The sequence below is a fragment of the Phyllobates terribilis genome, unplaced genomic scaffold, assembly GCF_046119375.1.
Source record: "Phyllobates terribilis strain yellow unplaced genomic scaffold, ASM4611937v1 Scaffold_211__1_contigs__length_3443825, whole genome shotgun sequence".
Lineage (NCBI taxonomy): Eukaryota > Metazoa > Chordata > Amphibia > Anura > Dendrobatidae > Phyllobates > Phyllobates terribilis.
The window spans coordinates 2243711-2310000 of NW_027362971.1; the positions used below are offsets into that span (position 1 = coordinate 2243711).

The 66290-nt window shown below is 47.4% G+C and overlaps 1 protein-coding gene, 1 long non-coding RNA gene and 1 pseudogene across 6 annotated transcripts; all 3 read left to right on the plus strand.

Moving 5' to 3' along the window:
• The first annotated feature begins 18669 nt into the window (after positions 1-18669).
• LOC141213741 (RNA-binding protein 14-like) lies at positions 18670-30580 on the plus strand. 5 transcript variants are annotated; one of them, XM_073665347.1, is made up of 4 exons: positions 18680-19184; positions 25871-26822; positions 28038-28101; positions 29592-29728. In XM_073665347.1, the coding sequence occupies exons 1-3, from the start codon at positions 18842-18844 to the stop codon at positions 28099-28101; spliced, it is 1359 nt and encodes a 452-aa protein (XP_073521448.1). In that variant the 5' UTR covers positions 18680-18841; the 3' UTR covers positions 29592-29728. The 5 variants fall into 5 exon arrangements, with proteins under 5 accessions (XP_073521451.1, XP_073521450.1, XP_073521448.1 ...); XM_073665348.1 differs by having other exon boundaries at positions 29558-29676; XM_073665350.1 differs by lacking the exon at positions 25871-26822 and having other exon boundaries at positions 18670-19184; positions 29558-29686.
• On the plus strand, positions 19191-25833 carry LOC141213742 (uncharacterized). Its single transcript, XR_012283089.1, has 2 exons — positions 19191-22719; positions 22998-25833. It is a non-coding gene; the product is annotated as an uncharacterized lncRNA (long non-coding RNA).
• A 17261-nt stretch (positions 30581-47841) lies between the features above and the next one.
• The window catches only part of LOC141213729 (uncharacterized), a 60188-nt pseudogene continuing 41739 nt past the window's right edge, over positions 47842-66290 (plus strand).

The window sequence follows — 66290 nt, forward strand, 5'->3', positions numbered from 1 at the left end:
AAAGCCGGCCGGCAATTCAGCATCTGTACCCGACAATTTTGAATAGAAAGAATAGAGAATCATACATAGATTAGATAGATAGAAACATGTCAGTCACATATATATGAAGTACAGTGACAGTGTTGATTACTGTACTTGTCATTTAGTGTTAAAATAAAGGATTTATTAAAAAAAAAATTGGCGTGAGGTTCCCCGTAATTTTAGTCTCTAGCGGAGGTTAAGCAGACAGCTGGGGCAGATGTTTGAAGTCTGAGAAGGGGGTAATAGCCACGGAACTCCCCAGGCTACTAATATCAGCCCCCAGCTGAATACCTAGCCTTTACTAGCTATTAATATGGGGGACCCCTCAAAAAAAATGACGTGCTGTCCCCCCTATTTTAATAGCTAGCAAAGGCTAGGCAGACAGCTGGGGGCTGATATTAATAGCCCAGGAAGGGTGCCATGAATATTGGCCCCCTCCCAGGCTAGAAACACCATCCATGGGATGCGCCAATTCTGGCACTTAGCCTCGCTCTTCCCACTGCCCTGTAGCGGTGGCAGTGGGGTAATAGGGCTGGGGTTGATGTCAGCTTATAATGCCAGCTGACATCAAGCCCAGGTTAGTAATGGAGAGGTGTCTATAAGACACCCCCATTACTAACCCCATAGTGAAAGTTAAAAAAAAAACACAAACACCCAGAATAAAGTCCTTTAATTGAAATAAAGACACAATTCTTTATTGTTCTAAATTAAACCCTACTTACCGTATCGCCCATTCCAGCTGAAGCCAACGATCTCCTGCAATAAAAGTAAAATAATAAAGCAACATCATCCTTACCTTTCCATGGTTCCCAGGACGGCTCCAGCTCTGCTACATCGAGATGACAGGCTGGAGCGCAGCAGAACGCTGCCATCCAGCCTGTCATCCCGCAGACACTGAGAAGCAAAGGCTTGCTTGCGCTCCTCAGTGTCTCGCTGTGACGGCATCCAGATGAGCCGATGTCATGTCCAATGAACTCGGCTCACCTCATGTACGTTGTAGCGTCGGCGTCCCTGCCTCCTGCTAGGCAGGGACGCTGTTCCCCTCACCTCTCTGCTCCGTGCCCGGCGGCTTCCTCCCGCTCTGCTTGCAGCGCCCGCTCTCCCCCGGTCACTGTGCTTATGGCGCGCGCGCGCTCCCCCTCTCTTAAAGGGGCCGCGCGCGTCGCCCTAAGGAGTCCCCGGCCAATGTCCGGAGGATCCCTCCATATATAAGGCACCTCCTCCAAGATGGAGGTGCCCGAGCAATGTTGTTGCACTGTTCACTACTCTGCTTCAGCCCTCAGGTCCCGTTTCCAGTTACCTGTCAGTTACCTGCCAGATTGCTGTCTGATTCCTGCCTGCTATCCGCTTACCTGCTTGCTAGCCTGAGGTCCAACGGTCTGCCTTCCTACTCCTGTCAGTCTGTCTATGGACCAGCTAACCCGCTCACCTGGGAGCGCTCATCTGCTACCTGCCTGTTAGCCTACCTGGAGGCTCCGCCGTCACGTGCTGTGACCACCTGCCAGTCCAGAGACTCTTCCCCGCTCACCTGGGAGCGCTCATCTGCTACCTGCCTGTTAGCCTACCTGGAGGCTCCGCCGTCACGTGCTGTGACCACCTGCCAGTCCAGAGACTCTTGCCCGCTCACCTGGGAGCGCTCATCTGCTACCTGCCTGTTAGCCTAACTGGAGGCTCCGCCGTCACGTGCCGTGACCACCTGCCAGTCCAGAGACTCTTGCCCGCTCACCTGGGAGCGCTCATCTGCTACCTGCCTGTTAGCCTACCTGGAGGCTCCGCCGTCACATGCTGTGACCACCTGCTTATCCAGAGACTCTCGCCTGCTCACCTGGGAGCACTCATCTGCCATCTGCCTGCTAGCCTACCTGGAGGCTCACCCGTCACAGGTCGTACCTGCCCGTTTACCCAGAGACTGTCCCGGTCACTTGCTGTGACCTCCTGCCCGTTTACCCAGAGACTGTCCCGGTCACTTGCTGTGACCTCCTGCCCGTTTACCCAGAGACTGTCCCGGTCACTTGCTGTGACCTCCTGCCCGTTTACCCAGAGACTGTCCCGGTCACTTGCCGTGACCTCCTGCCCGTTTACCCAGAGACTGTCCCGGTCACCTGCTGTGACTGCCTGCCTGTCTTCCCTGGTCGCCACCCGCTTCCTTACAAGGACCGCCCCCTTGTATAAGTTGCTCAGAGGTTCCGCCTCCCAGACCCGTTACAGTTTGCTCGGGCCATGGAACCCGGTGGCACCCAAGCTCCCTCGCTCTCGGACCTTTGTCATGAACTGTCCCGACAGAGGTCCCAACAGGAGTCCATCCTGGGTCACCTGTGGAATGTCAATACTCGCCTGGACACTTTGACTGCTCCACCAGCAACCACCGCTAGTGTCATGACTCGCAGCCCGGCTGCTCCGCTGCCCACCAATACCATAGTATCCTGCTCTGGAATCCGGCTTTCTGCACCTCCTCGCTTCAGAGGCGACTCCGCTCAAGCTCGGGGCTTCATTAACCAGTGCACCCTGCACTTTGAACACCAGTCCCACCAGTTTAATTCCGACCGGGCCAAAGTAGCCTTCATCATGTCCCATCTCACGGGAGAGGCACTGGCTTGGCTAAATCCTCTATGGGAGAGAGGAGACCCTCTGGTGTCCGACCTGCCAGCCTTTCTCACGGCTTTCCGGAAGGTCTTCGACGAACCCGGACGGAAGGCCTCATCCGCCTCATCTCTGCTACGCCTCCGTCAAGGGAGTCTCACCGTGGGCCAATATGCCATACGGTTCCGTACCCTTGCTTCGGAGCTGGCCTGGGATAACGACGCCCTGGTGTCCGTCTTCTGGGAGGGTCTGTCCGGCCGTATTAAAGATGAACTCGCCGGTCAGGACATTCCTACCACTCTCGACGACTTGATTACACTTGCCACCCGGATTGACATCCGGTTCCAGGAGCGCGCTAGGGAGGTCACCCGTGAGAGGAGGATTCCACGTCTAGTCCCTACCTTCCAGAGACCCGTCACTCCCTCTGTTACTCCCCAGGCACACTCACCTGAGCCTATGCAGGTCGACCAGACCAAGATGGTCAAGACCCGTCAAGACTTACGTCGTGCCGAGGGGAGCTGTTTCTACTGTGGCAGTAAGGAGCACCGGATCCGTTCCTGCCCTGAGAGGTCGGGAAACGCCTGTGTCTAGGATCGCTCAGAGAGGTCGCCCTAGACAAAAGTAAACCCTCTCCATCCCTGATGCTGTCTGTTTCTATCTTCTGCGGAGAGAACCGCTATTTTGAACTGGCTCAACTTGACTCTGGAGCTGCTGGAAATCTCATCTCTCAATCCCTGGTAGAAAAATACCACATTCCCACCAAACCTCTGGCCGTACCTTTATCTGTCGCCGCCGTGGATGGGGGTCTCTTACCACATCCCATCCAACTCATCACCGAATCTCTGACTCTACAGGTGGGAATGCTGCATTCTGAGAGCATCTCCTTTCATGTTCTGCCTAGACTCTCTCACGCACTATTGCTTGGCCTGCCTTGGCTCCAGAGACATGCACCCGTGCTTGACTGGCAGACCGGAGAGGTCCTTCGCTGGGGACAGGACTGCCATAAGACTTGTCTAGTTCCCGTTCGTCCTGCCCGTCCTTCTCCTACCCCAGCCAATCTGCCCGGTCTTCCGGTTCCCTATTGGTCTTATGCGGATGTCTTCAATAAAAAGAGGCAGAGACTTTACCTCCTCATAGACCATACGACTGCCCAATCGACCTGATGCCCGGCTCTACTCCTCCCCGTGGGCGAATCTACCCTTTGTCCGCTGCTGAAACCCGGTCCATGTCTGAATATATTGAGGAGAACCTGGCCCGGGGATTTATCCGGAAATCTACCTCCCCGGCGGGAGCAGGCTTCTTCTTTGTCAAAAAGAAGGACGGCTCACTCCGTCCATGTATAGACTATAGAGGCCTAAACCAGATTACTGTGAAGAATAAATACCCCCTTCCGCTTATTCCTGAATTATTTGACCGTCTGAGGGGGGCTAGAATCTTCACCAAACTGGATCTCCGTGGGGCGTATAACCTGGTCCGTATCCGTCAGGGGGATGAGTGGAAGACGGCATTCAATACCCGGGACGGCCACTATGAGTACCTTGTGATGCCCTTCGGTCTCTGTAACGCTCCTGCCGTCTTTCAAGAGTTGGTCAATGACATCTTCCGTGATCTTCTCTACTCCTGCGTGGTGGTGTACCTGGACGATATCTTGGTCTTCTCTCCGGATCTTCCTACTCACAGGAGGGACGTTCGTCAGGTCCTGCTCAGGCTCAGGCAGAACCACCTCTACGCTAAATATGAGAAGTGCATCTTTGAGCAGACCTCTCTTCCATTTCTGGGCTACATAATCTCTCAGACAGATCTACAAATGGATCCTGAGAAACTGTCTGCCATCCAGAAGTGGCCCCGACCAGAGGGGTTGAAGGCTATTCAGCGGTTCCTGGGCTTCGCCAACTATTACCGCCTGTTCATACAGCACTTCTCTTCCCGGACCGCCCCTATCTCTGCTCTCACCCGTAAAGGTACGAACCCCAGAGAATGGCCGCCCGAAGCAGAGGAGGCATTTCTTTCCTTAAAACAGGCCTTCCTCTCCGCCTCGGTGCTGCATCGTCCGGACGGCAACAAACAATTCTTCCTAGAAGTTGACGCCTCCTCCTCCGGAGCTGGGGCGGTACTTACCCAAAAATCTTCTTCCGGAAGAAAGGTAACCTGCGGCTTTTTCTCCAAACTTTTCTCCTCTTCTGAGCGCAATTATTCTATAGGAGACCGAGAATTGTTGGCCATTAAGATGGCACTGGAGGAGTGGTGTTACCTGCTCGAGGGAGCTCTCCACCCGGTAATAATTTACACTGACCACAAGAACTTGGCATATCTCCAGAGAGCCCAGAGACTTAACCCGCGCCAAGCCCGGTGGTCTTTGTTTTTTGCCCGCTTTGATTTCATTCTTCATTTTCGTCCGGCTGACAAAAACATCAAAGCTGACGCCTTGTCCCGATCCTTTCTGGTGTCTGATCTTGAGGAGGAGCCTAAACACATCATCGATCCCGCCAGGGTAATGCAGGTGGCCCCCGTGGGTCTAAATCGTCTCCCTCCCGGTAAGACGTTCGTAACGGAGTCCGATCGGGAGAAGATTCTACACTGGGGTCACTCGTCTAAGCTAGCTGGGCACGCCGGTCAGAAAAAGACCCTCCAGCTTATTACCTGGCACTACTGGTGGCCTACCCTGCACAAGGATGTAATTGACTTTGTTTCTGCCTGTGTGTCCTGCGCCCGCAACAAAGTTCCGAGACACCTGCCTGCCGGCCGCCTTCTTCCTCTGCCTGTGCCTGCTGCCCCGTGGCAACATATAGCTATGGACTTCATAACAGATCTCCCCGTCTCTGCCGGTTGTACGGTCATTTGGGTAGTCGCTGACCGCTTTTCCAAAATGGCTCATTTTATTCCCCTGCCAGGCCTCCCGTCTGCTCCTGAGCTAGCTAAAGACTTTATCCGCCACATCTTCCGTCTCCATGGTCTGCCTCTCCACATCGTGTCGGATCGTGGGGTTCAGTTCACCTCACGCTTCTGGAGAGCCACATGTAAACTGCTCGACGTCACCCTGGACTTCTCCTCCGCTTACCACCCACAGTCCAATGGTCAAGTGGAGCGGATCAATCAGAATTTGACCAGTTACCTCTGGCACTTCGTTAATGCCCACCATTCAGACTGGGTGGATCTCCTACCATGGGCCGAGTTCTCTTACAACAATCACGAGAGCGAATCTTCTTCTAAATCCCCATTTTTTGTAGTCTTCGGTCAGCATCCTCGGATCCCTTTTCCTGTCTCCACCTCTGTGGACAACCCGGCCGCGGAATCTCTCATTAGCAAATTTTCCTCCATTTGGGAGAGTACCCGATCCGCACTCCTTCAGTCGTCCGAGCGGATGAAGAGACACGCCGACAAAAAACGCCTGGATTCCCCACAATTTCGTCCCGGAGATAAAGTCTGGCTCTCATCCAAATATGTCCGGCTCAAGATTCCTTCCTATAAGTTAGGGCCTCGGTTCATCGGCCCACTGGAGGTTATCAAACAGATCAACCCGGTGGCCTATAAATTGAAACTCCCGGCCAACTTACGGATCCCTAACTCCTTCCATGTATCTCTTCTCAAACCCGTGGTACTTAACTCCTTTTCCAAGTCTACAGGTACGCCTCCTGCTCCGGTTCTGCTGAAGACGAGTTTGAGGTAGAGAACATTCTGGCCACCAAAAGGGTAAGAGGAAAGACCTTTTTTCTAGTGAATTGGAAGGGGTTTGGTCCTGAGGAGAGAACATGGGAGCCCCGGGAGAACATCCATGCCCCTCTCATCCTTGCTAAATTTCTGTCTGGCCTAAAAAAGGGGGGGCCTAAAGGGGGGGGTACTGTAGCGTCGGCGTCCCTGCCTCCTGCTAGGCAGGGACGCTGTTCCCCTCACCTCTCTGCTCCGTGCCCGGCGGCTTCCTCCCGCTCTGCTTGCAGCGCCCGCTCTCCCCCGGTCACTGTGCTTAGGGCGCGCGAGCTCCCCCTCTCTTAAAGGGGCCGCGCGCGTCGCCCTAAGGAGTCCCCGGCCAATGTCCGGAGGATCCCTCCATATATAAGGCACCTCCTCCAAGATGGAGGTGCCCGAGCAATGTTGTTGCACTGTTCACTACTCTGCTTCAGCCCTCAGGTCCCGTTTCCAGTTACCTGTCAGTTACCTGCCAGTTTCCTGCCAGATTGCTGTCTGATTCCTGCCTGCTATCCGCTTACCTGCTTGCTAGCCTGAGGTCCGACGGTCTGCCTTCCTACTCCTGTCAGTCTGTCTATGGACCAGCTAGCCCGCTCACCTGGGAGCGCTCATCTGCTACCTGCCTGTTAGCCTACCTGGAGGCTCCGCCGTCACGTGCTGTGACCACCTGCCAGTCCAGAGACTCTTGCCCGCTCACCTGGGAGCGCTCATCTGCTACCTGCCTGTTAGCCTACCTGGAGGCTCCGCCGTCACGTGCCGTGACCACCTGCCAGTCCAGAGACTCTTGCCCGCTCACCTGGGAGCGCTCATCTGCTACCTGCCTGTTAGCCTACCTGGAGGCTCCGCCGTCACATGCTGTGACCACCTGCTTATCCAGAGACTCTCGCCTGCTCACCTGGGAGCACTCATCTGCCATCTGCCTGCTAGCCTACCTGGAGGCTCAGCCGTCACAGGTCGTACCTGCCCGTTTACCCAGAGACTGTCCCGGTCACTTGCTGTGACCTCCTGCCCGTTTACCCAGAGACTGTCCCGGTCACTTGCTGTGACCTCCTGCCCGTTTACCCAGAGACTGTCCCGGTCACTTGCTGTGACCTCCTGCCCGTTTACCCAGAGACTGTCCCGGTCACTTGCTGTGACCTCCTGCCCGTTTACCCAGAGACTGTCCCGGTCACTTGCCTGCCTGTCTTCCCTGGACGCCACCCGCTTCCTTACAAGGACCGCCCCCTTGTATAAGTTGCTCAGAGGTTCCGCCTCCCAGACCTGTTACATACGTCACTGACAGCGTGGGAAAATTCTCCTGCACTCAGCGCTTCAGTGTGAGAATTCTCCCACGCTGTCAGTGACGTGCATGAGGTGAGCTCATGTCCAATGAACTCAGCTCACTTCATGCACGTCACTGACAGCGTGGGAAAATTCTCCTGCACTCAGCGCTTCAGCGTGAGAATTTTCCCACGCTGTCAGTGACGTGCATGAGGTGAGTTCATGTCCAATGATCTCAGCTCACCTCATGCACGTCACTGACAGCGTGGGAGAATTCTCATTCTGAAGCGCTGAGTGCAGGAGAATTCTCCCACGCTGTCAGTGACGTGCATGAGGTGAGCCGAGTTCATTGGACATGACCTCGGCTCATCTGGATGCCGTCACAGCCTGACACTGAGGAGCGCAAGCATGCCTGCGCTTCTCAGTGTCTGCGGGATGACAGGCTGGATGGCAGCTTTAACCCCTAACCCCTTTATTACCCAGTGAGCCACCGCACCAGGGCCCTGGATGAGTTGGGTACAGCGCCAGAAGATGGCGCTTCTATGAACGCACCATTTTCCGGGGTGGCTGCGGACTCCAATTTGCAGCGGGGGGGGGGCCCAGAAAGCTTGGGTCCTCCCTGCGCTGCGGATTCCAGCCCCCAGCTGCCTAGTTGTACCTGGCTGGACACAAAAATAGGGCGAAGCCCCACGTATTTTTTTTAAATTATTTCATGAAATATAGTGCGAAGCCCCACGTTTTTTAAATTATTTCAGGAAATTCATGAAATAATTAAAAAAAAATTGACGTGGGGCTTCGCACTATATTTGTGTCCAGCCAGGTACAGCAGGCAGGAACGGGCTGCCCCCAACCACCAGCTGCCTATTTGTACCTGTCCGGACACAACAATATAGGGAAGGCCTTTTTTTCTTTATTATTTCATGAATTTCATGAAATAATTAAAAAAAAAAAATAAGTGGGGCTTCGCCCTATTTTTGTGTCCAGCCAGGTACAACTAGGCAGCTGGGGGCTGGAATCCGCAGCGCAGGGAGGCCCAAGCTTTCTGGGCCCCACCCCCCCACTGCAAATTGCAGTCCGCAGCCACCCCAGAAAATGGCGCGTTCATAGAAGCGCCATCTTCTGGCGCTGTACCCAACTCATCCAGGGCCCTGGTGCGGTGGCTCACTGGGTAATAAAGGGGTTAGGGCCAGCTTAGCATTATCAGCTGGCCCTAAGCCCGAAATTCATGGGGTCACGCCAATATTAGACATGACCACCATTAATTTCTAGTAAAGTATTTAAAAAAAACACAACACCCAGAAAAAAGTCCTTTAATTGAAATAAACACACAATTCTTTATTGTTCTAAATTAAACCATACTCACCATCACGCCCATTCCAGTTGAAGCCAACGATCTCCTGCAACAAAACAAAAGTAATAAAGCAACATCATCCTTACCTTTCCATGGTTCCCACGACAGCTTCAGCTCTGCTACATCGAGATGACAGGCTGGACCTGCAGAAAGCTGCCATCCAGCCTGTCATCCCGCAGACACTGAGAAGCGCATGCTTGCTTGGGCTCCTCAGTGTCTAGCTGTGACGGCATGCAGATGAGCCGAGGTCATGTCCAATGAACTCAGCTCACCTCATGCACGTCACTGACAGCGTGGGAAAATTCTCCTGCACTCAGCGCTTCAGCGTGAGAATTCTCCCACGCTGTCAGTGACGTGCATGAGGTGAGCTGAGATCATTGGACATGAACTCACCTCATGCACGTCACTGACAGCGTGGGAAAATTCTCACGCTGAAGCGCTGAGTGCAGGAGAATTTTCCCACGCTGTCAGTGACGTGCATGAAGTGAGCTGAGTTCATTGGACATGAGCTCACCTCATGCACGTCACTGACAGCGTGGGAGAATTCTCACACAAGCGCTGAGTGCAGGAGAATTTTTCCACGCTGTCAGTGACGTACATGAGGTGAGCCGAGTTCATTGGACATGACATCGGCTCATCTGGATGCCGTCACAGAGAGACGCTGAGGAGCGCAAGCAAGCCTGCGCTTCTCAGTGTCTGCGGGATGACAGGCTGGATGGCAGCGTTCTGCTGCGCTCCAGCCTGTCATCTCGATGTAGCAGAGCTGGAGCCGTCCTGGGAACCATGGAAAGGTAAGGATGATGTTGCTTTATTATTTTACTTTTATTGCAGGAGATCGTTGGCTTCAGCTGGAATGGGCGATATGGTAAGTATGGTTTAATTTAGAACAATAAAGAATTGTGTGTTTATTTCAATTAAAGGACTTTATTCTGCGTGTTTGTGTTTTTTTTAACTTTGACTATGGGGTTAGTAATGGGGGTGTCTTATAGACGCCTCTCCATTACTAACCTGGGCTTGATGTCAGCTGGCATTATAAGCTGACATCAACCCCAACCATATTACCCCACTGCCACCGCTACAGGGCAGTGGGAAGAGCGAGGCTAAGTGCCAGAATTGGCGCATCCCATGGATGCGCCATTTCTGGGGCGGCTGACAGCTGGTGCTTCTAGCCTGGGAGGGGGCCAATATTCATGGCACACTTCCTGGGCTATTAATATCAGCCCCCAGCTGTCTGCCTAGCCTTTGCTAGCTATTAAAATAGGGGGGACCCACGTCATTTTTTTGGGGGGGGTCCCCCATTTTAATACCTAGTAAAGGCTAGGTATTCAGCTGGGGGCTGATATTAGTAGCCTGGGAAGCTCCGTGGGTATTACCCCCTTCCCAGGCTTCAAACATCTGCCCCAGCCGTCTGCTTAACCTCCGCTAGAGACTAAAATTACAGGGAATCTCACGCCAATTTTTTTTCTAATAAATCCTTTATTTTAACACTAAATGACAAGTACAGTAATCAACACTGTCACTGTACTTCTTATATATGTGACTGACATGTTTCTATCTATCTAATCTATGTGTGATGCTCTATTCCTTCTATTCTAAATTGTCGGGTACCGCTGCTGAAATGCCGGCCGGCTTTTTTAAAGAGACGGTGCATGAAAACACTATTATGTTTTTTAATAAATCCATTACACTAAATGACAAGTACAGTAAGCAACACTGTCACTGTACTTCATATATATGTGACTGACATGTTTCTATCTATCTAATCTAGGTGTGATTCTCTATTCTTTCTGTTCTAATTTGTCGGGTACCGGTGTATGCCGCTGCTGAATTGCCGGCTTTTCATGTTTCACTGTGAGCACTGTTCCCATCGATTTGGGCAATCACTGTAATGCCACAACCACCATGGCTGTGGCATTACAGTGAGTGGCAGACAATCCCTGCATGATTGGTGCTCTAAATAGCGCCAGACATGCAGGACACGCTTTTGGTGCACGAACAGTTATCGAACATAACCTCGAACAGCCGAATTTTTTGCAAATTGTTCGGGTTCGTCGAACAACTCGAACACCGCCCAAAACAGCTCGAATTTGAGATTGGTGAACAGTTCTAGTCGAACACCGCTCATCTCTAGTCACCACTGCTTCTTCCGCTGTTGTGCGTGCAATAGAACACCCTGTTGTGTGTGCAAGGCAATCCCCTGTCCATACTGCATGCAAAGATGCCCCCTCCTCTCAGTCTTCACTTGTTATGGCAGTTTCTCAAGAAACAGCATCAACGTCCACGTCCTACCGCAGCGTTCAATTGTCCATATCCCAGACCTTTGAACGAAAGCGGAAATTCGCAGCCAACGCCCCACAGGCCACAGTCCTAAATTCGCACATTTCACGACTGCTTGCGTTGGAAATGCTGCCTTTTAGGCTGGTGGAGACGGAATCCTTCCGCAACCTTATGGCGGTGGCCGTCCCTCGGGGTACTCGGTCCCCAGCCGACACTATTTTGCCCGGTGTTCCATCCTCGCACTACACAAGCACGTGTCCCAAAACATCTGCCGTGCCCTCAACAACGCAGTTACTGGGAGAGTCCACCTGACAACGGACACGTGCTTGTGGCCAGGGACGGTACATCTCCCTGACGGCACACTAGGTAAACATAGTGGAAGCCGGGACCCAGTCGGACCTTGGGACGGAACACATCCTCCCCACACTGAGGATTGCGGACCCTATGTCAGTCAGAGTTGCCCCCACAGTGTACTGGTCCTGCGCATCCTCCTCCTCCTCCTCCTCATGTTCAGCCTCCATCTCAGATATCACCACATCAGTTACAAGCTGGAAGCACTGCAGTACTGCCTCCGCCAAGCGGCAACAGGCTGTGCTGAAACTCATAAGCTTAGGTGAGAAACCTCACACAGCTTGTGAGTTGTGGACAGCTGTGAAAGAGCAGGCAGATCTGTGGCTGAGACCGCTGAACCTACATCCAGGCATGGTCGTGTGTGACAATGGCCGTAACCTGGTGGCGGCTCTGAGGTGAGGCGAGATCACACACGTACCATGCCTGGCTCATGTGCTTAACCTCGTGGTTCAGCGGTTTCTTAAATCGTACCCCGAGTTGCCAGATCTGCTCGTCAAAGTACGCTGCTTGTCAGCTCATTTTCGCAAGTCGGCTACAGCTTCCACCGCCCTTGCTGTGTTGCAGCAGCGTTTGCAGCTTCCGTCACACCGACTGGTGTGTGATGTCCCCACACGTTGGAACTCTACCCTCCACATGTTGCAAAGGATTTGTGAGCAGAAGAGAGCAGTTGTGGAGTACCAGCTGCAACAAGGCCGTCGATATTCAGGTCAGACTCCACACATAAGACCTCAGGAGTGGACCTGGATGTCTGACATATGTACCATCTTGACAAACTTTGAGGAGTCCACCAAGATGGTGAGTGGCGATGACGCCATCATTAGCGTCAGCATTCCACTTGTCTGTCTTATGCAACGCTCTCTGCAGAGAATTAAAGAGGAGGCATGGCAGCCAGAGTATGATGAGATGGATCAAGAAGCCGTAGCGGGCGATTACACACAGCCCAGCCTCATCTCATCCCAACGTGCATTGGAGGGACAATGAGGGAGAGGAGGAGGAGGTGGAAGAACAGGAGCTTGTATCATGCGCTGTAGACGGTAGTACCTGTACAACTGTCATACCGTCGGTTCAGCGTGGGTGGCCTGAGGACAGGGGGGAGGAGGACGAGGAGGAGAGCATGGTCAGTCGTCATCTTGGTGAGGACACGGAAGTCTTGCCCGTTACCAGTCTGGCACGCATGGCTGACTTTGTTACGCTGCCTTAACCGTGCCCCTCGCATTATCAAAATGTTGGGTGACAGTCATTACTGTTGGTGACACTTTTAGACCCCCGCTACAAGGAGAACTTTCACTCTCTTATTCCTGAGGTGGAGAGGTCTACAAAAATGGGGCAGTACCAGAAGGCCCTTGCTGCAGAACTGTTAAAAAAAATCCCATCTGAACACGCTAGCGGCAGAGGTCACAGTTCATTGCCCAACCAAGGCGTACATGCGAGAGAGACGCAACTCCAATCCAGCATAGGCAGGGGAACACTGTCAACGTTCTGGGAAAGTTTTCTCAGACCCTCCCTTCGGACAGACCCTGAGGCGTGGGGTACTCTCACAAGGAGTGGAAAGTTTCAAAAGATGGTGAGGGAGTACCTTGCCGACTGTACCAGCGTCCTCCGTGATTCCTCTGTGCCTTTTAATTATTGGGTATCCAAGCTGGACACTTGGAATGAACTCGCTCTGTACGCCTTGGAGGTCCTGGCCTGCCCTGCCTCTAGCGTGTTATCGGAGCGTGTTTTTAGTGCCGCTGGGGGAATTATAACTGATAAGCGCACTCACCTGTCAACTGACAATGCTGACAAGCTGACCCTTATCAAAATGAACAAGGGCTGGATTGGGCCAGACGTCTCATCACCACCAAATGACAGCAGAGTAACATAAAGTCAAATCCACTGTGTTATTTTGGGAGGTGTATTCACATGCACCGCTTCACACCCACACATGGGTATACGCTTCCTCATTTCGGCTGTTTTATGTTCTTCTACTTATCCTCAGCCTCCACCACCACTATACCACCAGGGTGACCGTGGTCTGTGTTGCCATTATTGAAAGTTCCTCCGTCCTTATTTTTGTCAGCTTTTGCTTGGAAGGCATAAGCAAAGACTGTAGGAGACCCACTCCCCAATAATGGGAATAATATTTTTAAGATGCTGTACTGTATGGCTCTTGTAAGGGGCATTAAAATCGTCTTGTTAAGCTACTGCGACCTCCACCACTTTTCCAAGGGGCATTAAAACCGTCTTGTTAAGCTACTGCGACCTCCACGTCTCTTCCGAGGGGCATTAAAAGCATCTTGTTAAGCTACTGGGACCTCCACGTCTCTTCCAAGGGGCATTAAAACCGTCTTGTCAAGCTACTGTGACCTCCACCACTTTTCCAAGGGGCATTAAAACCGTCTTAAGCTACTGCGACCTCCACGACTCTTCCAACGGGCATTGCATTTCCTCCTAATTTTAGTCAGCTTTTGCTTTTCAATGCATAGGCGAACACTAAGGGAGACCCACTCCCCAATAATGGGTAGAAGGTTTTTAGTACGCTGTAATCCATGTCTGTTTCAAGGGGCATTGCAGTTCCTCATAATTTTTGGAAAGCCTTCCATTCACTGCTTAGGCCAACAGTGCACAGGAGACCCAGTTGTTATAAATGGAAAAAATGGTTTAGTTAAGGCCCTCTGACCTCCATGTCACTTCCAAGGGGCATTGGAGTGCCTCTAAATTTTTGGTAGGCATTGCACTCACTGTATGCCCTATAACTGTGTAGCCGAACCGCTCCTTTTGGTACAGAAACATATCCTACAAGAAATGTGTGGTTGACTGGCCTGATATTGATGTGAATGGTCCCTGTTCCTCCTGCTCTTTCTCCTTTGCCACCACCTCATAAATCATTCATCACCTGAAGCTTTGTTTTAACTGGAGTTATAGAACTGGGATAGTTGCAGGAAAACATCCAGCAATCCTCGGAGGAGGTAGGATATGCGCCAAAACGCTGACTACCTCAGGCCTAGCCGCTACTACATACATGCGCTTGCATTCCAAGAAAACAAAGCAGATGCTAACTTCTATCATCATCATCATGCTCCTCACCTTGGCACTCTCAACTCCCCTGATGGAGAAGCCAGGGCCCACCGGAGGAGTCTGGTTCTCTGGTGGGCTCGTCCAATGCTGCCCTAAAGCAGGCCCGGCTAAGAAAAGTGTGTGGGAAGGTGACAGGAGAAATAGGGGCGGCTGGGGACCGTGTGTGGACACCCCGCCGCCCCCTGGCGGTTGGGGATCGAGTGTGGACACCCGACCGCCGGGCAGCTTGGGACTGAGTATGGATACCTCGCTGCCGAAGCAGCCATGAGGTAGTGGCCAGCTTCGGCCTCCAAACTAAAAGGCCCCATTTCAAGTGAAAGCTAGCAGTATGGTATTGCAGCCTGCGGGTGGGTGGGTGGTTGGCTGCATATTTGCGCTTGCATTGCAAGGAATGGGGGAGGTACAATTGAACACTGCCCTGGGACAAGGACTTGCACGGGGATAGTTGCAAGTCTGCATCTTCTGATGCGTCAAGGATCACTTCTGATGGGCACACTTTTAGGCAGTGACCTGGGAGTCAGAGATGCTTCCAGGGGTCTTCCCCATGCTGTTCCCATGTCTTTTCAGCACTGTATGCATGTGTCACACAGCACATGGCCAGATAAGGTTGTAAAATGTTAAAATGACATTTCCCGGTGAATGGATTTGTCACGGTTGAAAGCAATACAAAAGTGCAAAAACGCATGAAAAATCCTACTTGTGAACATAGCCCAAGGTGTGGAGGAGTATTTTTGTTTTTGATTATTTATTTTACCTTATACACAAGTCTTTACCCTGGAAAGGAAATTCATTAACATATTTCACAGGAAAACCGTTTCAGTTTAGTTTTTGAACGTTTCATTGTGAGCCCGTAAAAGTGGCTTAATACCTCTGACCACGTTGCTGACAGCAGTGACCTGGGGGTCAGAAATGCTTCCAGGGGCGATCCCCATGCTGCCCCCATGTCTTTTGAGCACTGTCACTATCGTTTTGGGCACTTTTTAGGCTTTCTACAGACTGCCGGGTGTGCCGCCGCAAAAATGCTCGGGTCTCTCATAGACTAACATTGGGCTCGTTGCTCGGGTCGAGCACCCGAGTATCACGGTGAGCTCGGCCCGAGCTTCGAGCATTTTAGTACTCTCTCAACACTAGTGTTAGATGAGTATACAGTGTTTTTTATTTCTAAATAAATTATTAAAACCGTGTGGACTTTTATTTCAATAAAGGATTTTTTTTCAGGCCGTGTGTTTATTTCAAAACCTTTACTACGGGGTTAGTAATACCCCCTCCATTACTAACGTGGGCTTCATGTCAGCTGCCAATACAATGCTGACCTGAACCCCAACCCTATTACCCCACTTGCCACTGCACCAGGGCAAGTGGGAAGAGCGAGGCCAAGTGCCACAATTGGCACATCTTATGAATACGCCATTTCTGGGGCGGCTGAGGGCTGATATTATTAGCCTCGGAGGGGGCCAGGATCCATGGCCCCTTCCCTGGCTATTGATATCAGCTCACAGCTGTCTAGCCTTTGCTGGTGACATTTTATAGGGGGACCCTATGTCAGTTTTTTTCTGGGCTCCCCCTGTAATCTAGCCTGTAAATGCTAAGTAAACAGTTGTGAGCTAGTAATAACCAGGGAACATTTTTGGTTAATGGCTCCTTCCCTGGCTACTAATATCAGCACGCAGCGGTCGGCTTTCCATCTGCTGGTTTTGAAAATGATGTGGGAGCCCACGCCATTTTTTTTTATTTAATTCTTAATTATATTTCATTTAATTTATAAGAAATCCCATGCCCACTGTGCGTAAACTGACTCACAGCATGTTAATCTCTGTAGCAGAGACGCAATTGAAATGTCTTTACATGCAGTGGATCCGCATGTACTGACAAAACAAGTGTGGCATTAGAACGCAGCATTTTTGATGCAGTGAAAATACGCTGTGTCCAAACAGCTGCTGGTGGCTGATCGTGGGGATGTAGCGGCTAACCAAACAGCTGTGAGCTATTATTAATTGCCAGGGAACATGTTGGCCTAATGGCCCCTTCCTAGGCTAAAAATAGCAGATCTTAGCTGCCCCAGAAAAGACATGAATGAGAATTAGGGCTAATGGGATTAGGTGTCGCTGACACCAAGCCCTTTGCTCAGTGATGAGGTGTCAACCAGGCACCCTCAGTACTAAACCTGTAAGTAAAGAGTTAAATAAACACAGAGAATAGAACACTTTATTTGAAATACAACATACACATTCGTTAATCATTTAAATTAACCAATATACTCACCCCATGTTCGATGGTAATCCAAGGGTTAAAGCGATGTCCCACGTTTCTTTTTTCAAATATCTTTATTTAGCTCAAAGGGATTCATTGCTGTACAAAAACGCATCAGAAAAATGCATCAAATCACGGCAAACACGCACGTTTTTTCACAAGCGTTTTTGCTTCAAAGGTGCAAAAACCGTGCAGAAATTTCTGCAATCAAATACTTAACGTGATCACATAGCCTTAAACTACAAAGACATACTGATAGGGAAACTAGATTGTGAGCCCCAATGGGGACAGCAGTGATAATGTCTGTAAAACTGACCTACAAAGCAATCCATAACCTTTCTCCTCTGTACATCTCTGAACTAATCTCCCGATATATTCCCTCACGTAATCTCCGGTCCTCCTTCTCTCCTACACACTTATTCGTTCCTCACCCAATCGCCTCCAAGACTTCTCCCGAATATCCCCCATCCTCTGGAATTCTGTGCCCCAACACTTCCGACTATCCACCACACTCGGATCCTTCAGACAGAACATGAAAACCCATCTCTTTAAGAAAACCTACAGCCTGCCATGACCCCGCTGCCTCCTCAACACCACTGGTGCTGCTGCCTCACCAACACCGGAGCTGCTGCAACCCCCCACCTACTGTCTCCTTCCCCATCATCCTGTAGAATGTAAGCCCTTAAGGGCAGGGTCCTCTTCCCTCTGTACCAGTCTACAATGTTTATTTGTTACTGTAAGTGATATCTTTATTTTGTATTGTAACCCCTTCTCATGTACAGCACCATGGAATCGATGGCGCCAAATAAATAAATAATAATAAAACGCTGTGCAATTAATGACATTAAATAAGTGAGTAAAATAAATAAATCTTGAATCCTATTATTATGAGTGACGTCACTGCGACAGACAAATGAGTGGACCAACGATATTGGGGATATCTAGAACCTAAGCTATGACTGTAAAAGAAAAAAATGTTTCCACATACATCATACAAACCTCCAGTGGGAAAAATCAATGGTAAGTTAAATGATGATCAAACAGCTGGAATCAAACGTATAAATACTTTCAGTAAAAACTAGGTACAAAACAAACATCCGAATACACAATAGCTGGTGACGTCCCGATAACTTTCTGGTTGTTCCTCAGTGTGTCCCCAATGCACTTTTTGCCCCCGAAACCTGTTTAGGGGGGTGATCGGGAAGGTAATCCCCATAATGGATTATTGGACCCATGAAAATCATGGAATAGATTTAGTGATGAGCGCAAGTGCTCGTTACTCGAGTTTGCCTATGGTGCTCGGGTATGAACCGAGTATCGCTGGTGCTCGAGTCCAGGTGGCCGCTTGTTTTTCGGCTGTTAGCCACAAAACGTGGGGATTGCCTGTGTTTTTCAGGCAATCCCTGCATGCTTTGTGGCTAACAGCTGCAAAACATGCGGCCGCAAGAACTCGAAAATTTAGCACCTGCTATACTCTGCATACCCGAACACCCTAGGCAAACTCCAGTGACGAGCACTTGCGCACATTACTAAGTAGATTAACTGAAAATTGGGAGAACGTGATTAGAGAATATATATATATGTTGGTAAAGCTAAATTTCCCATACAATTAAAAGTTCACCTAATGGGATGAATTGGGATAGAAGAACCTGCAGTCAGCTGATGGAAACAGCCTGCGTATTTCTCTATAGTACAGCCGTATATGTACGCAATAATAGGATCCAATGACATGAGGTGATATCCGCCATCTGTCAGGTACAGGCTTGCACGAGGGACGATACCTGACAAGAAAAATTTGATCACGGTCGTGTTTTGTTTTTTTTTCCCCACCCCACGTGTGAGGTAATGGTGTCGTCACGGGACCGGAAGCGTGGAGCGCATATCGCGATAACACACAGCCAGGACTCTTCCTCCTCCCAGCTTGTACGGACGTCGTCCTGCAGCGTCCACATCGGGTGGTAGCAGCGATCGCCGAGTACCTGCTCTCTCTGCCTCGCGTCACCTACAAAAATGAGGGACGCCATTAAGATTTTCGTCGGTAACGTGGAATACCGGACCACGCAGCAGGAGCTGACTGAGCTCTTCGAGAAGTACGGCACAGTGGTGAGCTGCGCCGTAATGAATCAATACGCTTTCGTTCACATGAGGGTGTCGGACCACGCCACGAAGGCGATCGAAGAGCTGAACGGCCACGAGCTCCACGGCAAGAAATTGGTGGTGGAGCTATCGAAGCCCCGACCCCAGAACACCTGGAAGATATTCATAGGCAATGTCGGCACCGACTGCGACGCCTCCGAGCTCCGCAACTTGTTCGAAAAGTATGGGAACGTGATGGAGTGCGATGTGGTGAAAGGTAATAACGACCGGAGGAAGGAAGACGTGTGTGAGGAAACTAAAATGGCCGCCGAGCGCTGGGTGACCTAAGATGGCGGCCGCTAGTGCGCGCTTGTCTGACTGAATCCTGTCGCGTTTGTAGTCGCCTTCTCCCCGCGTTTCTGTAGTGCTGCATCTATTTAACCCCTTCTTGCGTGGCCTGTGCCCCGAAGAAGATGGCTGAAGAACAAGCCCTGTTGTTTCCCTTATTGCTCGATTGACATCAGTCTGTCGTTTAGTCCTCGAGACACGCTTAGGGATGCGTCGACGTTGTGTAACGCGTCCGTATCAAATTCTCGCCATTAATGCAGTTTTCGGAGATGCGTGTAACGTCATTCTGTATGTCAGGACATATTTCGACGTTATGTAATGCGTCCTTATCGTCGTTAATCCAGTTTGCGCGCTATCGTGAGGTGTTGCCTCTGCTTTTCGTTATTGCGATGTGGGAAGCTGCGCCGTTCATTTCCCCATTCACATCTATCATCGCAGTTTCTGCGTTACTACTTCTCCCTGTGAGGTGCGATGGATCAAGAGGTTTCGCCTAAAAACTGTTCCTAACTGATGCAGGGCGAGCAGTAGTCCGATGGTGTAGGTTTAGGGTATGTGCGCACAATGATTATTTTGTGCAGAATTTTTTTGCAGCGTTTCTGCACCTCTTGGTAGCAAAAATTGTGCTGAAATTCCGTTCATTTTTTATGCGTTTTTGCTTGTCTTTTGTAAATGCATTCAATAGATAAAACTCACGAAGAGTTGACATGCTGTCGACTAAAACGCACTGCCAATCCTGACAGCAAAATTCCTGATCATGTGCACAGCACTTCAAATTCTCATAGACATTGATGGTATAAGGTTTCCAATGCATTTTTGTGGCCAATTCCACATAGGGGAAAAAGCGCATCAAAACGCGCCGTGTGCACAGAGCCTTAGTGTCATCCGAAGACTGGCTTCAGCGATAAGGCAATGTTCACACGGTTATCCGAAATGTTCAAAAATGAAGGTGTCCCCCACCCCAAGGGGAAATAACTTCAGGAAGTGGATTTTTTTTTTTTTAAAGGAATTTTTCTTTTCCTGAAGAGGTTTATTTTTTTATTCAACTTTTTTTTTTGCAGTCTTTTGATTGGACAGTTTGGTGCAGCTTTAATTTGGGATCCATTTTGGAGAAGTACCCGCCAGGCTTTTTTTTCAGGATCTCCTAAGGGGGGAAAAAAGGCTATAAAAAAAAAACAAAAAAAAAAAAACCTCGTCGTATGAACAGTAAAGTGGATTTTCCATAGAAATAAATTGGAAGAGTTTTCCAAGGATTTTAAAGCGGTTTTAGGGTATTTTGGAGCAGAACATCTGGTCGGCGTCATCAGCTGCATCTCTTAAGGCTATGTGCCCACGTTGCGGAAATGAAGCATATTTTTTACGCTTCTCCCTGGCGGGAAAATCGCGTGCGGATTTTACATGCGGTTTTCCCGCCAGGTAGAAGCGTTTGTGAGGCGTCTTTGCAGCATCTTTGCATGCATTTCCGCATGCGGGTTATCAAGCACTTCTCCAAGTGATTTAAGCATCACTTAGAAAAGTGCTTGACAACTTGTTCACACTATATAAATCCATGCAACGGCACGGATTTATATAGTGTGACCAAGTAATAGTTAAAAAAAAAAAGAATCAGAATGGTAAAAAATAAAAAAATAAAGTTTATACTCCCCTTCCGATGCATTCTCTGCCCCGTCCGGAGTCTTGAGCGGCTCACGCTGTTGTGTGCAGGACCTTCGGTGACGTCATTGAGTCATGTGATGGGTCACATGACTCAATGACGTGGCAGGTCCTTCACACAACAGCGCGACGGAGGGAAAACATCAGAAGATAAGTATAAACTTTATTTTATTCTTTTTTTACAGGTTCTTTGGTACCCAGGTCTGGAGGAGAGTCTCCTCTCCTCCAGACTTGGGTACCATCCGCACATTGATTCCGCATGCGAAAACGCAAAATTAATGAACATGCTGCGGATTTTTGACCGCAGCATATACGCTGCGGAAAAATCCGCAGCATGGGCATTGACATTGTGGAATGCCATTGGGGACCATGGGGTGCGGATATACATGCGTTTTACAAGCGTTTACGCTGCGGAAATTCCGCAGCATATACGCTTGTAATCCGCAACGTGGGCACGCAGCCTTACACCAAATGTCACGCGAGGGGGGAAATGTTGCAAAGTGGCACTTTTAAAGAGGTTGTCCACTACTTTTACGTTGATGGCCTAGCCTTAGAAGAGGCCATCAATGTCTAATTGGCTGGGGTCCGACAACTATTGGTGCCTGCGGCAGCTAGAAGTACTTACTTGCCGAGGTTGGCCTTTTAGTTGTATTAGCTGCCTCGGGATATTGCACATCCGCATTCCATTGATTTGAATAGGAGGCGGATGTGCAGTGTCACACGGCAGCTGCTACAAGTACACGGCCAATGTCGGCAATTAATTACTTCTGGCCGGTACCGATAATAGCTGATTAGCGGACCTCGGACAATCAGACATTGATGGCCTCTCCTAAGGACAGGCCATCAATTTAAAAGTAGTGGAGAACCACTTGAAGTAATTTTTCATCTTAGATATTCACAGCATGTCTACAGGATATGCTATAGATGCCTCAGAGGTGCGATCTGTAGTTACCTTATCTCAAGCCATTGGGAATGGATAGCTGACCGCACATGCACAGCGCTCTCTTCACTTCTGTGGGGATTCTGAAAATTGCATAGTGATGCGAGATCGCTAAAGTTCCCATATCCTGTGGATACATCGTAAATGTCCGAGAATAGAAAACCCTTATCAAGGCAAACCTGTCTGCAACTTTTACTAACAGCTCTAAAACTGTTTATTCAACAGTGTAGCACTTTAAAACAAAATAACAATTATGAGAAATCACAATTAGTAGGCATTATTAAATGAGGCTGGAAGTGCACTGAGGTGTGATGATGCACTTCTACGTCTCAGTTGGTCTATGTATTCCCTGTTTAGTGCTGCCATCCTCTGGTTGACAGGTTGTTGGATCTATTACATCATGTCGGTATGCAGGAAATGCTTAGTTTGGTCTTCTTACTGTGCCAGTGAAGTACTTTTCCATCTGGGGGCACAGGTATTGCGCATCTGCTGCACATGTGCCTGCCACACCAGTGACCTCTCAATGAACCAGAGGACGATGGCACCAGGCGCTGAAAACTGACAAGTTATATGCACACAATGCGGAAATTCATGCCAAAATCCGCATACGTTTTATCCTTTCCCTGGCAGAAACAACGCATGCGGAATTGTGTTTTTTTTCTGCCAGGGAGAAGCGTTTTAGCTTTTTTGCATGCGTATTTTCAAGCACTTTTCCAAGTGATTTTGAGCATCACTTGGAAAAGGGCTTGACTACTTGGTCACACAATATAAATCCATGCAACTGGCATGGATTTATATTGTGACCATAAAATAGTTTAAAAAAAGGAATTATGGAGTAAAAAATATTCATACTCTCCTTCCGCCGGCTCCCGATGTCCTCCCGGCGACGATGCACTCTCCTCGGCTCCCTGTGGTGATCTGCAAGGACCTTCGGTGTCGTCATTTAGTCAGCTGATGGTCACGCGACCGCTGACGTCAGCGGTCAGGTGATGGTCGTGTGATCATCAGCTGACGATCTGCAAGGACCTTCGGTGTCGTCATTTAGTCAGCTGATGGTCACACGACCATCACCTGACCGTCAGCGGTCGCGTGACCATCAGCTGACTAAATGACGACACCGAAGGTCCTTGCAGATCACCATAGGGAGCCGAGGAGAGTGCATCGTCGCCGGGGGCGCCGGAGAGGTGAGTATGATTATTTTTTATTTTTAACTTAAAAAAAGAATTATGAACTTGTAGGTACAATGGTACCTGGGTCGGATGAGAGTCTCCTCTTCTCCAGACCCGGGTGCCATCCTCGCATACGATCCACATGACTACATGTCGTCATGCGGATGTTATGCGATCCAATGCAAGTCAATGGCGGCGATTTCGCAGCGGAATCGTGCTAGAATTGGTCTTGCTGCTGTTTTTACCGCAATTCGAAATTTCCGCATGATATGGACAGCACATGCGGATTTGCATTGCAGTACATGGCAGACTTATTACAAACGATTTTAATGCATTTTCTTGGCGTAAATCCGCCGCAAAAACTCATTAAATCCGCATTGTGTGCACACAGCCATATGCTGGAAATACATGGACACGCCCCAGTGCACTTGCTGCCTCCTTTACATATACCTTCAAAAAGTTGTCTCTCACTGCTGGAAGAACACTTTGGGGTCATAAAGGTATCGATTGTCTATGTAAATTGTTGCTGACAGGTTTGCTGTAAAAAATAAATAAATTATACAGGGTGGTCCAAAAGTAGGTGGAAAGAAAGTGTAATAAGGTTATGAAGGGGGAGATTTATCAAACATTAAATTTCAGCCGCCTGTCTGGATCATCCTCCAATAAACCATGAATTAGACGTGGACAATAAGCTTACCACCCAATAGATTTCAGGATTCGCATGATAGAAGCTCGTGACATTCCCAATTCCAAAGAGGCTCTTCTGATGGACTTTTTTGGACTCTGAACAAATGTTTCAGCAACAAGTTGTTTATTATCTTCTGTACAGACTGTTTTGGGTCGACCAGTTTTTGGAGCATTAAGGATTGAGCCAGTGGCATTGAATTTGGGAGATCTGTGAAACTGGCTCAGTTGCCCTTAGCAACCAATCAGATTCCACCTTTCATTTTCCAAAGAATCTGTGAGGAATGAAAGTGGAATCTGGTTGCTAAGGGCAACTGAGCCAGTTTCATTTTACACCATGTTTGATAAATCTCCCCCTTCATAACCTTATTACACTTTCTATCCACCTACTTTTGGACCACCCTGTATATTTTATTTATGACCTCTTCTCCTTTGTGGTGAAGGTGGAACAATCCCTGGGTAACAAGTTAGTCAACATGTCAGCTTCAATATTAGTTTTCTTTTTTTTTCTCATTCAGCTCGTTCACATCCAAAATGAAAGTGACTAAGGAGGCGATCAACAAACAGGAAGAGATATGAGGCAAACGGATTAATGTGAAATTGGCCAATAAAGCATCAGCAGTGACCGCAGCTCTCATAACAGTCGCTCACATAGTTCTCAGATGCCAGGATGCATCACAGCCGTTCTGTGGCCTATAGTCACAGGAGTATGAAAGCTATGTCCTGAAATCGCCATATAAGCCAACACAAACGCAGTTTGTATCATTTTCTATATTTTCTTATTGGCTTATAGCCAACATCTGTCTGCGGCATTAAATGGTAAATCTCTGTCCACGTTAGTTTTTAATTAGTTTTTTGACGATTAGTAAAACATTTTGCGTTTGTGCACATAGCAAAGACTCCTTAAAGGGGTTGTCCAGTACTATTGAAAATAGGCCAATGTATTTTTTGCATGAAAATAAGTGTCTTTGTAAATACCTTGCGCTGCTGTTACTGCCTGTGAGCGGCGCTATAGCTGGCCACTCACAGGCATCAGGTGACACCCCCCCTCTGATGTCCTAGCAAGTGAGGCGTGACATTAGTGAGGCGGTGGCTGCCCTCGTGTCACACCCTGCATCCACCGCGCGCTTTCCCAATGAATGGGGAGAGAGAGCGCACGCAGTGGATGCTGGGTATGACACTTGGGGTAACCCCACCCACAGCCTGGCATCCACCATGGAACGGAGTGCTGAGTCACACCCGGCTGCAGCCGAACTTGACTTGACATCAGCGGATGTCAGGGCCGGCTGCAGCCAGGGGGGTCACGTGGTGCCTGTGAGCGGTCAGTGATAGCCGCTCACAGGCAGTAATACCAGTGCAAAGTATTTACAAAGAAACGTATTTTCATCATAAAGATCTCATTAAATCATGGCAAATCTGTCATATGAAGCCTTTGACACCTTTAACAAGTGCTTCCCCGATTATGCAGTGTAAACAGCTGCCGATCGATCCCCCAACAAGCGAGCAGAATGTTCATTTGTCTGGTGAAGTAATCTTTCTCAACAGTACATGGCCCTACGTAAACAGGACCCTTACTTAAACAGGACACGTGCTACTGCGAACATTGACAGCCTACGCGCACTGAACGTGCTATTGCTGATCTGGGAACATATTTATTGCAATCTTAATGTCCAAACTGGCTATTGGGTAGTGTACGCCCGGCCTTTGTCTCTACAAACCTGCATTACTGGCTCTGTTGGATGCCTGCATTCTGATGGAAAGAATAGTTTTGTATACTGCGCTGATATTCCCACCAACGCGTCTTATAATGCAGTAAAACCCAATGGCCCCTATTTTGTCAGTGGATCCTGAGTTGTCACCAACGTCTGGTGTGACAGATCTGGCTATGCAGATATGATCAGAGCAACTAGATCTAATGCTGTTTATCATTATACAATTACACTTAACATTGAGTAGGAGGATATTATACAGTCCGACTCCTTAGTTAATTTGGGACTTGCAGATTGTTCACTATAGGTCATTTCTTTAGTATTGTGCATTTTATTTCATTCTCTGAATGGCATTTGATCTACGGCCTGTGACATACATTTGAAAATATTACGGTTTAAGTATTTAATAAATTCTGATGTATAACATTTTTTTTTTTCCTCTCCTTGTATGCTACTTCATCAGATTATGCGTTCGTTCACATGGAAAATGAAAGCGATGCTAGGGAAGCTATCGACAAACTGAATGGCAGAGAAATAAGAGGCAGACGGATTAATGTGGAGATGTCCAGTAAGGCCAATAGGCCTATGGGCGGTAACGATAGCGGTCGCTCACGTAGGTCTTATGAATACCGAGATGCACCGCAGAGCCGTGCAGAGGCATATAACCGCAGGAGAGCAACCGAAGCGACTTATGCGTCCTATGCCCTGAAATCGCCATATGAGCGTTATGGTGGAGATTCTGAGCGATATGATGCTTACGACAGCCGAGTGCGTCCACCTTCCCCAATGTACTATTCGCGAGACAGGAGTCCCCTGCGGAGGTCGCCCACAAGAGCATACTATGAGGAAGCAATGACCTCCAGTGCACTTGCACAGAAGTATCGTACTGCAGCGACAGACTATTCTTCATTGTCATCCGCCTATGGGGTCCAGACTACTCCATCATTGTCGTCCGCCTATAGTAGTCAGACATCGGCGTTGGCTTCTGCCTATGCTGCTCGTGCCGCCGCTGCTGCTGTGAATCAGATGGGATATGAGAGCCAGACAGCTACTTATGGTGCAGACACCGCTACATATAATGCCCAGACAGCTGCAGCTTATCGGCAACAAGTTCCTACTCTAACCACAGGATACGCTGCACAGATTCCTGCCATGGCGGCGTCCTACACAACCCAGACTGCAGCCAACCCTTATGGATCCATTTCCACCACTACTCCCTATGCGTCGGCTACTGCATATCGTCAACAGCAAGGTACCGCCTATGACCCCTCCCAAATCTCTGGCCTCGGGACGCAGGCTGCTTATTCATCCCTTCAGGCTACAAATGATGCGCTCATGTATGAGCGCACCGGTCTTTCACCGCCACGAAGCGCTACCTCAGATGGCTTCAAGAAAGCGTCAGATGCTTATAAAAGGTAAGTAAAATCAAGCGAACTAGGCTGGGTTGAGATTACCATTACATAAGACCCAAAGAGGTGAATCAGTAATGTGTCCATTTTGCCGTTAACAGGGAATGGGCATTTTTGTTTTCTTTTATTAAGCTATCCTAAGCCAAATTGTAACTGTCTTCTAAACCTAGTAATAAGTTAGGAGCCTGCTGCGACATGCTGTAGACTGGATTCACACTAAGACCACGGCCTTATTATCAGTATTTGGTCAGTATTCGATCAGTATTTTTTTCTCACGAGTGGGAGACAAAAAAACAGGTGAGGAACAATCAGAGAAAAGGTATAATAGAAAAAAGTCACCAATTCTGCATTTATCACCCACTCCTGTTTTTGGCTGCCACTTCTGAGAAAAATACTGACCAAATACTGATAGTGGGGCCGTGGCCTTAAACTGGAAAAGGCTTTACACATCATTTGCTATGTAGTCAGGCTAGAACTCTCCTTGGTAATATGAGCAGTACCCCTCCTCCCCGCTGTCCTACACTGCCTCCATCATTTCTCCAATGTCCACAGCAAGACCCCCCTCCACCCCCATAGTCTACCCCCCTCAAACCTGGTTGCCCTACTACTAACTCTTTAGAAGTTAGACCTCCCTAAACCTCCCACACTTTTCTTCCTCACCTCCTGATGTCCATCTGCATTGCTTTTTCTATGGACAGCTGCCTACTGGGTATCTTGTAAAAGTGAGGAAAGTGATAATTTCCTTAAGTGCATTGTTTTAGAAAGTAGTATAAATCCTTTAGGTCTGTAAGGTTAGTGCTTTCAGTATCAAAATAGTACCATGCACCTCTCAGTGAATTGTTGGATTTTGGGACATTTTTTTGCTTAGTATGTTTTAGAGTCTATTATTAGATGAGGGAGGAAGTCATTGTGAAAAATGGTGACATGACCGAAGAGTGCCAAGATAGAAGTTTAAAAAGTTGTTTCACCATCTGTCTGTTCAGTCACAGATAGGAAGTTGTATGTTGACAACCTTTTGTTAGCATCTAATCAGTATTGCTTTGTTAGAAGGCTGCAAGAGTTTCAGATTTTTATTATTTGAGCTTTAACTGCAGTCTAGTGGAAAACATTGAATTGTTCACAACTAGGTGTAGATATCATCTGATGATCACTATTGTAAAACCCTGCTACTGTTTGGTAGTAGTACTGTTTAACTGCATAATATAACTTTCTCTTTAATAGCTTTGGAGGACAAAGGAGCTCGATGTTTCTGATACAGTGCTCCAAATCCCCTTCACACATATAGGTAAATAATTGACTTATCCAATTTACTAATACTATTTATCCAGTAATTAAAGGGTCATTCACAAATAATCCATTAATCTCTGAGATGGGAATATCTGCCTCTATGGTGATTTCAGAAACAGTCAAGCAGGCTGTGCTATGCTCTTTCTATAATTCTTCACTTTTATGAGAGATTTACAAATGGCGTAGCGCAGCCTGCCAAGTTGTTTCCAAAGTCGCCACCTCCTGTGAACAGCACATAATGATTAGATATTCCTGTCTTAGGAAGTTGGAATACCCTTTTAACTTTATACAAATCTTTTTTCTGGTACTATTTCTAAAGTTCTGAATTGGGGGTGGATGGGACGGTGGTGGGGTGATATATTTACATTTTGTGGAGAGATGAAAGATTTAATACAGCGTGAAAAATCAGAGCTTCTGGCTGCCTGCAGCCACCGGTATGAAACTTTTAAGCGCTTACTGCATGCTTTTATTTTTGAGTTTAATACAGATCTAAACAAATCTTTTCCAAGGCTAGAGCGATTGCTTAAAGTTATGGATGAGGAGAATTGAAGTAAATTGTTTACTGGACTTTTCAGTTGGTTATGTGCAGCAGAGGATGTGTGAGCTTGGCTTTACATGTCACTGTGACATCAAGCTGGTGAAGGCTCCATTAATTTATTAACAGTATGTAGTAAGCTCCTCCTAGTGGTAGCTGCAGTCAAGACAGAATTATATCACGATTGTTGTCTTTGTATATGCTGGGAGTTTGGAGCTCTGTAGTAGAAAAAATTAACTCCGCTACCTTACAAAAAATATGTAGGCACTAATCAGCACCTAATTTTGGACCCATTTTAATTAGAAAATAAGCTGAGAGGCTGATAGTTGGTTTTTGTTGTTTTTTTTTTAAATGTGACTAACACCAGTTGTCTTGTCAACTGCTGTGCTCGACAAGAGCCTAAAACACTACTCTGGTACAGGAGAACTCTTAATGATATTTAGCAGCAGTGTAAGTACATAGCCTCTGCCCTCTAAATCATGAAAACACCAGCAGTCTCCAAAAAAAGTAGATCAATGGAGACCCCCAGTTTACTGTACCACACACTTGATTAAAGGCAATGCCTGCAGAGATCTGTTGTAGAACTTCTAATCGTTTCAGTCCTCTGTATGCTGTACTTCGTCCTAGTCACAATGCCACGTGTAGTAGCCTCACGACTGGAGCAATGCTGAAAACACATTTAGGCCACATTCACACCTTCAGTATTTGGTCAGTATTTTACATCCGTATTTGTAAGCCACAATCGGAGGAAAAATATAATAAACACATGCAGCACTTATGCATTTTTCACCCACTCCTGGTTTTGGCTTACAAATATATATATATATATTTTTTTTAATAAAAAAAATATATATATTATACAACTTTTCTAGTTACTACTTGTGTGGTTTACGGTGCATTTTTTTTATTTTCTTTGTAGTGTTAAAAAAACTCCTTTTGTGTTTCGACCGCAGGATCGCCCCTGACCGCCGTTACTCTGAACTATCTGATTATCGCCGTTTAGCACAGAAGCCACAGGATTCCTTCCGTCGATCGCCGCCCAAGGCACAAATGGATTTTCGTCACACAACTGAAACACAATCTGCGGCTTACAATGCGACTTACAATGATTATCTAAGAGCGGCACAAGCACCCAATTATCCGCAACGTCTGTAACAGCATCTCTGGGGCAATGTGTCGGACAAGTGTTTTTAGATTATAGGGTGACAATGTCCCTTAAGTGTACGGAATATTCTAATAAAAAAGTCACTGTTGCCCTTTGCAACCAGTCAGGTTTCAAGCGATCTAATTAGTTTTGATGGGCACTGACATGTTTTGTTACGGCCCTTTCACTTTTTTTTTGTGTACATAACTTCTGTAGTCCAAAAATCTTCTTGTTTCATAACATAAACTAGGTATAGATATGGCATTAAGTCTTTCTTGATCAGTTCTCAATGTTTTTTTTTCTTTTATATGAGGAGAAACATTAACTCACTTTATTTTTACATGTGAGATGAGATATAGGGGGCTTGGGTGTTTTTTGTTACTTCACACAGTTATAAATTTTAAGCACGTGCCTGTTGCTTGACATGGTGTAAAGGAGGAAAAGGTTTGCCACGAAACAGGTGAAAATTGCATACAACTATGCAGAAATGTTTTGATCACAAGAAAATAGTGTTTGAGCCACTTGTTTGATTTCTTTTACATGCCACCTTGTTGCGCAAGACGAAGCCAATTTGTATGTAACAAGAAGTTGACACCTTGAGACCAAACAGCTGTAATAGGAGCCAAATTTGTATTATCTGTGTTGGCCACACACTTTTTTTTATTTTTATGTAAATGTGTTGCGATCCATATATAATTTTAGTGCTAACTGTATTTTCCGTGCCAGACTTGCTGGTCAGTTATTGATTATATACAGCTCTTCTGTTGTATTTTTCCTAAATAAATGCAATTAAACTTTCCATGTTTCATTTCAAATTTATTTACCGTAAATTAACATCCAAGCTTTCCTCTTCAGATCACAGCCACTTTGCCTAAAGTTTAAGCTGGCGATATGCAGACTATTAATGAAGCAGTCTAGAAAATACATATTTTATGGTCCCTGAACCTCTTCACTTGATTATCTTTGGTGTTTTCCAAGTTCTATAAAGTGTACTCGCCTTGTCTGTCTCTTTGAGTTTTATATTGCACATATTTCACCCTGCATTTTCTTCCTCTGTACATCAGCACAGCATCACATGATCTGCTACCTATTAGGCATGAACAAATTGTTACATTTTTCCAAATAAGCTAAGAGACCAAAACTAAACAGTCATGAAAGCGTAACTTGAATTCTTATATCTGTGTGACAGGAGCTGTGTGCTTTTCCTCTGCCCACTTTTTATTTTTTTTATTTTTTAAAAGAGTATGTGTGGTGGTAAGTTTTATAAAAGGAACTTCTGTTAGCTTTGATGGTGAATCCTGGGGGAAAAAAAAACAGGCATTATATATACATGGAGTCACAACAAATTCACATGAACCAACTAAATCGAAGGAATACAAGAGTTTTCAATTGGAAAAGGACAAGAAAATCATGTAATATGAGCTGAAATGTATGGTGTTTAATTCTGTAATAAAAAGAGTTCTATTGTATGTGTTAACAGAAGTGTAAGTTATTCACATACATTAAAGAGTTGGGAATTTTTTTTTACTATTTTTGGATTGAGATTATTCTTAATTATATTCGTAATATGACATAAGAAAGATCCTAGTTACTTACCGGTAACGGGATTTTACAGAGCCCATGACAGCACCACCTGAGAGAGGGTATCCGTCCACCAAGGACAGGAACCTACTGAATAAAAAGGCGGTACCTCTCTTCCGCAGCCGTTTTTGTTTCAGAGCATGAGGGCGCCTCCGAAAAATAGGTTAGTACACAACTACCACCAAAACATTTCTTTATAAAAACACCTTTAGAAGTGCACACCATAAGTGATAGAGGGGAGGGAATTAATAGGGTGCGGTCATGGGCTCTGTAAAATCCCGTTACCGGTAAGTAACTAGGATTTTTTCCCCTTCTCCCATGACAGCACCACCTGAGAGATCAGACACCAGAAGGGAGGGATCACCGCTTGCAACACCTTCCTCCCAAAGGACAGATCAGTAGAAGAGGAAAGGTCAACACGGTAATGCTTGTAGAACGTAGAGTGGGATGACCAAGTTGCCGCCTTACATATGATGTCGATGGGCACATCCGCCTTCTCAGCCCAGGAAGCAGCTACAGCCCTGGTGGAGTGGGCCTTCAGGTTCTCTGGAACTGGCAGATTGTTAGAAGAGTACGCTAAACCAATGGTGTCCCTGACCCATCTAGCTATGGTCCCCCTTGTAATCTTAAGCCCTTTCCTAGCCTCCTGAAATGAGATGAATAAGGCGTCACTTTTCATCCAGGCCTTCATTACCTCCAAATACTGGACTAATACCCTCTTTACATCTAAAGTGTGAAGCCTTCGTTACTCAGAATCTCTAGGATCAGGATAGAAGGAAGGGAGAGTAATTACTTGTGTCCTATGGAATTTGGAGGATACTTTTGGAAGATGGCTCTGGTCTTAAGGTTACTCTATCCATACACACTTGAGTGAACGGATGGTTTACTGACAGCGTGTGCAGATCACTAACCCTATGTCGCTTTTGGAGAGCCCCTGTGTGCCTAAACATTGGAGCTCCCCCACAAGTGACCCCATTTTGGAAACTAGACCCCCCAGGGAACTTATCTAGATGGGTGGTGGGCATTTTGAACCCCCAGGTGCTTCACAAATTAATCTGTAAAAATGAAAAAAAAAATTTCTGGAATTTTTTTTTTTTTTTTTTTTTTCATTTTTCCGAATCAAATCCCACACTTTTTTCCCACTCACTTTCAGAGCAGGTAGACATTCTGGGGGCTGGATCCTCGAATCCTTTCCCTCGTACACTCTAAAGCTGTGAGTGCACCCTGAGGCACTCTCGCACAGCTTGTAGAGTTTTATTCCGTACCTCGCCCTCTTACTGGGCAGGTATTGTCGGAATTGAAGCCTCCCTTTGAAGTGGATCAGGGATTCATCCACAGAAATTTCCCTTTGGGGAACGTACACTTCAACAAACTTGTTGCTCAAGTGTTCGATGACCGGACGAATTTTGAACAGTCTGTCAAAATTTGGGTCATCGCGGGGAAGGCTGTCCGCGTTATCCCTGAAATGTAAAAATTTGTGAATGACCTCAAATCTTTTGCTGGTCATCACCATTCCGAACACTGGAGTTTGATATAAAATATCAGTACTCCAGTATTGGCGGATTTCTGGTTTCTTCACAATCCCCATGTGAAGTACTAGTCCCCAATATTTCAACATTTCTACTGAGTCAACGGGACTCCCAAGTAGAAAACATTGAATTTGGGTTTGTAGCCAAAAATTGTTGGGCTTAGATATTGGTCTGCTCCACCATGAGACTGACAATGGCCTCAGAGAAATAGACTTTGAAAAAGTCTATTTCCCTGAGGTTTGCTGTATCAAACTGGATTCCTGATTGGGGAAGGAAATCAGGAATCCGTGGAGTGTAATTTTCAGGGACGGGGGTCCACACTGGGGCCCTGGTGCTAGGTTGGGCGTGACTAGCACCAGGTGGAGGGTTTAGGTTGGGCGTGACTAGCACCAGGTGGAGGGTTACTCACAGATGGCTGTGGGTCTTCTTCCATGGCCTCCGGACGATGTCTTGACCTCTGACGTCGTCTTGGTGCCGGCTCGATGTCACTGGAGGAGGAAGAATGGGAGGAATAGAGGAATGTGGGGTCCTCTCCCTCACTATCAGCTTCGGAGGCAATAATGGAATATGCCTCCTCAGCTGTGTACGCCCTAGACTGGGTTGAGCAAGACGGGCGGGACATTTTGTGTGCTGTGTGCAAAAAAAAAAAAATCAAAACTTTATTATAGTGTGAGTGTACATGTGTGTATGTGTGAGTGCTTGGTGTAAACTTATGCAATCACGTGTGGGGACTGTCAGGCGTAGGGGGCGCACTCAGGCACACGGGGCGCAGGAGGGGGCGCACACGGGGCGCATGAGGGGGCACACGGGGCGCACTCTGGCACAAGGGGCGCACTCTGGCACACGGGGCGCAGGAGGGGGCACGCTCAGGCACACGGGGCGCTCAGGCGTAGGAGGGGGCGGAAAGGGGGGGCAGGAAGTTGGTAGTAGCAGCAGCGGGGGGTGATCACTAGGGCAGAAAGGGGGGCAGGAGCCGGCAGCAGCAAGGGAGGTAGGAGGCCGGCAGCAGGGGGGGTTGATCACTGGGGATGGAGGGGGGGGCTGATTACTGGGGATGGGGGGGTGATTACTTGGGATGGGGGGGTGATCACAGGTGCAGGGGATTTATAGTGAGCCTGCTGCTGCCTGTGATCACCTTACACCGGCTGGCAGAAGGAGAGCACCAGCCGGTGGATGAAGATGTGGGAGAGGGAGCGATAGGAAATTGGACTGGGGTGGAGTTGGACAAGGGGGGAAATATTTACCGGCGGTGACAGTGGTGGCAATGGGGGGCGGCGGATCGGCGGGTAACCAAGCTCCTCAGCTTCCACGGACGGGATGAAAGCTGGGGAGTTTGGTCAGCCATTGCAAACATCCCCCTCCACATCTGATTGGAGGGCTAGCGTCACATGGACACTAGCCCCAATCAGATCTGGGGGGGGGACAGAGATGACACTCCCCCAGCCAATGGCTGATGCTATATGCATCAGGCCATGCCCAGATTGTAAATATTTCACCAATTTTCATTGGTGAAATATTAAATTTATTCCGATTGGCAGTTTCACTAAAGTGAAAGTGAAACTGCCAATCGGAGGGGTCCTAGGCACGGGGAGGGGGGGGGGGGGGTTAATCCACCCCCCATGGAATCAACTTCAGGTTGTCTAGTTGAATCAGCAACTGTGACACCTGAGTGACCTCGCTCGCACGCGCTGCAGGAGCGCGATCCCTCCATGTCACAGACGCTATGACATGGGTCGGGAACGCACCGATTTCAATGTCACAGACGCTGTGACACGGGTCGGGAAGGGGTTAAAGTGAGAACTTTCTCTGAACCCTTCTCTAAGGGCTCAAAGGGAGACTTGGTTAGCGCCTCTAGAACCAGATTAAGGTCCCAAGGAGGCATCCTTGGAGTAGGAATGGGTCTAGATCTACTGCAAGCTTTAATCAATCTGATGATCTACCTATTTGCTGCCAAGTCACAATTATATAGTGCCCCCAGAGCTAATACTTGTACCTTAAGGGTACTGGTGACTAACCCCATGCTTAAGCCTCTCTGAAGGAACCCTCCCTTTGGCCGACTGACCCGAGGTAGACAGAAATTTAGCCCAGGTTCTGCCATAGATCCTAGTAGTCACCGGCTTCCTACATGCCAGTAGAGTAGCAACTAGACCTGGAGAAAACCCCTCCTATGTTAGTAGTGACCTTTCAAAATCCAGGCCGTCAAATGCAGGCCCGATCTCTGGGGATGGAAGACTGGGCCCTGCCTGAGGAGATCTGGGGTGTTCAGAAGGACCCATGTTTCCGCTTGGGACATTCTCTACATCCAAGTGAACCATGGTCTCTTGGGCCAAAACGGGGTGATCAATATAACCCTCGCCTGTTCTTCTCGGATCTTCCTCAGGATAGTAGGAATCAGTATTAAAGGGGGAAAGGCATAGGCCAGGATAAAGTTCCAGGGAATTTGCAGTGTGTCCACCGCAAAAGGATTCTCCTTTGGATTCATGGAGCAAAAGATTTTGGTTTTCCGATTGCGTTTTTTTGCAAACAGATCTATCTGAGGTTGTCCCCATCGGCCGACAATCTGCTGGAATATCGCTGGATTCAATTTCCATTCTCCTTGTTTCAAGATGTGCCGACTTAGAAAATCGGCTCTTACGTTCTCTACTCCTCTTATATGCAGTGCCAAGAGCGCGAATAGATGACTCTCCGCAAAATGAAGGATCTGATCTGTCACTAACATCAGAGGAAGGGATCTTGTTCCCCCCTGACGATTGATATAGGCGACTTGTTCAGTTGTCCGATGTTATCCGGATGTGTTGACCCCGAAGTAGAGAACTGAACTCTACTAACGCGTTTCTGACTGCCAACAGCTCTCTCATGTTGGAGGAGAGACCCGTCTCGCTGTCTGACCAGAGGCCCTGTATTGAAGGATCTCCTAGGTGAGCTCCCCAGCCTTCTGCGCTTGTGTCTGTTGTAATCGTATCTGACACCTGGAAAGACCAAGGAACCCCCAGAGATAGATTTACCGGATTCATCCAGCGAGTTGATTACCGAACTTGAAAGGGATATTCTTCCATCCAGTTGACTTCTGAGCCATCTGTCTGCTCTCAGGATCTCCTGCTGTAGACGTCTGGAATGAAACTGGGCTTACTGTACTGCGGGGATACAAGATGTCATCATACCCAATAGAGACATTGCATTTCTCAGGGTCATGGATGGATTGCTGATTACCCGTGAGATGAGGGAACTGATCTTCATTTTCTTGTCCTCTGGCAGAAGACAAGTCTGGTTTTCTGAGTCTAAAATGAGACCCAAAAAGGACTGAACCTTTTTTGGTTCTAGTCTCGATTTTTCTAAATTTACAATCCATCCCAGGGCATTTATACTGGCCATGACTTCCGCCAGAGCCAGTGCACAGAGTTGTTTTGATCTGCCCACCACTAAAAATCTTCCAGGTAAGGGATGAGTTGGATATCCTTCTCCCTTAGATGCACTGTAACTTCCAGGATAATTTTTGTGAAAACCCTTGGAGCCATGGAGATGCCAAAGGGAAGAGCTGCAAACTGAAAATGCTTTATGTGCTTGTTGAACTGTACAGCTACCCTCAGAAACTGTTGGTGTGCTGGAAAGATTGGGACGTGGTAGTAAGCGTCCTTCAAATTGAGGACACACATGTAACACTCTGGAAACAACATCTTTATGGCCGATTTTATTGACTCCATCTTGAATGGCCTGTAAATTAAATGGTCGTTCAGCTTCTTCAAGTTGACAATGGTTCTGAAGGAGCCATCCGGTTTCTTTATTAGGAAGAGAGTTGACTAAAACACTCTCCCTTGCTCGGGTACTGGTGTTTCTACTAGAACCCCCTTCACAACCAGAGTGAGTACTTCCAGCTGCAGGGCCATCTGGTCTCTAAGGCCATGTGCCCACGTAGCGTTTTTGCAGCGTTTTTACGGCCGCGAAAACGCTTGTAAAACCGTCCGCCATGTAAAGCAATGTGAATTCAGATGTGCTGTGCACATTATGCGCTAATTAGCGTGCCAAATTCGCATTGCATTGCGAAACGCAGCATGACCATTTCTACCATGATTACGCTGCAATTTCGTGGCCAATTAAATTGCGTTTCAATTAAATTCAGTGGCCGCGAATTTGCAGCGTAATCGCGGTGCGTGTGGTACCCAGGATGAAGAGGAGACTACAACTCCTCTTCATCTCGGCTACCATGCGGTGAAAAAAAGAAATAAAAAAGTTAAAAATAAAAAAAACCTATTTACTCACCTCTCCGGTCTGCTCCCGGCGACGATCCTCTCTTCTCGGCGTCCCGCGATGTACTTGCACGACCTGCGGTGACGTCATTTAGTCAGCTGATGGTCAAGCGACCGCTGACGTCAGCAGTCAGGTGATAGTCAGCTGACTAAATGACATCACCGCAGGTCCTTCCAGTACACTGCGGGACGCCGACGAGAGAGGATCGCCGCCGGAAGCAGGCTGGAGAGGTGAGTATACAGATTTTATTTATTTTTAACTTTTTAATTTTTAATTATTTTTTTTTTTACAATAGATGCAGCATTTAAAGCATCTAAGTTGGTCACACAATATAAATCCATGCCGGTTGCATGGATTTATATTGTGTGACCAACTTGTCAAGCACTTTTCGAAGTGATGCTCAAAATCGCTTGGAAAACTGCTTGAAAAAACGCATGTAAAAACGCTTCTCTGGCAGAAAAACCGCATGTAAATCTACATGCATTTTTTTCTGCCAGAGAGAGGCAAAAATGCTCTGCATTAAATCTGCTACGTGGGCACATAGCCTTAGGCCTCTGGGGGGCTGAAATCCTGACGGTGTCTCTGGGAACTGTTTTGAACTCCAACTTCAGCCCCTTTCCTATTATCCCTAAAATCCAGGCACTTGACGAGATCTTTTCCCAGACGGGAAGGAAGTGGGACAACCTTCCTCCTACCTGGGGAGTCCAGTCACTTAGGGGCTTTTTTATTCTCGGAGGATGGACCCCCGAACATGAAGCGTCTGTTATTCGGCTTCTTGTCTCTCCAACTACTTTGGTCTCTGGAAAATTTGCTCCGATTATATTTCCTCTTCCGAAAGGAGCTCTTATACCGGGGAACAGATACAGTAGGAAACCCGTGTTTCTTGTCCGCGGCCTTATCCAGGATGTCATCTAAGGCCTTTCCGAAAAGAAAGTCTCCTTCACATGGGATTGAGCGGAGTTTTGATTTTGACTGCACATCCCCTGGCCAGCTCTTGAGCCATAATGCCCTACGGCTGCATTGGAAAGATTTGCTGACCTGGCAGCCAGCCTAACTGAATCTGCCGATGCATCCGCAAGGAATGCAGCCTCCCCCTGCATAAGAGGAAGACCCGACAGAATTTTATCTCTAGGGACATTCCCTTCAATCTGGTCTTCTAACTGCTGTAGCCAGATCATCATAGACCTGGCGGTGCAGGTGGCCGCCACTGCCGGTTTCAGAGCCCCTGCTAAGGACTCCCAGGCCTGTTTTAGAAAAGACTCCGCCTTTTTATCGAGCAGATCTTTGAGGGCCCCCAAATCCTCAAAAGGCAGTGTGGATCTTTTCGAGGACTTCGAGATGGCCACATCAATTTTAGGGGTTTTGTCCCACTTAGCTGCATCCTCCTCTTCAAAAGGGTACCTCCGATTAGAAGAAGAAGGCAGCTGACCGTTCCTCTCTGTTTTTTTCCACTCCCTATCTATGAGTCTTGATCCTCTCGTTAACTGGGAATGTGCGTCTCCTGATCTAAGCCCCCGAACATGACATCCTGAACTGTTCTGGGAGCCTTGGCATCAGCAATACCCATGGTTACTCGAATAGCCTTGACTAATCTTTCTGTATTGTCAACCGAAAAACATGGCCTACCCCCTCCATCATCATCCGAAGACTCTGATGAAGACAATGACGAGAGGTCAGAGGGGGAAGGAGATTTCCTCGCAATACGATACCCTACTGAATCTTCTGAGTCCGAGGTAACCCATTTCTGCTTTCTCCTCTTACGTGAGGTCAAGTTCTTTAAGGAATCCCTGACCTCCGCCTGGATTAAGGTTTTTAAATCCATAGAAAAGCTAGGGGACTCCTCTGCTATAGTTTTCTGGATACATCCAGAGCACAAGTTCTTAGCGTAGGAGTTGGGAAGGCTAATGTTACATAACGCACACTCTTTATTCTTAGAACTACTCTTTTTAGTTTCCGGAGGCGGTGGTTGCCGTTCACATGAACGCTCCCATCTGGCGGAGGTGGACTCTCGAGATTTCTTCTGACCGGTTCTGCCGGCACTCGTACGCCCCCACTGCTGTGGCTCTGATGATGGGAAGACTCCCGTTGCTCCGGTTGTCTCACATTTTGCTTGAGCTGTTTACACTGTTTAGGTGCATGTGGCTGCTTTTGTTCCTCCTGCTGCGGCGGTGACAGCTGCTGTCCAGGTGACTGCTTCTCCTCACTCATGATGACGGGGATGCAGACACCGCCATCTTGACTGCTTCCCATCTTTTTAAAGCATGCTCTCTCCCTCCTTTTTTTTTTTTCCTTTTTATTTTTTCATTATTATCTCTTAGCCAGCTGGTGTGCTACGCCGCAGGATCCCTCCTGCGCGTGCGCAGACCCAGCGGCTCCCGGCGTGCTTGCGAATGGGGATGCGTCATGGTGATCGCACCCCGTGCAAGCGCAGACCCGGGCTTCTGGCGCACTCGTGCCAGGGCGTGACGCGACCCCGCGTGCGCAGCCTGGACTTCCGGCCTGCTTCGTCACAGGGCGCGGCGCGACCTGCACGTGCGCAGACCCGGGAGGCTTGCCTGCCGGCGCACCCAGCCACGGACCTCCGTGCGTGTGCAGCTCCGGCCGCAGGATCCGGCGCACGCGGGAGAGGCCCCCTGGAAGGCGTCCCCACGCACGTAGACCCAGGCACCAGCAAGATGGGGCTGAAAACAGAGGTCCCATCTGCTGCGTCTTCACGGCCTCCAGGCCGCATCGATCCCAAGATCCACGCTCCAGACCCCACGATCAGGTCGGCGAGGCACCACCTAGAGAGGCTGCCATCAAGGACAGGAACCAAAACTGATGCGGAAGAGAGGTACCGCCTTTTTATTCAGTAGGTTCCTGTCCTTGGTGGGCGGATACCCTCTCTCAGGTGGTGCTGTCATGGGAGAAGGGAAAAAAACATGAACCATTGCAAAAACCATCAAGCGCTACAAAGAAACTGGCTCACATGAGGACCGCCCCAGGAAAGGAAGATCAAGAGTCACCTCTGCTTCTGAGGATAAGTTTATCAGAGTCACCAGCCTCAGAAATTGCAGGTTAACAGCAGCTCAAATTAGAGACCAGGTCAATGCCACACAGAGTTCTAGCAGCAGACACATCTCTTCAACAACTGTTAAGAGGAGACTTTGTGCAGCAGGCCTTCGTGGTAAAATAGCTGCTAGGAAACCACTGCTAAGGACAGGCAACAAGCAGAAGAGACTTGTTTGGGTTAAAGAACACAAGGAATGGACATTAGACCAGTGGAAATCTGTGCTTTCGTCTGATGAGTCCAAATTTGAGATCTTTGGTTCCAACCACCATGTCTTTGTGCAACGCAGAAAAGGTGAACGGATGGACTCTACATGCCTGGTTCCCACCATGAAGCATGGAGGAGGAGGTGTGATGGTGTGGGGGTGCTTTGCTGGTGACACTCTTGGGGATTTATTCAAAATTGAAGGCATACTGAACCAGCATGGCTACCACAGCATCTTGCAGCAGCATGCTATTCCATCCGGTTTGCGTTTAGTTGGACCATCATTTATTTTTCAACGGGACAATGACCCCAAACACACCTCCAGGCTGTGTAAGGGCTATTTGACCAAGGAGTAGAGTGATGGGGTGCTACGCCAGATGACCTGGCCTCCACAGTCACCAGACCTGAACCCAATCTAGATGGTTTGGGGTGAGCTGGACCGCAGAGTGAAGGCAAAAGGGCCAACAAGTGCTAAGCATCTCTGGGAACTCCTTCAAGATTGTTGGAAGACCATTTCCGGTTACTACCTCTTGAAGCTCATCAAGAGAATGCCAAGAGTGTGCAAAGCAGTCATCAAAGCAAAAAGTGGCTACTTTGAAGAACCTAGAATATCAGACATATTTTCCGTTGTTTCACCCTTTTTTGTTAAGTATATAATTCCACATGTGTTAATTCATAGTTTTGATGCCTTCAGTGTGAATGTACACTTTTCATAGTCATGAAAATACAGAAAAATCTTTAAATGAGAAGGTGTGTCCAAACTTTTGGTCTGTACTGTATATATTGTGGCAAGACGACTCACTCGGCTCTCCCGGAGGCAGACTCAGGACACACGTTCTCAGGTTACCTTTCTGCTGGTTTATTATCTGGCATAAACTCATGCAGGGTTCCACAGGAAAAAATAAACAAGACCTCCCTGGGTTAAATGGGGAAACAAAGTATAGCTCAGTCCATAGGTGAGCGGGTTCTGCCCTCTCTCGGTAGCATAAACTGCACTGGTAAAGTCCAGGTAACAAGCTCTGCAGCTTCCACAACACTATCTGGAGACTTCCCTCTCCAGACCACACTCCAGAGAAAAAAAAAAAGGACTGAGCTTTTACACATTGCTCAGCCACACCCTGAGGGGAGGTAGGGGGAATGGCGTCCCGCCCTCTTTGCCATTCCCATAAAACCGCACACCCTTTAACAGAGTAAACCTACCAGCATATAACACGCTGGCAGAAAAATAAAGTAGGTCTTAGTTCACACAGGAGAGCATCCTGAGTGACACATACCTCCCCTCACATATAAAACCAGTGACACTGTCAAATATTCCCCCCCCTCTGCCCAAAGCCGGGGGTTTGGGTACCTTCTGACACCAGGCAGGGAATCCTAGAGAGGGCATCTGCATTCCCATGTAACTTCCCGGGCCTATGCTCCACTTGAAAGTTAAAATCTTGAAGCCCTAGGAACCATCTAGTTACCCTGGCATTTTTACCCCTCTTCTCCCTCAACCATCTCAACGGGGCATGGTCTGATACTAATTTAAACTTCCGGCCTAGTAGGTAATATTTCAGTGTATCCACGGCCCATTTTATGGCTTAACACTCTTTCTCTACTATGGCGTAGTTCTTCTCGCAGGAGGACAGCTTTCGGCTTAGATAGAGAATGGGATGTTCTTCCCCATTTATCTGTTGGGAGAGTACAGCCCCTAGACCAACCTCTGAAGCGTCCGTCTGGACCACAAATTCTTTCTTGAAGTCTGGCGCGACCAGGACCGACTGCTTGCACAGTGTTAGCTTCAATGGTTGAAATGCGGTCTCCTTTCTTCCGTCCATTTCACCATGGTTGATTTGGTGCCTTTTAGAAGATCTGTTAGTGGCGGGCAATCATGGTGAAATTCGAGATAAACCGCCGGTAGTATCCCACCATTCCCAGGAATGCTCTTGCCTGCTTCTTCGAGAGCAGTTGCGGCCAGGTTTGAATTGCCTCCACTTTCTTGATTTGCGGCTTTATTTTGCCTCTCCCAACAACATAGCCCAGGTACTTGGCCTCCTCTTTTCCGATGGCACACTTTCTCGGACTTATGGTAAATCCTGCCTTCCTTAGCGCCTTCAGAACTGCCTGTAGTTTAGGTAGGTGACTAGCCCAGTCTGGGCTAAAGACCACAATGTCGTCAAGGTAGGCTGCGGCATACTTCTTATGTGGGGCTAGGATCCGATCTATAGCCCTCTGGAAAGTGGCTGGGGCATCCACGTGTATTGAAAACACCCATCAGATGTTGAGAAAGCCGACTTCTCCTTAGCCATCTGGGACATGGGGATCTGCCAGTAGCCCTTTGTCAGGTCAAGAATTGTGATTACCTCGCCGGTCCAAGCCTCTCGATGAGTTCGTCGACGCGGGGCATCGGGTACGCGTCACACTTGGATACCTCATTCAGCCGGCGGTAGTCATTACAAAACCTACACTCTCCATTGGGTTTCGGCACGAGGACGATTGGGCTCGACCACCCACTCTTTGACTCCTCTATTACCCCGAGGTCTAACATCCTCTTCACCTCAGCCAAGATCATCTCCCGGCGTGCTTCCGGAATCCGATATGGCTTCAGATTCACTCGTACGTGCGGCTCTGTCAGCACGTCATGCTCTACCACTTTAGTATGCCCCGGCAACTCTGAGAACAGCTCCCGATTCCGCTGTAGTAATTCTCGACACTGTTGCTTCTGGGCCGGTGATAAGAGTCTCTGCAATAGTGACCTCCTCCACCTTGCCTTCTGATGTGGCTCCCAGGCAAGGAGTTTCCACAGGTACACGGTCCCGCCACGGCTTGAGCAAATTTACATGATATATTTGATGCGGCTTTCTTCGGCCAGGCTGGTGGTCTTTATAATTAACCTCGCTGACTTTCTCCACCACCTCGTATGGACCTTACCATTTGGCAAGGAACTTGCTCTCGACGGTAGGGATCAGCACCAAAACACGGTCCCCTTGCTGAAACTGTCTTAGTCTCGCCGACCGGGTATATAGACCCACGCCTAGGCTTCCTGCGCCTGGAGGAGATGTTCCTTCACGATGGGCATCACCTTTGACATTCTCTCCTGTAACTGGGCGACATGTTTGATGATACTCTGGTGTGGCGTGACTTCAGCCTCCCAAGTTTCCTAGGCGATGTCTAGGAGACCTCTTGGATGCCGCCCATATAGGAGCTCAAATGGAGAGAAGCCAGTGGAGGCTTGAGGAACTTCTCTGACCGAGAAAAGCAGAAATGGGAGCAGGTAGTCCCAGTCTCGCCCATCCTTTTCAACGACCTTCTTGAGCATCGCCTTTAAGGTCTTGTTGAAGCGTTCCACTAGGCCGTCCGTCTGTGGATGATAAACCGAGGTCCGAAGCTGAGTTATCTGAAGGACTCTGCAAAGCTCCTTCATCACCTTGCTCATGAAGGGGGTTCCTTGGTCTGTCAGAATCTCTTTTGGCAGACCTGTCCGAGCAAAAATATGGACCAGCTCTCGGGCTATACTTTTACTGGACGAGTTCCTTAGGTGAACCGCTTCAGGGTACCAGGTCGCATAGTCCATGACGACCAGGATATATTGGTGGCCCCGAGCTGATTTAACTAAGGGGGGCACGAGGTCCATGGCAATCCTCTCAAAGGGAACCTCTATCACAGGTAGTGGGACTAAGGGGCTACGGAAGTGGGAGGAGGGAGCGGTTATTTGGCAGGTGGGGCAGGACCTACAATAGTTTTGAACTTCTCGATAACACCCTGGCCAATAAAACCTCAGTATCCTCTCCTGAGTTTCCTCGACCCCTAGGAGTCCCCCCAGAACATGTGAATGGGCCATATCTAGCACCCGCCGTCTGTATGGCCCCGGCACTAACAGCTGTTCCACTATCTCGCCGCCCCTCAGTTTGGCCACCCGATATAGCAACTCCCCCTGCACTGCAAAGTGGGGGAATCTGGTGTCGGCCCCCGGCTCTTGGGCATCCCCATTACATACAGTAACCTGGTCGAACGCCCCTTTTAAGGTCGGGTCTCGAACTTGAGCAGTCCCAAAGTTCTCTCCGGACATATCTAATGCAGGAAGGTCGGCCTCCTCGGTCACCGTCTCACCCTCGTCACCGACAAGGACGCACAGTGGGAACTCCTCCATCTGAGACTTCGTCGGGGGTTCTTCAAGGACCTGGCTTTTCCCCATGCTACTTAGTCCAGTTCCCTTCCCTCACAAGTCCCAAAATAAGGAAAAATCACGGCCCAATATGACGGGGTGTATCAGGTCCTTCACTACCCTGACTTCATGGGACTGGGCACCACAGTCTGTCCCCACTGTCCATGTGGCCACGGGATAGTCCTTGGCGTCACCATGGATGCACCGAACGCCCACGGTTTTGGAAGGGATCAACTGGTGGGAAAGGGTTGCTCTGATCAAGGTCACCAGACTCCTGGAGTCCAACAGCCCAAGCACTTTTACTCCATTAATGGACACTGCACACGCCTGCGGCCCCTCGCCGGGTCGACAGTCCACGCTACAGGCTGGATAGGCATAATAGGAGACCCGTCTGCCTAAGCTGCAGTCCATGGGCTCAGGGGATATTTGACACCTGGCGGCTACATGTCCAGGGTTGTGACACCGCCAACAAACTATATCTTTACCAACAGTTTTAACGGCACCTTCAGTGGGAGTGGGACGTCCCCCAGTGGTGGCTCTAGACCCCTTCCGTGCTGAACCCGCCCCCTTTTGGGTATCCCAGTAGGGAGAAGTGACTGCATCCGGTTTCCCAAGGGATCTCTCAACTACCTGGTACCTCCCTACCAGGCCGATGAAGTCATCTGCGTTCTGGGGATCACCCTGGGCAACCCAGATCTGTACTCAGTCAGCCCTGGGGGTGGGGCGGCCGCCCTGCTCTGGATGGCGTCCGCCAAAAGCTGTATATGCTGTTGCGCCTCCTGCTGGTGCTGCTGCTGCGACTTTTGCTGCAACTGGATTTGCTGAAGCAACAGTTTGGTCGTCTCCTGGTTCTGCTGCTGCATGCTCTGCTGGGCTTGCTGCATACTCTGCTGGCTCTGCTGCATACTCTGCTGGCTCTGTAGGTGTTGCTGCTGCATGTTCTGCTGGCTCTGGACCAGGTGCTTAATGAGCTCTTCCATGCTGCCGGACTTCTCTGGCTGGCTGGCAGCCTTCACCCAGGACATCAACCGGTCTTTGTGGCAGGTACACGTGTTCCTGGAATCCTGCACGCACTCTCACACCAACTGTGGCAAGACGTCTCACTCGACTCTCCCGGAGGCAGACTCAGGACACACGTTCTCAGGTTACCTTTCTGCTGGTTTATTATCTGGCATAAACTCATGCAGGGTTCCACAGGAAAAAATAAACAAGACCCCCCTGGGTTAAACAGGAAAACAAAACGAAGTATAGCTCAGTCCATAGGTGAGCGGGTTCCGCCCGCTCTCGGTAGCATAAACTGCACAGGTAGAGTCCAGGTAACAAGCTCTGCAGCTTCCACAACACTATCTGGAGACTTCCCTCTCCAGACCACACTCCAGAGAAAAAAAAAAGGACTGAGCTTTTACACATTGCTCAGCCACACTCTGAGGGGAGGTAGGGGGAATGGCGTCCCGCCCTCTTTGCCATTCCCATAAAACTGCACACCCTTTAACAGAGTAAACCTACCAGCATATAACACGCTGGCAGAAAAATAAAGTAGTTAGTTAGTTAAAGTCTTAGTTCACACAGGAGAGCATCCTGACTGGCACATACCTCTCCTCACATATAAAACCAGTGACACTGTCACAATATATATATATATATATATATATATACGTATATATATATATATATATATGTATATATTGTAATGCAGCGGCTTGCGGCATTACTGTAATGGTGCAGGGGGTGTGCTCTAGCTGACCATTTACCTCTCCCTCAGGTGACTAATCACATGACTGTGACATCATCGCAGGTCCTGTGTGCACTAAAGGATATATAAATCCTGGTGGTTTGGAAACAGGGTGAAAAGCGTGAGGCCTGATCCCTGCGTGTGGGACACCATTAGCCTGGAGAGGCTGGAAGAGAGAGGCCTGGTGAGGCCTGGTGAAGCCTGGAAGGTAGAGGCTGGATCTAGGATACCAGTAGCCTTTTGAAGGCACGTGGCTTGGAGACTATGTCTAGGAAGCCTTAAAGCCACAGCGGTGGCAGAACCGAGCTGAGAGAAGCAGCTAAAACCTGGCAAAGGTAAAAACGCTGCTTGATGTGGACATTTATATTGTTACCTTGCTGAAGGCTGTATCGGGAGCCAAGTGGACATATCTGTCACTGGAAAGGCTCTTGAACATTATATGTGTAATATGTCAGTGAGCCACTGAGATGGACTATGTTATGTGCAGTTTATGAGGTGCAATAAACTGCTGGACTGTGAAATACCGGAAAGACGTTGCATGTGTGCTTTAATTGATCCGGTGAAGCGAGTGCCCCCAGCGTGATGAATAGTGCTACCTTACATGTGGTTAGAGAATGCGGGTAACGGCACAGGACAACTAGTGTGGATGAAAGCATCTTGCTGTAACTCGGCGGGGTTACGAAAATTGTCATCGCACCCAAACCTGGTTTGCTGTGGCTCGGCGGGGCCGCGAAGATTAAAGGATCTGGCTGTAACTCGGCGGGGTTACGAAAATTGTCGTCGCACCCAAACCTGGTTTGCTGTGGCTTGGTGGGGCCATGAAAATTTTTCCGGGAATAGCCGTGTGAAGTGTCTAGTGTGATCAGCGTACCGCGATGGCTGTGAACGGAGCAGCAAATGAGACTCAATCTATTTGAGCGATTAAAGTGCCGGTTAAAATCGCAGCAGGTATTTGAGAAACGTCTACAGGACATGGTGCAGGAACGGCAGGAGCTGTTGGCACCGTGTAGAGTGGCGGCAGTGGACCATTCTGTGAACTCTCTGGGGGCGCCAGTATTATCCCAGAGTGCCCGGGGAGATGGTAAGAGATGTTGTGAACTGAGTCCTAAGACTGTTGCGTTTTTTTTTGTTAAAGTACCCCATTTAGGTGTGGTTGTCCAAAAGGGGGCGGAGTCTAAAAAGGAGGCGGATTTTCAAAAGAGCGTGGAGCATAGAAAACCAAAATGTGTTACTGGTTGTGGGTTGGTATGGCCTAAAAATGACAATTTGACCATTGATAACGGGGTACCTCCACTAGAAGGGGTTGACGTCAAGGTGGGAGGTGACTTGCTGGTCCACGACACCATGGGGAGTGACACAGACCCCACAACTGACGGTGACGCTATGAAAGTAGAAAGAGAGTTCAGTCAGGAGGGGCTAGACGAGGGGAGAAAGTCCCCCTCTCGTCATCGGCGTAAGGGCCACAAAAAGGTTGCTCCTGTAGTCTTTGCTGAAAGTGAAAATAAAGAAAATGTAATGCTGTGTGCCTTTGTTCCAAGTGTGGATCCTCCTTTAGAGGCAGAAGAGGAGGTGACGATGCCAGTAGCAACCTCCGGTACAGTACTGAGACAGAAGGATTAGGATCTGACGGCCCTGAAAAAGGAGGCGGCCAGTCATGACCAAGAGCTGGAGCCTATCAGGCAGCAGTATCAGAGTGACGTGCAGCAACGAAGGGAAAACCTGGAGAACGGGTCCCCAGACCTGCGGAGCCTGGAGTCTCAACGGCAGAAAATAAACCAGGGTGTGAGGAACTTGCAGCAAAAGCTGGAGGAAAGCAGCGACGAAATCAACAAATGGAAGGAGATGTTCCAGAAAATTAAAGAGGACCTCCGCAGAACCCAAGAGGAGGTTGTTCGGTTGAAGTTTGACAAAGCGGTGTTTGAAGATGAGCTGCACGATATGAATGATCGTTTCTCCCTGGTACAGTTAGGGCTGCACCAAGTGAAGAAAGGCTCTGCGGATGCAGAAGAAGCAGAGGTCTCAAAGGAAGTGCAGAGATTTCAGGAGCAGGTGAAGCAGCTGATGCAGGAGAAGCAAAGGCTGGATGAGGGTCTATACCAGAGGGATAGGGAGCTATCTGCCTTAAAAGGGGCGCTGCAGGATGAAGTTTCTGGACGTGATCAAGACCTAGAACGACTGCGCGAACAGTTCAACCGGGAGCTGTGTGAATCCAAGAAGGAGCATAGTGAACTCATGAGGGAGCTGCAGCAATTCCAGGACCAAGTAAAGCCTCTAATGCAGGAGAAGGAGCGGCTGGTGGACTCTCTGTACCCGCGAGACCGGGAGCTATCCGCCCTGAAAGAGGCCGAAAAGAGGCATGAAAAGTTCAATAGGGAACTGCAACAAATCAAGAGAGACTATGAGGATCTCCTCAAGGTTAAGGAAAAACTAGAGGATGATAAGGCGGATGCAGACCACATGCGCCAAGTGGTTGAGACCACTCTGCAGGACACCCGTGATGAAAATGATGATCTCCGCAGAAAGACCCTAGGTCTGGAAGCTCAGGTGAAGGAGCTGCAGACATTCTGTGATGATCTCCAAAGGGCAGAGACGTGCCTTAAGGATAGAATCTTCAGGATGGAGGAGTCTATCGGAGAAAGGAGGTATGAAGCAAATGCCTCTTTGAATAATGCAAGCTTGGGTGATTCGGTGGATGTAAAAGCCGAGATCAAAGAGCTCAAGGAGTTGCTACAAGCCCATTTGAAGCAAGAGAAGCTTGAGAGACTGGCTGTCGAGAGCCGAGTGGGCGCATTGGAGACAGAGAGGTCTGAGATAACTCTACTGTTAAAGGAGCAGTTGAAGCCGGAAGAGCTTCAGAGATGGGTTGCAGAGAGGCGAGTGGCTGAGCTAGAGGAAGAAGTTGTCGAGCTCCAAGGTCGCCTGGCAAAATACCAATCAGCGAACGAGGCCTCCTTGGAGAAGGTGGACCTCAGGAGAGCTGAGAGGGTGTTAAAAGAAGATAAGTATGAAATAGAAGTGGTCAAGATGAGAATTCTTGAGTTCATAGCTGTGAGTCAGCTCAGGGGAAGCATACAGGGTGAAGAAGCTGAAAGTCAGTTGTCCCTGAAACCTGAGCCAGATGATCATTTGGACACCACTAGTGAGACAGAAACGTCTCGGTACAAGTGCCTCATTGATGTACCCGAAGATTTGAGAGAAGAATGCACCAGAGAGTCAGTGCATGAAGAGTTTAAGAAGGCCGTGGGAGCCTGTAAGGTGTACTCGACCTCAGAAGCTAAACAGCTGGTGGTCCTGTCCACGACCGAAGTCACAGTGAAGAGGGTGGCGATCCTAAGTGACATGTACTGGCGATGTATTCGCACAAAGCGGTTTGTCCAGTTGAAGACAGAACAAGCCATTAGACAACTGGAGCTTATGAGAAAAGCTCAAAGTCTGCGTGAAGAGGTCATCCGGGTGCCTCATGCTCTGATAAGAAAGCTCATTGGGAGAAATGGTCAAGCCATGCAAATGATGGTAAAGAAGTCTGGTGTGATGAAAGTAAGCAGTCCACGTGATCGTCAGGACTGGATACCAGATGAAGGCGGCATGGTGTCATTCTCCGCTGTAGGAACGGAAGAAAATCTTGCATATATACGAATGCTGATGGAGTACCGAGTGACCTACCTACGAGAGGTAGAACAGTTGAATCTCGCCAGACTGCGAATGGAAAGGCAGCATCGCCTGAGCAGCAGAAGGTGGCAGCCGTCTAGAAATTGTGAGACCAGACAGAGAAAGAGCCCCCTAAATAAAAGAACAGCTACAGCTGAAGTTAGAGACCTTTCAAGATGTCCTGAGAGTAATGGGTGTGGGTTTAGAGATAGTGAGACCTCCAGTAACTCAGGTCTGAGAGGCCCATACAAATGACCCAATAGAGTACGGGACAGTACAGAGTCTAACCGGACCTTAGATACAAGGACATGTGAGTAATACTGCTGTATTGACCGCTGGGAGCGGGGGAGGTCTGACAAGGTTACGACTGACCGCTGGGAGCGGGGGAGGTCTGACAAGGTTACGACCCGGAAATGCGACTTGACGAAGTCAGTGACAATGACAAATGGTAGGTCCCTAAGGAATGGGCTAATGTCGATGACTAATGTTCCAGGGGCTGAGCAGCGCAATTGTCAAGTACATAGTCTCTGTGTGAACTGTGGGTTATAATGTGATTGTGTATATTATGTGTTCAACCCCACAAGTTTGAACAGGGGGGGGGGGGATATGTAATGCAGCGACTTGCGGCATTACTGTAATGTAATGACACCATTAGCCTGGAGAGGCTGGAAGAGAGAGGCCTGGTGAGGCCTGGCGAAGCCTGGAAGGTAGAGGCTGGATCTAGGATACCCGTAGCCTTTTGAAGGCACGTGGCTTGGACACTATGTCTGGGAAGCCTTAAAGCCACAGCGGTGGCAGAACCGAGCTGAGAGAAGCAGCTAAAACCCGGCAACGGTAAAAACGCTGCTTGATGTGGACATTTATATTGTTACCTTGCTGAAGGCTGTATCGGGAGCCAAGTGGACATATCTGTCACTGGAAAGGCTCTTGGACATTATATGTGTAATATGTCGGTGAGCCACTGAGATGGACTATGTTATGTGCAGTTTATGAGGTGTAATAAACTGCTGGACTGTGAAATACCAGAAAGACGTTGCATGTGTGCTTTATGTTAGAACCTTGCTCTTAGTTTTTTTTTCCTTTGCTGGTCACATGACCTTGTTGGCCTATTTAATCCTGCTCCGCCCTTCTGGCTTTGCTGGACTTCATTGTATATCTACTTTCTAGCTAGCCTGTGCTCTGTGTCTTGCTCTGTTAGTTTGCTTGGTCTTCTGACCTCTATGTTCTATATATTTTGTTTGTTCGTCTGTCTGCTACTATTTCTGTTAGGAGGTGTCCCATATTCCTCCCAGTCCTTAGTACTTGTAGGGATTCCTTCCCCACATCTATAGGTCTCCGTACAGACTAGCTTAGGACTTTAGCAGGTCTGATCGCAGGATCAGGTTCCCTGTTACATCGTAGGGATTTAGCTGAGTTCTATCGTAGGGACAGATCTCCTCTCTTTCCTTAGCTCTGGTAGCAGAACATAACAGTAAGTCCAGCCAGCAAATTCTCTAAGGAAAGATTTTTCTGTTCCATCATGGTGTCGGTTCAGGATTTGGTTCATCGCCTGCAGGGACTCTCTCTGGAGGTGGCCGAGCTCCGTCAGCACGTGAGTAACTGTCCTGGAGCACATTTCTTGGAGCCTAAGGTATGTTTGCCGGATTTATTTTTTGGTGAACACCGAGAATTTTTTTCATTCAAAAATGCTTGCTTATTGTATTTTCGTTTGAGACCTAAGTCCTCTGGGGATGAATCCCAGCGCGTAGGGTTCATAATGTCACTTTTGCGCAAAGAGCCTCAGGAGTGGGCCTTTTCTTTGCAACCTAGTGATACATGCTTCAGATCAGTGGATAGTTTTTTTTCTGCTTTGGGACTATTATATGATGATCCTGACCGTGTCGCATCAGCTGAGACTGAGTTGAGACGTTTAAAACAAGGATCAGGTAATGTGGAAAAATATTGTACTCATTTCCGTCGTTGGTCTACTCAAACAGGGTGGAACGATTCTGCTCTGAAAAGTCTATTTCTTGCTGGGCTCAGTGAAAGGGTTAAAGACCTGCTAATTGCTTATCCTACACCTGAAGATTTGCAACAGGCTATGCAATTAGCTATACGGGTGGATAGAAGACTGCGTGCAAGGGTTAATGAGAGCAAATCCTCTGCTATGTCAGTTTCTGGTTATGAGAATGTGTGTACTAACAGTGGTGAACCGATGGAGATTGGATCGGTGGCACCTCGCTCTCAAGAAAAAGACCGTCGATTTTTTGAAGGCTTGTGTTTCTATTGCGGAAAATCTGGTCATTTGATTAAAGGCTGTGAGCTTCGTATGAAGAAAGAAAAAAAAATGGTCAGTCATGCCCGTATTGTCTGTTTAAATTCCAAGGGTGTATTTTTAGCTGCTTCCACGATTGCTCAGGAAAAATTAATGGAATTTCGGGTGTTTGTCGATTGTGGGTCTACTCTGAATGTTATTGATGGGGGATTCGTGGAAAAACTCAATTTAAAACCTGAACCTTTATCATCCCCCATTGCTGTGGTTTCTGTGGATGGTTCCCCTTTGAAGAATATTACTCTCAAGGTCTGTGAATTTCCTCTCACTATTAATGGTGTTCACCATGAGAAATTGGATTTGGTAGTGTTGAATAACTTGCCTTCTCCAGTAATATTGGGATTGCCCTGGTTAAAATTTCACAATCCTGTACTGGATTGGTCTACCAGTGAAATTAAATCCTGGAGCCATAAATGTTATGACAAGTGTTGTAATGGGCGTATTGCAGCTTTGGATAGGGGAGAATTGCCTGTTCCTATTCAGGATTTTTGGAGAGTTTTTTCTGAGAAGGAATCGCAGGTTTTGCCTCCTCATAGAGACTGTGATTGTTCTATTGAATTTGTCCCTGGAGCGACTCTTCCTAAAAGTCGTTTATTTAACCTTACTATTCCTGAGAGGAAGGCTTTGGAGGAATACATACAGACAAGTTTGGCCGCCGGTCACATTAGGCCCTCTAAGTCTCCTGTGGCGGTTGGATTTTTTTTTGTAAAAAAAAAGGACGGCGGTTTACGTCCTTGTCTGGATTTTCGTGAGATTAACAAAATTACTGTACGCAATCCTTACCCACTGCCATTGATTCCTGATCTGTTTAACCAGTTAATGGGGGCCAAGTGGTTCTCTAAAATTGACCTTAAGGGGGCATACAATCTGTTGCGCATGAAGGAGGGTGACGAATGGAAGACTGCTTTTAACACTCCTGTGGGTCATTTTGAGAATCTGGTTATGCCTTTTGGTCTTACTAATGCTCCTGCATTTTTTCAGAATCTGATTAATGACATCCTTAGACCTTTGATCGGTAAAAATGTGGTTGTGTATTTGGATGACATTTTGATTTATTCGCCGGATCTGGAGTCTCATTGGCGGAGCGTGCGTGAGGTATTACAGTTATTAATGGACAATTCGCTTTTTGCTAAGCTGGAGAAATGTGAGTTCGCTGTACAGAGAATTAGTTTTTTGGGCTACATTATCTCCAGCAAAGGTTTTGAGATGGATCCGGTTAAGGTTCAGGCTGTGCAGGAATGGCCTAGGCCTATTGGTTTGAAATCGATACAGAGGTTTTTGGGTTTCGCCAATTACTATAGAAAATTCATTAAAAAATTTTCTAGTATTGTCAAACCTCTGACTGATCTCACCAGGAAAGGTGCTGATGCGGTTCAGTGGTCTTCTGAGGCCATTGAAGCTTTTGTGTATCTCAAGGAGAGGTTCACCTCTGCTCCCATCCTTATGCAGCCTGATGTTACTAGGCCGTTTTTGGTTGAGGTTGATGCTTCCTCTGTGGGGATTGGCGCAGTATTGTCTCAGGATAACGGGGATGGATTACATCCCTGTGCCTTTTTTTCAAAAAAATTTTCGGAGACTGAACTGAATTACGATATTGGTAATCGGGAATTATTGGCTATTAAACTCGCATTTGAACACTGGCGCCACTTCTTGGAAGGTGCGGAATTTCCCGTTCAGGTTCTTACGGATCATAAAAATCTGATATATCTTGATGCTGCCAAGCGCCTGAATGCCCGTCAGGCTAGGTGGGCACTGTTTTTCTCGCGGTTTAATTTCTCCGTTACTTACATCCCTGGTACTAAGAATGTTAAGGCGGATGCCTTGTCTCGCAGTTTTTCTCCCATAGTCGGTGCTGAGAAAGAGGAGAACATTTTACAAGAAGGTGTTGTGATAGCTGCTTTGGACTCCGTTTTGGAAAATGAGATTCTTAAAGCACAGGAGAATGCCCCTTCTAACACTCCTCATGGGAGGTTGTTTGTGCCTGGGACCTTTAGGAGAGATTTGTTTGTTGAGTGTCACGAATCTCGGTTGGCAGGTCATCCCGGAATCTCTGAGACCAAGAGACTGGTGGGTCGCAGTTTTTGGTGGCCTGGATGGCAGAAGGAAGTCATTAAGTGGGTGCGTCAATGTACTATATGTGCTAGATCTAAGTCCTCACATACTCCTGCTGCGGGGTTGCTTTGTCCTTTGGAGGTTCCCAGTGCTCCTTGGACACATTTGGCTATGGACTTTATAACTGACCTTCCCCCCTCTGAGGGTTTTACTGTCATCTGGGTGGTCGTGGACCGTTTTAGCAAGATGTGTCACTTGGTTCCTTTCGTCAAACTGCCCTGCGCTAAAACTCTCGCTAAGGCCTTTGTCAAGGAAATTGTCAGACTTCATGGCGTTCCTACTGACATTGTTTCTGATAGGGGTCCTCAGTTCGTGGCTCGTTTTTGGCGTGCCTTTTGTGATAGGTTGGGAGTTCATTTGTCGTTCTCGTCCGGATATCATCCTGAATCTAATGGCCAGACAGAAAGGAAAAACCAGGATGTTGAGCAGTTCTTGCGTTGTTTTGTGGCAGACAATCAAGAGGGGTGGTCTGAGTTTCTGCCACTTGCTGAATTTGCTCTGGACAATCATACATCTTCTTCTGCTGGTTGTTCGCCTTTTTTTTGTTGTTCTGGGAGACATCCGTCGTTTGGGTCGTTCTCCAAGTTGGGATCTGCCGTGCCTGAGGAGGAGAATTTTTCCGGTGATTTGGAGAGAGTTTGGACGGATGTGCGTGGTAATCTTCAGGAGGCCAACAGAAAATCTAAAGACTACTTTGATAGGAAACGACAGGAGGTTTTGTTCGCTGTTGGTGACATGGTTTGGTTGTCCTCTAGGAATCTGCGGTTGAGGATTCCTTCAAAGAAATTGGGTCCCAAGTTTGTAGGGCCCTTTAAGGTGCTTCAGGTTGTCAACCAATCTGCTGTTAGGTTGGAGGTTCCTACCTCCTGGAGAATTAATCCGGTATTTCATGTCTCTCTGTTGAAAAAAGCTGTTGTATCGGATTGTGACGCCTCTGCCTCTGTTCCTCCGGTGGTGGAGGACGGGGAATATGAAATTTCTCGCATCCTTAACTCTAGACGGTATAGAGGTAGTTTGCAGTATGTTGTGGCCTGGAAAGGTTTCGGTCCCGAGGATAACTCTTGGGTCAGGTCGGATGATGTTTCCGCGTCCAGACTTATCAGAGCGTTTCACAGGAGATTTCCTGATAAGCCTGGTCCTAGGGGATCCGGAGGATCCTCTTAGAAGGGGGGGTACTGTTAGAACCTTGCTCTTAGGTTTTTTTTCCTTTGCTGGTCACATGACCTTGTTGGCCTATTTAATCCTGCTCCGCCCTTCTGGCTTTGCTGGACTTCATTGTATATCTACTTTCTAGCTAGCCTGTGCTCTGTGTCTTGCTCTGTTAGTTTGCTTGGTCTTCTGACCTCTATGTTCTATATATTTTGTTTGTTCGTCTGTCTGCTACTATTTCTGTTAGGAGGTGTCCCATATTCCTCCCAGTCCTTAGTACTTGTAGGGATTCCTTCCCCACATCTATAGGTCTCCGTACAGACTAGCTTAGGACTTTAGCAGGTCTGATCGCAGGATCAGGTTCCCTGTTACATCATAGGGATTTAGCTGAGTTCTATCGTAGGGACAGATCTCCTCTCTTTCCTTAGCTCTGGTAGCAGAACATAACACTTTAAATGATCCAGTGAAGCGAATGCCCCCAGCGTGATGAATAGTGCTACCTCACAATATATGTATATATATATATATATATATATATTATGTGTGTGTATATATAATATATACTGCTCAAAAAAATAAAGGGAACACTTAAACAACAGAATATAACTCCAAGTAAATCAAACTTCTGTGAAATCAAACTGTCCACTTAGGAAGCAATACTGATTGACAGTGAATTTCACATGCTGTTGTGCAAATGGAATAGACAATAGATGGAAATTATTGGCAATTATCAAGACACCGTCAATAAAGGAGTGGTTCTGCAGGTTGGGACCACAGACTTCATCTCAGTACCAATGCTTTCCGGCTGATCTTTTGGTCACTTTTGAATGTTGGTTGTGATTTCACACTCGTGGTAGCATGAGACGGACTCTACAACCCACAGAAGTTGCTCAGGTAGTGTAGCTCTTAAAGGATGGCACATCAATGCGAGCTGTGGCAAGAAGGTTTGCTGTGTCTGTCAGCGTAGTGTCCAGAGGCTGGAGGCGCTACCAGGAGACAGGCCAGTACACCAGGAGACATGGAGGGGGCCGTAGGAGGGCAACAACCCAGCAGCAGGACCGCTACCTCCGCCTTTGTGCAAAGAGGAACAGGAGGAGCACTGCCAGAGCCCTGCAAAATGACCTCCAGCAGGCCACAAATGTGCATGTGTCTGCACAAATGGTTAGAAACTGACTCCATGAGGGTGGTATGAGGGCCCGACGTCCACAGATGGGGGTTGTGCTCACAGCCCAACATCGTGCAGAACGCTTGGCATTTACCACAGAACACCAGGATTGGCAAAGTCGCCACTGGCGCCCTGTGCTCTTCACAGGTGAAAGCAGGTTCACACTGAGCACATGTGACAGAGTCTGGAGACGCCGTGGAGAGCGATCTGCTGCCTGCAACATCCTTCAGCATGACCGGTTTGGCAGTGGGTCAGTAATGGTGTGGGGTGGCATTTCTTTGGAGGGCCACACAGCCCTCCATGTGCTCGCCAGAGGTAGCCTGTCTGCCATTAGGTGCTGAGATGAGATTCTCAGACCTCTTGTGAGACCATATGCTGGTGAGGTTGGCCCTGGGTTCCTCCTAATGCAGGACAATGCCAGACCTCATGTGGCTGGAGTGTGTCAGCAGTTCCTGCAAGATGAAGGCATTGAAGCTATGGACAGGCCCGCCCGTTCCCCAGACCTGAATCTGATTGAGCACATCTGGGACATCATGTCTCGCTCCATCCACCAACGTCACATTGCACCACAGACTGTCCAGGAGTTGGCGGATGCTTTAGTCCAGGTCTGGGAGGAGATCCCACAGGAAAACCATCCGCAACCTCATCAGGAGCATGCCCAGGCGTTGTAGGGAGGTCATACAGGCACGTGGAGGCCGCACAAAATACTGAGCCTTTGACTTGTTTTAAGGACATTACATCAAAGTTGGATCAGCCTGTAGTGAGTTTTTCCACTTTAATTTTGGGGGTGACTCCAAATCCAGGCCTCCATTGGTTAATAAATTTGATTTCCATTGATGATTTTTGTGTGATTTTGTTGTCAGCATATTCAACTTTGTACAGAACAAAGTATTCAATGAGAATATTTCATTCATTCAGAATACACATACACACACACATATACACACACACGTATACACACACATATATATACACACACACACACACATATACAGTTAGGTCCATATATATTTGGACAGAGACAACATTTTTCTAAGTTTGGTTCTAGACATTACCACAATGAATTTTAAACAAAACAATTCAGATGCAGTTGAAGTTCAGACTTTCAGCTTTCATTTGAGGGTATCCACATTAAAATTGGATGAAGGGTTTAGGAGTTTCAGCTCCTTAACATGTGCCACCCTGTTTTTAAAGGGACCAAAAGTAATTGGACAATTGACTCCAAAGCTATTGTTATGATCTGCTACAGGAACTAAGGAAAGACAGGAGATCTGTCCCTATAATATAACTAAACTAGATCCCTACGATGTAACGGGGAACCTGATCCTGCGGTCAGACCCGCTAAAGTCCTCGGCTAGTCTGTACGAAGACCTATAGATGTGAGGGAGGGATCCCTACAAGAACTAGGGACTGGGATAAGTTGGACACCTCCTAGCAGAAATAGTAGCAGTCAAAGACAAACACACAACAAAAAGCAAAACTAACAGAGAACGGTAACAGAGCACCAAGCTAGCTCAAGAGTAGTAAATACAATGAAGTCCAGCAAGGCCAGGAGGGCGGAGCCGGATTAAATAGGCAAAAATAGTCATGTGACCAGCAAACTAAAAAAAAACCTAACAGGAGAGTTCTAACAGTACCCCCTCTTCTAAGAGGATCCTCCGGATCCCCTAGGCCCAGGCTTATCAGGAAACCTCCTGTGAAACGCTCTGACAAGTCTGGAAGCAGAAACATCATCCGCCCTCACCCATGAGTTATCCTCAGGTCCGAAACCCTTCCAAGCGTCGAGATACTGCAAACTCCCTCTATACCGTCTAGAATTTAGGATGCGGGAAATTTCATATTCCCCGTCCTCCACCACCGGAGGAACAGTGGCAGAGGCGTCACCATCCGACACATCAGCTTTTTTCAACAGAGAAACATGAAACACCGGGTTAATCTTCCAGGACGTAGGAACCTCCAACCTAACAGCAGATTGGTTAACTATCTGAAGCACCTTAAAGGGCCCTACGAACTTGGGACCCAATTTTTTAGAAGGAATCCTCAATCGCAGATTCTTAGAGGACAACCAAACCATGTCACCAACAGCAAACAAAACCTCTTGCCGTTTCCTATCAAAGTACCTCTTAGATTTTTTGCTAGCCTCCTGAAGATTACCACGCACATCCGTCCAAACTCTCTCCAAATCACCGGAAAAACTCTCCTCCTCAGGCACAGCCGATACCAATTTGGAGAATGACCCAAACGACGGATGTCTCCCAGAACAACAAAAAAAAAGGCGAACACCCAGCAGAAGAGGATGTATGGTTGTTAAGAGCAAATTCAGCAAGTGGCAGAAACTCAGACCACCCCTCTTGATTGTCTGCCACAAAACAACGCAAGAACTGCTCAACATCCTGGTTCTTCCTTTCTGTCTGGCCATTAGACTCAGGATGATATCCGGATGAAAACGACAAATAAACTCCCAACCTGTCACAAAAGGCACGCCAAAAACGAGCCACGAACTGAGGTCCCCTATCAGAAACAATGTCAGTAGGAACCCCATGTAGTCTGACAATTTCCTTGACAAAGGCCTTAGCGAGTGTCTTAGCGCAAGGCAGTTTGATGAAGGGAACCAAGTGACACATCTTGCTAAAACGGTCCACGACCACCCAGATGACCGTGAAACCTTCAGAGGGGGGAAGGTCAGTAATAAAGTCCATAGCCAGATGTGTCCAAGGTGCACTAGGAACCTCCAGAGGGCAAAGCAACCCCGCAGCAGGAGCATGCGAAGACTTGGATCTAGCACACACAGTACATTGGCGCACCCACTTAATGACTTCCTTCTGCCATCCAGGCCACCAAAAACTGCGACCCACAAGTCTCTTGGTCTCAGAAATTCCTGGATGACCTGCCAACCGAGACTCATGACACTCAACAAACAAATCTCTCCTAAAGGTCCTAGGCACAAACAACCTCCCATGGGGAGTGTTAGATGGAGCATTCTCCTGAGCTTTAAGAATCTCATCCTCCAAAACGGAGTCCAAAGCAGCAATCACAACACCTTCTTGTAAAATGCTCTCCTCTTCCTCAGCACTGAACATGGGAGAAAAGCTACAAGACAAAGCATCCGCTTTAACATTCTTGGTACCCGGGATGTAAGTAACGGAAAAATTAAACCGCGAGAAAAAAAGTGCCCACCTAGCCTGACGGGCATTCAAGCGCTTGGCAGCATCAAGATAGATCAGATTTTTATGATCAGTGAAAACCTGAATGGGAAATTCAGCACCTTCCAAGAGGTGACGCCAGTGTTCAAATTCGAGTTTAATCGCCAGCAATTCCCAATTACCAATATCGTAATTAAGTTCAGTCTCAGAAAATATTTTTGAAAAAAAGGCACAGGGATGTACTCCATCCTTGCTTTCCTGAGACAACACTGCACCGACCCCCACAGAAGAAGCATCAACCTCAACCAAAAACGGCTTAGTCACATCAGGCTGCATAAGGATGGGAGCAGAGGTGAACCTCTCCTTTAGAAACACAAAAGCTTCAATGGCCTCAGAAGTCCACTGAACCGCATTAGCACCTTTCCTGGTGAGATCGGTCAGTGGTTTGACAATAATAGAAAATTTTTTTATGAATTTTCTGTAATAATTGGCGAAACCCAAAAACCTCTGTATCGATTTCAAACCAATAGGCCTAGGCCATTCCTGCACAGCTTGAACTTTAACCAGGTCCATTTCAAAACCTTCACTGGAGATAATGTAGCCCAAAAAACTAATTTTCTGTACAGCGAACTCACATTTCTCCAGCTTAGCAAAAAGCGAATTGTCCATTAATAACTGTAATACCTCACGTACGCTCCGCCAATGAGACTCCAGATCAGGCGAATAAATCAGAATGTCATCCAAATACACAACCACATTTTTGCCGATTAAAGGTCTAAGGATGTCATTAATAAGATTCTGAAAAAATGCTGGAGCATTGGTAAGACCAAAAGGCATAACCAGATTCTCAAAATGACCCACAGGAGTGTTAAAAGCAGTCTTCCATTCATCACCCTCCTTCATGCGCAACAAATTGTATGCCCCCCGGAGATCAATTTTAGAGAACCACTTGGCCCCCACTAACTGGTTAAATAAATCAGGAATCAATGGCAGTGGGTAAGGATTGCGTACAGTAATTTTATTAATCTCACGAAAGTCCAGACAAGGACGTAAACCGCCATCTTTTTTTTTCACAAAAAAAAATCCAACAGCCACAGGAGACTTGGAAGGCCTAATGTGACCAGCGGCCAAGCTTGTCTGTATGTATTCCTCCAAAGCCTTTCTCTCAGGAATAGTAAGATTAAATAAACGACTTTTAGGAAGAGTCGCTCCAGGGACAAATTCAATGGTACAATCATAGTCTCTATGGGGAGGCAAAATTTGTGACTCCTCCTCAGAAAAAACTCTCCAAAAATCCTGAATAGGTACAGGTAATTCCCCTTTTTCCACCGCAGCAATACGCACGTTACAACACTTGTCATAACACTTAGGGCCCCAGGACTTAATTTCATTGGTAGACCAATCCAGTACAGGATTGTGCAATTTTAACCAGGGTAACCCCAATATTACTGGAGAAGGCAAATTATCCAATACCACCAAATCCAAATTCTCTTGATGAATACCATTAATAGTGAGGGGAAATTCACAGACCTTATGAGTAACACTCTTCAAGGGAGAGCCATCAACAGAAACCACAGCAATAGGGGATGACAAAGTTTTAGGTTCTAATCTAAGTTTTTCCAAGAATCCCCCATCAATCACATTCAGAGTAGAACCACAATCCACAAATAGCCGAAATTCAATTAATTCATCCTGAGCAGCAGTAGTGGCAGATAGGAATACTCCCTTAGAATTCAAACAGGCTATACGTGCATGACTGACCTTTTTTTTTTTCTTTCTTCATACGAAGCACACAGTTCTTAATAAAATGACCAGAATTTCCGCAATAGAAGCACAAGCCTTCAGAAAGCCTGCGGTCTTTTTCCTGAGAGCGGGGTGCCATCGCCCCAATCTCCATCGGCTCTCCATTGTCAGCACAGACCCTCTCAGGACTCGGAGCTGACATAGCAGAGGATTTGCTCTCATTAACCCTTGCATGCAGTTTCCTGTCCACCCGTATAGCTAATTGCATTACCTCCTGCAAGTTACCAGGTGTGGGATAAGCAATCAGTAAATCCTTAACCCTTTCACCTAGCCCTGCAAGAAACAAGCTTTTCAAAGCTGAATCGTTCCACCCCACCTGGGCAGACCACCGACGGAAGTGAGAACAATATTTTTCCACATTACCTGATCCCTGCCTCAGATGTCTCAATTCAGACTCAGCAGATGAGACACGATCAGGATCATCGTACAACAAATCCAAAGCAGAAAAAAAACTATCCACTGATCAAAAGCACGGATCACTAGGTTGGAGGGAGAAGGCCCATCCCTGAGGATCTTTGCGCAAAAGTGACATTATGAACCCTATGCGCTGTGATTCATCACCAGAGGATCCGAGTCTCAAACGAAAATACAATAAACAAGCATTTTTAAAAGAAAAAAAATCTTGTTGTTTGCCAAAAAATCGATCTGGCAGACGTACCTTTGGCTCCACAAAATGCGCTCCAGAACAGCTACTCACGTGTTGTTGGAGCTTGGCCACCTCCAGAGAGAGTCCCTGCAAGCGTTGAGCCAAATCTTGAACCGAGACCATGATGGAAAACTGGAGGTCTTTCCTTAGAGAAAATTTTTTTTTTTTTCTTTTTTTTTTCTTTTAGGGCTGGACTTACTGTTATGATCTGCTACAGGAACTAAGGAAAGACAGGAGATCTGTCCCTACAATATAACTAAACTAGATCCCTACGATGTAACGGGGAACCTGATCCTGCGATCAGACCCGCTAAAGTCCTCGGCTAGTCTGTACGAAGACCTATAGATGTGAGGGAGGGATCCCTACAAGAACTAGGGACTGGGATAAGTTGGACACCTCCTAGCAGAAATAGTAGCAGTCAAAGACAAACACACAACAAAAAGCATAGAGGTCAGAAGACCTAGCAAAACTAACAGAGAACGGTAACAGAGCACCAAGCTAGCTCAAGAGTAGTAAATACAATGAAGTCCAGCAAGGCCAGGATGGCGGAGCCGGATTAAATAGGCAAAAATGGTCATGTGACCAGCACACTAAAAAAAAACCTAACAGGAGAGCTCTAACAGCTATTTCATGGACAGGTGTGGGCAATCCCTTCGTTATGTCATTCTCAATTAAGCAGATAAAAGGCCTGGAGTTGATTTGAGGTGTGGTTCTTGCATTTGGAAGGTTTTGCTGTGAAGTAAACATGCAGTCAAAGGAGCTCTCCATGCAGGTGAAACAAGCCATCCTTAAGCTGCAAAAACAGAAAAAACCCATCCGAGAAATTGCTGCAATATTAGGAGTGGCAAAATCTACAGTTTGGTACATCCTGAGAAAGAAAGAAAGCACTGGTGAACTCATCAATGCAAAAAGACCTGGGTGCCCACGGAAGACAACAGTGGTGGATGATCGCAGAATAATCTCCATGGTGAAGAGAAACCCTTCACAACAGCCAACCAAGTGAACAACACTCTCCAGGAGGTAGGCGTATAAATATCCAAATCTACCATAAAGAAGAAGACTGCATGAAAGTAAATACAGAGGGTTCACTGCACGGTGCAAGCCACTCATAAGCATCAAGAATAAAAAGGCTAGACTGGACTTTGCTAAATAACATCTAAAAAAGCCAGCACAGTTCTGGAAGAACAATCTTTGGACAGATGAAACCAAGATCAACCTCTACCAGACTGATGGAAAGAGAAAAGTATGGCGAAGGCGTGGTACAGCTCATGATCCAAAGCATACCACATCATCTGTAAAACACGGCGGAGGCAGTGTGATGGCTTGGGCATGCATGGCTGCCAGTGGCACTGGGTCACTAGTGTTTATTGATGATGTGACACAGGACAGAAGCAGCCAAATGAATTCTGATGTATTCAGAGCCATACTGTGTGCTCAGATCCAGCCAAATGCAGCCAAACTGATTGGTCGTCGTTTCATACTACAGATGGACAATGACCCAAAACATAAAGCCAAAGCAACCCAGGAGTTTATTAAAGCAAAGAAGTGGAATATTCTTGAATGGCCAAGTCAGTCAGCTGATCTCAACCCAATTGAGCATGCATTTCACTTGTTAAAGACTAAACTTCAGACAGAAAGGCCCACAATCAAACAGCAACTGAAAACCACCGCAGTGAAGGCCTGGCAGAGCATCAAAAAGGAGGAAACACAGCGTCTGGTGATGTCCATGAGTTCAAGACTTCAGGCAGTCATTGCCAACAAAGGGTTTTCAACCAAGTACTAGAAATGAACATTTTATTTACAATTATTTAATCTGTCCAATTACTTTTGGCCCCTTTAAAAACAGGGTGGCAAATGTTAAGGAGCTGAAACTCCTAAACCCTTCATCCAATTTTAATGTGGATACCCTCAAATGAAAGCTGAAAGTCTGAACTTCAACTGCATCTGAATTGTTTTGTTTAAAATTCATTGTGGTAATGTCTAGAACCAAAATTAGAAAAATGTTGTCTCTGTCCAAATATATATGGACCTAACTGTATATACACACATATATATATATATATATATATATATATATATATATATATACATACATACACACATACAGTGCTGGCCAAAAGTATTGGCACCCCTGCAATTCTGTCAGATAATACTCAGTTTCTTCCTGAAAATGTTTGCAATCACAAATTCTTTGGTATTATTCTCTTCATTTAATTTGTCTTCAATGAAAAAAACACAAAAAGAATTGTCCTAAAGCCAAATTGGATATAATTCCACACCAAACCTAAAAAAGGGGGTGGACAAAAGTATTGGCACCGTTTGAAAAATCATGTGATGCTTCTCTAATTCATGTAATTAACAGCACCTGTAACTTACCTGTGGCACCTAACAGGTGTTGGCAATAACTAAATCACACTTTCAGCCAGTTAACATGGATTAAAGTTGACTCAACCTCTGTCCTGTGTCCTTGTGTGTACCACTTTGAGCAAGGAGAAAAGAAAGAAGACCAAAGAACTGTCTGAGGACTTTAGAAACCAAATTGTGAGGAAGCATGAGAAATCTCAAGGCTACAAGTCCATCTCCAAAGACCTGAATGTTCCTGTGTCTTCCGTGCGCAGCGTCAGCAAGAAGTTTAAAGCCCATGGCACTGTGGCTAACCTCCCTAGATGTGGACGGAAAAGAAAAATTGACGAGAGATTTCAACGCAAGATTGTGCGGATGGTGGTTAAAGAACCTCGACTAACATCCAAACAAGTTCAAGCTGCCCTGCTGTCCGAGGGTACAACAGTGTCAACCTGTACTATCCGTCGGCGTCTGAATGAAAAGGGACTGTATGGTAGGATACCCAGGAAGACCCCACTTCTTACCCCGAGACATAAAAAAGCCAGGCTGGAGTTTGCCAAAACTTACCTGAGAAGGCCTAAAACATTTTGGAAGAATGTTCTCTGGTCAGATGAGACAAAAGTAGAGCTTTTTGGGAAAAAGCATCAACATAGAGTGTACAGGAAAAAAAAAGAGGCATTCGAAGAAAAGAACACGGTCCCTACAGTCAAACATGGCGGAGGTTCCCTGATGTTTTGGTGTTGCTTTGCTGCCTCTGGCACTGGACTGCTTGACCGTGTGCATGGCATTATGATGTCTGAAGACTACCAACAAATTTTGCAGCATAATGTAGGACCCAGTGTGAGAAAGCTGGGTCTCCCTCAGAGGTCATGAGTCTTCCAGCAGGACAATGACCCAAAACACACTTCCAAAAGCACTATAAAATAGTTTTAGAGAAAGCACTGGAGACTTCTAAGGTGGCCAGCAATGAGTCCAGACCTGAATCCCATAGAACACCTGTGGAGAGATCTCAAAATGGCAGTTTGGAGAAGGCACCCTTCAAATATCAGGGACCTGGAGCAGTTTGCCAAAGAAGAATGGTCTACAATTCCAGCAGAGCATTGTAAGAAACTCATTGATGGTTACCGGAAGCGGTTGTTTGCAGTTATTTTGGCTAAAGGTTGTGCAACCAAGTATTAGGCTGAGGGTGCCAATACTTTTGTCCGGCCCTTTTTTGGAGTTTTGTGTGAAATGATCAATGATTTGATTTTTGCTTCATTCTCTTTTGTGTTTTTTCCTTGCAAGCAAATTAAATGAAGATAATAATACCAAAGAATTTGTGATTGCAATCATTTTCAGGAAGAAACTGAGTATTATCTGACAGAATTGCAGGGGTGCCAATACTTTTGGCCAGCACTGTATATATATATATATATATATATATATATACACACATGTGTGTATGTATATATGTGTGTGTACAGTACAGACCAAAAGTTTGGACACACCTCATTTAAAAAAAATTCTGTATTTTCTTGACTATGAAAATTGTACATTCACACTTAAGGCATCAAAACTATGAATTAACACATGTGGAATTATATACTTAACAAAAAGTGTGAAACCACTGAAAATATGTCTTATATTCTAGGTTCTTCGAAGTAGCCACTTTTTGCTTTGATGACTGCTTTGCACACTCTTGGCATTCTCTTGATGAGCTTCAAG

What these genes read in the sequence shown, in the direction of transcription:
- LOC141213741 (XM_073665346.1), top strand. Translation starts at nt 18,842, where the DNA reads ATGAGGGACGCCATTAAGATTTTCGTCGGTAACGTGGAATACCGGACC. An exon ending in GGAGTGCGATGTGGTGAAAG is followed by an intron (nt 19,185 to 25,870) that starts GTAATAACGACC and finishes CTACTTCATCAG; the next exon opens with ATTATGCGTTCGTTCACATG. An exon ending in GCGTCAGATGCTTATAAAAG is followed by an intron (nt 26,823 to 29,591) that starts GTAAGTAAAATC and finishes TTTCGACCGCAG; the next exon opens with GATCGCCCCTGACCGCCGTT.